This window comes from Salvia hispanica, chromosome 6, assembly GCF_029641045.1.
Source record: "Salvia hispanica isolate PSC_SH4W2 chromosome 6, Shi_PSC_v1, whole genome shotgun sequence".
NCBI classification, from domain to species: domain Eukaryota; kingdom Viridiplantae; phylum Streptophyta; class Magnoliopsida; order Lamiales; family Lamiaceae; genus Salvia; species Salvia hispanica.
In genome coordinates, this window is record NC_142697.1 from 7893004 (window position 1) to 7964437 (window position 71434).

A 71434-nucleotide genomic window follows, 5' to 3' on the forward strand; every position below is an offset into this window, starting at 1 on the left:
CATCTTTTTTTATGAGTGGTTGGAATTAAATTGGAATCTACGGATGACGAGTCGTGTTAAACACTAATGATGCTAATTAATATTGCGCTACCTCGCGATTTTATATTAATATTCATTTCAACAAGCACGACTCTTATACTAAAAGAGGCTGACAAAGCATGTTGTCCAAAATAAAGATATAAGTTTAACCATAGTTATAAACAGAATCAAATTATTCGAGAATTATTGGTTGTGTGCCGAAAAAATGAGTTTTAATTAGAGTTTCTTTTTAGCAATATATTGAAGCCAAAAATCACCCATATAAACATAAATTATGGAGTGAATCAAGTGATCAAATAATTTATAAAGCTCTGGTGTTGTAAAGCACTTGACAAAGAAAAAGTATTCTTTATGCTATATGTTGAAATATATAATTTTTGTGAGTTTTCTAACTAAATTATAGTAATAACTAATATCAATTTAGTAGGTTAAAAATATCAACACAAAGACATAAATTTATCAATCTTATTGTGTTGATAAACTTATTTCTTTGTGTTGATATTTAAATTTACATGTTGTATTGATATATTTATGTCTTTGTGTTTATAATTTTAACACAGAATTGAAAGTTATTAGTTATTACTATAAATTAGTTAGCACACTAACGCAACCCTAATATTGTATATATGTTCATTTGATCATACGCCACTTTAACTCACCAATATGTAAGCATTTTTCGCAACTCAAAGCATGATATCTTGGATGGTAGTAATTGAATGACTAGAATACATCAAAAATATTTCTCCCTCCATCCTTTATTATGTGGATGACCCCAGAAAGGAGGAAATTACATATAAACTCCTAAGAAAGGAGGAAATTACAACTTGTCACATTTTATTTATACCACTTTTTCTTAGTGGATGACCCCACATTCCACTAACTTATTTTCACTCACATTTTATTAGAATAAAGCTAACATATAAAAGTAGAATTCACATTCCACTAACTTTTTCATCCCACTTTCTATCACATTTTTAAAGCGTGCGTGATTAAAGTGGGACACGTATTGTGGGACGGAGTGAGTATTACACTAATTCGCGTGCCAAGGGTAGTATGATTTTATCCCCAAGAGGCGTATGGAAAAATGATTTTATTATTCTAGTAAAACTATCCAGTTGGAATTTATTACATGAATAATAAATAAAGGTCAAACTAGAAAACTCTTAGTAAAAAAATATTAATTTTAATTCATAGTCACATAGTAGATAAAAGAGATCTTAAAACACTGGAAATATTATAAATTAAAAATGAAACCCAAATTACTCGTAATTATGGGATTTGACACAAGTTCAATATTATATTCTATAGTGACACAAAATAATATTCAATTAGATAGAGGTTTGTTATATTGCTCACTCACTCTTAAATTGCTAACTACATTATGATTAGATCTTCAAATCAAGGGTCAAGATCATTCAATTCTGAGTATAAATACAATGTAAAGAAATATTAATTAAGTCTCAATTAACAACAAGTTAGTTATAATTGACTTTTAAAAATATCTCAAAACTTTAAATACATATAACTATCTCGTTTTATATTATTTTTCGCACAATATATATCAAATTAAAGATAATTGTTTAAGGATTCCAACGATATCCTACATGTATATGTTTTGATGTCAAAATTTGATAAAATTTTCGTATATGATCATATATTTCATAAAACAGTTTTATGTCAATACAACTTACATAATATGTTTAACATAATGCTTGTACAATGCGAATATGAAATTGTGTTGACATTGTTATGCGAATATGAAATTGTGTTAAAATTGTGTTGACATTGTTATGTATTCTTGTTGAACATATGCCCTGTTTTACGATTTTGGTGATATACTTTATCTTTTGAATTTTTGCATTTTGAACATTTCAACTCAGACCACAATTGGTCATACACTAACAATTCCGTCAATTTTTAAATGGTTTTAACCCGATTTTGATGGTTTTACCAGTCCCATTCGGGTTAAAACCGTTTAAAAATTGACGGAATTGTTAGTATAGGGCCAATTGTGATCCGAGTTGAAATCTTCAGGATGCAAAAATTTAAAAGATAAAGTATAGGACCAAAATCATAAAACGGGCATATGTTCAGGACCAGCTTTGGCATTTACTCTTAATACACTATATTAACATTTAGTTCCTAAACCCTAAATTTGATAACTGCTACTATTATCTTTTTAATATTAAAAAATAAAAAATAAAATAGTAGATGGCAATTTATAGATCATTAGATCTCCACAATCCTATGATCTTAAATTAGTTGTAGTTAGCAATTAAGAGATAAGTTAGTAATTGATCACACCTCCTATTGGATATTCTTCCTTTGTCCCACATTCGGAGTCACTTTGACTTTTCTGCACTCGTTTTATAAAAATGATAATAAATAGTTAAAGTGGATAAATAGTAAAGTATGAGAGAGAATAATATAGAGAAGAAGAGTCAAACTGACATTCGGAGTCTTCTCTACATTATTCTCTCTCTTGCTTTACCATTTCTCCACCACTTAACTATTTATTACTCCATCCGTCTCTCAATAATTGTAACTCTTTTCTATTTCGGTATGTCCCACAATAATTGTCACACTTCATTTTTATCATAAATGGTAAGTAGGTCACACATTCCACTAACTCACTTCACTCACATTTTATTATAAAACCAATATAAAAAAGTGGGTCTCATATTTCACAAATTTTTTCAACCAACTTTTCTTTACATTTCTTAAAACCCGTGCACACAGTAACAACGACAATTATTGTATGGGGGGAGTATCATTTTTATGAGTATATAAAATTATACTTTAATTAATTTAAGTAAGACATAGCCTAAGTTCAATCTCTATGGATCTCAAACCTAGCACACTAAACAACTCACTAATCACTACATAAGATGATAGGATGAGACAAGAAAACCTAATCTTCATTCCTAACTCTAGTCACCATATTTTTTTTGCCCACATAGTGGGAAAAGAAAAGGAGAATTTTTTTTAGATATCTCCTAATTTATGGAAATGGATCTAGATCTAATTCTTAAGTTCTTAATGGTATAGGTTATTAGTCTCTAGATCTATTAACCCTTACTCCCTCCATCCACGAAAAATAGACCATATTTGCCATATTTGGTTGTACACAAAAAATAGACCAAGTTTGAAAAAGATCCCCACATTTGATACCCAACACAATTAAACACTACTAATAATATGGATCCCATATTCCACTAACACCCCTTCTCTCTTACTTTTTTCCCTTATCTATAACTTTACCAATTCCACATTAAAACTCGTGTCATTCACAATGTGGTATATGTTTTGTGGACGGAGGGAGTATTATTTCTCAAGAAATTCGCCCACATGAATTGAGAAATTGGAGTTTGGGAAATTGGTTAGAAGATTCATGAATTTAATCACATTTAAAAAAAATAATTTGTGTGAATTTTGAATTTATATGGGGAAATCAGCCATGCGTACGCGGATGATATCCTCATCTTCACACAAGCTAACCTTAACTCACTTCTCTTTCTCAAGGAACGCCTAGCCGAGTATGAAGCTGTCTCGGGGCAGCAGATTAGCCACTCTAAAAGCACGTTTTATATTGATGATGCCAACGAAAACTGGGCTCCCGATATCCAAGCAGAGGGAGGGTTCCCGAGAGGATCATTCCACTTCCTCTACCTGGGCGTCCCCATCTACCGAGGCGCAAAGAAAACAGACATGTTCCTCTTTATTCGGGAGAAGATTGCAAGAAGGATCAGCGGATGGGCACACAGACACCTTTCTTTTGGAGGAAGGCTTACCCTCATCAAAAGTACCCTTGAGGCTATTCCTCTACATATTTTCCAAGCTATTGAACCTACTAGTGGGGCCCTCAAGATGCTGGAACAACAGCTTGCGAGATGCTTTTGGGGGTCGACAAGCGAGCGCTGAGGGACACACTGGATCGGCTGGGAGCAGGTGTGCCTCCCCCTACGGAGGGAGGCCTTGGAATGGGAAGGTTTGCGGAGGTCCTTAGAGCTTTTAACATTAAGTTATGGTGGAGGTTTAGGGAGCAAAACTCCCTTTGGGCAACACACATGTACAATAAATACTGTAGGAGCATATCGCCCATAACCTCCTCGGTATCGGGGAGAAGCAGCCCCACCTGGAAGCGCCTCTCAAAAGCATGGGGTCAGGCTCATCCATAAATCCGGTGGATGATTGGAAAAGGTGATATTCTATTCTGGGATGATATATGGCTCAAGGATGTCCCCTTGAGAGATCTCTGCTTGGATGAGAGGATGAAAGCAACAACTCGGGTTGCGGAATTCTGGCAAGATGGCCATTGGAGCCCGGCTAAACTTCAACTCCTACACACGCAAGCCAGTCTTCCGCAGCAGATCATTGACGAAATCACCTAGGTGCCGATCCTCGACGACAGAAAGGACACTTCGAGATGGACCCTTTCCAGTCGAGGAACCTTCTCCCTCGCCTCGGCTTGGGAAACCATGCGGTCTCAAAGGCCAATCATTCCAACTCTAGGAGACATATGGAACGAGGGACTCACTCTCTCGATGTCCATCTTTGTATGGAGACTCCTCTCAAACCGCATCCCGGTGGATACAAAGCTCCAATGGAGGAAAATTGACTTGGCTTCGAAATGCTATTGCTGCCCTCTTCAGCCTAGTATTGAATCCCTTTAACACCTTTTTGTCCAAGGCCAAGGTGCAGTGAAAGTGTGGAGTGAATTTGATGGGTGGTTTACTGGTGCAACCGACCTCCTGTGGATTGGAGATACAATCCCAGATCGTCTTGAGAAATGGGCTAATAGAACACACCATAGAAAGAAGAACCACCTAAGCCGAGTCATACCTTGTCTCATCTTGTAGTTCCTGTGGGCTGAGCATAACAAGAGTCGGCACAATGAGACCCGGTTCAAAGAACAGAATGTTATTTGGCAAAACCAAATGCACATTTACAATCTCATTAGCTCTGGACGCATTCGTCCCAAGCAATGGGAGGGAGTAAACCTGCCTTGGCCGGCCCCGGTGCGGAGTAGTGGAAGACGAGCAGGGCCTTTTGCCAAGCAAATTAAGTGGATCCCTCCTGATCCCCCTTGGATTAAGCTTAACATTAAAGGTCTCTTTAAGGCAGCCCCGGGCTGGGCAAGTGGGGGCGGAATTGTGCGAGGACGTCAAGGGGAGTTCTTAACGGCCTTCACCACCCCCCTCTCTGCCAACTCCCCTAGGGAAGCTGAACTAATTACCTTCCTCCGAGGCCTTGAACTTGCGCGCGAGTTCGGATGTCACATATGGATTGAATCAGATGCTTCACAAGTAACGGCCCTCCTCAACTCAACCGAAATGGGTCCGGCCCAGAGTAGACACACCATGGCCCGAATCATTCTCCTTCGCAAAGACTGCACGTTGAAAATCACACTAGTCCCCAAAGAAGGCAATAAAGTAGCAGCTCACCTTGCAGCAATGAGCTCACCTCACGACCCTTTTCACAGATTAAATGTCCGGACAATACCGAGGGATCTTCGGGCTCTCATCAAACTGGAACAGCAAGGGGTACCTTATATCCGAGTAGATGATGAGGAGCTATGAGAGCTTCCCCAAACAAGTAATCGAACTTCTTACCCAAGAGTACATGGGTGTCGAACCTATTGTGGAGGATTGTCCCCTATCTACTCTTTTGTGTAATTGTTTGATTGTTGTTCCTTGCCACTTTTGGGCAAAGTTGTAACCGTTTTTTTTTTTTTGTGGATATGTACAGGTTGAGGGTCCGCCTAACCCTCCGCCTTGAAGGCGTTTTCCCAAAAAAAAATAAAAAATAAAAATAAAAATAAAAATAAAATAAATTTATCCAAAACTTGTACAAATCTATATTTATTACACGAAAATGAATTTAATCACATAATCACCTAAATAAATCCTTAAGTATTCGTTTGTTTCCGCAATCTTCCGCGGAAAGGTATACTATGGGCGATGATGAAAATTTATGAGCCTGAACCTGCTCGTGATCGTGATACCATATTGAAAGTAGAAGTATGAGACATATGGCCGATATACGATTTTGGTCCAGAACATTCACTTTTCGAAATTCAAGTCCAAAACATACGAAAATGTTATCTTTTACATCCTTTTTTGATGGAACCGTCAATTAGCAAAAATTTGACCCGATTAGCTGAATTTAATTACTGTAGCTAATTCAATTTTTTTTTTGTTTTTGTTTTTTTGGATTTTACAATTTAAAATCCTAAATGAAAATAGTGAAAATGGGTAAATATTATACACAAATTCCAACAGTTATTATTTCATTCAAATTTCTCCCCCCCCCCCCTCCCCTTTCTCCCGCTCCTCCATCTTCTTCTTCCTCCCCAAGAACCCTAATTTTTTTTCTCCACCTCTGCAACAACCAAACACCTTCGAGCCAAATCGTGATGCCGAAGCTCGACCGCGACCTGTTCTTCGTCTTCTTCATCTTCTTCTTCGTCAACCGCGACCTGTTCTTTGTCTACCACATTCGGTGGTGTAGATTTAAAGGATTTGGCATTGACTTTAACCGACATTAAGGATAAAATTCAGAAATTAGTGAATGTTTAGCGATTTGGTGCTTGTTTTGTTGTTGTTGTTGTAGCACTTATTTGTATGTTCAAGTAATTTGATGGTTTGATGGATGGAGTGTTTCCTATTTGAATTTTGAAGTGAATCCTTCTTATTCTTCTCATAAAAATAGGCAGAAATCGAACTTATTCAATACATGGACAATCCTAAAATTCAAGACAAAGTAGTCCTTCATATAAATTATTTACTTCCATTTGGTCCTGAACATTTAAGCACACCTATTGCAGACTTACAAGCTAACAAATTTGTAGTTGATGTTTGTTTCATACATTATGTGATTGCTTCTTCGTATGTGATTGTTACTTCGTCGACTATGTGAATAAACTGACATCAAATTGAACCATTAAATGGACAACAAAATAAAATATAAATTGGTCCTTCATATTCATTTTCTACTTCGAATTGGTCCTCAACATTTAGATTATCAAAAAAACATTGTTATAAGGTACTGCATCCTAACATCAATCCTAACACCAACAAAATTCAAAAACCACCACAGTTAGTGTCGAATTACATCCCAAAAAAAAATATTGCCATAAGGCACTGCACTGCCTTAACACCAACAACACCCAAAAACCATCAAACCACAAAAATAAGCAAGTATTCATTGTATTTGTTACACAACATCACAAATGATTTTTAAAGCAACATGACAACATCAAACACCCTTCCATCAAGGTGTTTACTTCTTCGGAGGGACAGAGGAGGAGGAGGCAGCAACAGAGGAGGCAACATCATTTGAGGAGCCGGGTTCTGCAAACATATGCACAACCAAACTTGAACAAGTTGCCCTATTGTGGCCGGGTTGGTAGCACAACGTACAAGTCGGTTGTTCTTCACCATGATTACGTTTCTTCCTAACCGTTGGCTCTACAAATAGTTTCGAAAAGAAGTGTTAATTTTTATGGTTTACAATTGAATGAAAATAGTTCAAAAAAGAAGTTATACCTTTCAGCTTTTCCAATTGAATGCCTTGGGGACATCTCCTTTTGTTGTGTCCTTTTTTACCACAAAACCGACACTTGTACTCCCGCATCAGTCCCTTCCTCGACATTCTCTGTCCACCATCCTCCTTATCCCGGGCTGTGACAAGTTGATGGGCTATCTTTGCTGCCTTTGCTTTGGCTTTGCTTCTTTCAGATATTTCTTCAGCCATTTTTTGCCTTGCTCCCTTCGGGCGTCCGGGCAATCGCGTCAAGTCTGGTGGAATAATATCAGGATGGGGGGTCCTCGGCACATATCTGGTCCATGTACCTGGTAGATGATAGGCGCATACACCAATTGCAAAGTCTCCGTTGAGTAGCATTTAGCTACAAAGGAGTTCACATCCTCGGCCGTCATCTCAATAGCAGCAATTCCGTGTTCACACGGTAACCCGGTCGACATCCAACGCCTACAGCTGCAACTCCGATCCCGTATATCAACCACGAACTGCTCATTGAATTTGGTGTTCACCTGATACACCCATTCACCGGCCTCTCTTACCATACAATCTCCAATCTTTTCCTTTATTTTCTCAATCTTCTTCCATATCTTGGGCCCGACACAATCCTCCAACTTTGTAGCCATCTTCCACCGGGAGGTGAACCTGTCCATCAAATACATGCGAATACATTCCAGCATGCCATACAAAGGCTTCTCCCGTGCAAACAAGAGGACTCTGTTGTAACATTCTGAAATGTTGTTGACTAGAATGTCACACTTGGCCACAAATCCGAAGAAAGCTCGGCTCCAACTCTCCTTCGAAGTGTGCGCGAACAGCCACGTGTGTGCAGCCGTGTTTAGCTCTTTCACCTCATCCATGACCTTGTCAAAGGCGTACACGTTTGTTGCATGGGCTGCTTCCCAAGTTTTGTCTTTAAACTTTGGGGACGGGATAACCTTCTTGAAGTTGTTGTGCATATTCCATACACAGAAGCGGTGTTCGGCATTATGGCAGCAGCTTCGGACAGCATTGATCAGGCCCTGCCCATGACGAAGAAAAAACATTAGCTAATATAGTTAACTGACTAGAATTTACAATTTAAATTTGTACCTTCTGTTTGTCAGAAGATGAATGTCCACTTGATTGAATACTTGATTTCCGAATCCTTTACCAACAAATTCAAAAATCAACTCCAAGTATCAGTGTTCTCAATGGCTACAACACCATATGCGACGGGAAAGATCTGATCGTTCGGGTCTAATCCAATGGCTGTGAGCAGTATGCCCTTCCCTTGTCCTTTGAGGTGGCAACCATCCAATCCTATGATGCGCCTGCAGTGCTGTTTGAAGGAAATTTTACAAGCTCCATAAGCTATGTAGATTCCATTGAACTTGTCGTTTCCATCCGACATGCGCCTAGTTGCTAGGACAACAGTGCTCCCTGGATTAGTCCTCAAAATCTCTGCCCTATAATCATGCAGTCTCTTGTACTGCTTGATTGTATCACCCTCGATCAGTCTCCTCGCACGTGCCATTGCACACTTTTCCTTTCACAGAGAAATTGTTATCTTTAACTCTCAATGCACCTTCTCCACAAATTGAGCAATCGTCATCCCCATGAATACCCTCATATCATCCTTGAAAAGTTTCGACAAGTACTGGCATTAGCACAACCATGGTTGTAAGAAGCACCCCCACACTTGTGTGTACCATGCAGAGCTGAAATCAGCCAACAGCCAAGCTCACTCCTATAGGATAAGGTAACCGTCCAAGGACATTCTACTTTAATTTTCTTACTTCGCAACAACCCTCTGCAGTGAGCAACACAACGGATTTTGTCATTCTTCTTCAGCCTCAACTTCTTACCCAACTTGACACCTTGATGACGAATAAGTTCTGTAAAATCTTCCTTCGTATTGAACCGCAGCCCTACTTCCAACCTTGGATCATTTAGATCTGTTGCAGGCTTGTAGCTTTGGCTTACAATTCTGACGACATCACATTACCTTCACCCCGCCAAGTCATCCTCACACGCACCCGAGCTATACGAATCACTGTGAAGATCATCACTCTCTCAACCATCATCTCAATCACCGAGAAGTCTCATGGAATTCACCACGTTCTTTCATCCCTCAACTTGAGCTGTCATGATGTTGTCCTCTTCCTTATCACTTAGATCATAGTCACTGTCTACAAATGTAGGCTGCCCCGCGTTGTTGTCATCGGAATCAGCGTTCCTTTTTTCCTTTCCCTTCTCCTTGCAGTTCCCCTTACTCTTTCTTTTTCCCTTCACAACAGCCCTTCCCTCAACATTAGCTTTCCCTTTTTCCCTTTCCAACTCCCTCAGCCTTTCCCTTCCCCTTGCTCTTCCCCTTTCGAGATCCTTTCCCCTTGCCCTTCACAACCACAAGCCTCTTTGTCAGATTCTTCCTCACACTCCACCTCGTAATCAGTGTTGAACTCTGTACTAACCAATCATCTCCACCAATTCCCTCACCCTCACCCTTACCAGCTCCCTCGTCCTCACCATCGTCAGTTCCCTCATCATCACCATCACCAGACCCCCCATCATCACCATTACCATACCCCTTCCTCTTCGCTCTCATCGTCTTCACTTGCGGTTAAACTATCTATAAGCTCTCTAAGTGGACTTTTAATTTTCTCAGGAGCCTGTTAACACCTCACCAACACCCCCGGGGTGAATTACATATACATCTATCACCCCAGCACTAACCCCTAACTCTGCCATTTCGATTGCAAACTTGTTGTAAAAATGCCACACCATTCCATCCTCGAAGTTCATCCTAGGAATCCGATAGTAGTACTCTAACCCAGTCACATCGATCCCCAGCTTCTCCAACACATCATCAACTCAAGCTTCGACACACACACATTATAAACAAAATACACATTTAGAAGATACATACTTAAACACACACGAATATTATACAGCACACACACAATGCACACACACAATACATAAGTATATATGCATAAAACAAATAGATAAATACACGATACACAAAATAAACAGACTACACACACTATAACCACACTTTACTATACATGCACAACACACACTATACACACTATAAACAAAATACATGCACTTCAAACACAATTACACACACTATACACATTACAAAACACAAACATTGTGCTACACACACACTATAAATATAATAAAATAGATGCACCTTCAGAAAATACATACACACACACAAAATACTATACAAAATACACACAATACACACACACTACGTTTACATAAAACAAACTGATAAATACATAAAACAACAAACTATACACACTATTCCCATAATTTACACAGTATATACAAATTAACCACTTTGCACACTTCACAAAATGCACGCACTTTAAACACACTATACACAAAATCATTTACACTACACAAACTACACACACTTAACACACTTAACACACTATATCCAAAATACACAAGTACAGAAAATATACACACTATGAACACATTAGACACACTAAGAACAAAATACACGCTATGCACCTTCACTAAATGCACACACTTTAAACACACTATACACAAAATTATTACACTACACAAACTACACGTACTTAACACACTATACCCAAAAATACACAACTATAAACACATTAGACAGACTAAGCACAAAATACACGCTATGCACTAATAAATACACGATATACCAAATACATGCATTGTACGCACACACATTACATAAATAGCACGTAATACACACACTACACAACATATAAACACACACTATATACAAAATACGATATACACACAAAATATACATATTACACACTATAAAAAAAACCACACAATAGATGAAATACACACTACAAATTAAACACACTTGCACTATGCATGCATAACACTCACTACACACTCTATACACAAGTATAAACGCATTATACACACACTACATACACAAAGTTCACACAGTATACATGCACATCAAACACACTTACACAATACACAAAATACATTGCATGAAATACACAAAATATACTTAACACAAACACAACGCTACACACACATATACACACAATACCCACACTTCATACACTAAACAAAACATAATCTACACAAAATACACGCATTGCAAACACACAAACAAAAAATACACACGCAAACAAAAAACACACATAGCACACACATGCATACACAAAATAAATATATTGCAAACGGATACACACACTTTACACGCTTCACACTGCATAAAAACACACATTGCACATGATACCCACTACACACTATACACAAAATACACGCACAACCACTATACACAATATACACGCACAACCACTATACACAATATACACACATGCACGCACGCGCACGCACACAAATAAACACTACTATACAAACTACACCATATGCACCCACACTACACACTACATAAAATGCAAATAATACACCACGCTGCACACAATACACACTACACACTAAACATAAAATGCACATAATACATACGCATTGCACAAAATACAAAATACACACGTACACTACACATAAAACAAACATGGGTACAGAAAATAAACTCACTTTACACACACACTACATACGAAATACACACATTGCACACTATACATAAAATATACACATTTTATACACACTGCTGAAGTCACTGGTAGCTAGACTGTGTGCACAGTAAGGAATATCAAACTTCCTGAGTCCAGCGAATCCACTAGATCATAGGGTCTAGGAACTCACGGATCGTTGGAAGATCTCAGTCGTCGGACACACAGAATACTTCTTCAAAACCCTCAACCACGTATACTAAAATTAGCACAGGAAAGTAGGGATCGATCCCACAGAGATGAATGCGCAAATAAACATGTTCAAAGATTCGGGAACTATTTTTGTTGGCTGCTGCCACGCATTTTTAGGGTTGAGCTTTACTTCCTAGACATGGTAATAGAAATATGTTACCCTAACAGCTAGCTCTAGGCAGAAACAGGAAACATGCATATAAACCTGAACAAGCGAGACAATTACTAGATCTAAGAAAACTATTCCCTAAATTACCCAGACCTAAGAAAACAACTGAATGTGGGGACCATTTTCTGAAAAGGTAGAGTACGATTGAAAAGCTGCAAAATAACTAACTAAAGGACATACTAACGGCGACATCAACTTCTTCAACATTTACCAGGAAATAACCAGTTAAGAAACAGAGCAAAAACGTAAATCGACACTAAGCAGACGGAATTAAAAGCAGTAAAAATGAAGAACAGTTAAAACTAAGGCAGATCTACGGCTACTAGACGAGGTAAAACGAGAATGCAGAATTTAAACAACTAAATGAGACTTCAAACAAACAGATCCAGTCACAGGACGGTTAATCCACTCCGGATCCAAGCCATCCACAACCACCAAACATCATTCCCACCTCAGATTTTCACTGATCTACGTAGATTTCTCCGATCAACAACAGATTTCTCACAAACCAGCTTCAAACTCAGATCAACCAACAAAGATCAGCAAATCGATCCTAAAACAATACAACAAGATAAACGAAACATAAACAGAAATATCCATTGCAAAATACGAAATATCCAATGATAGAAACAACACAAAAGCCGAGCCTCGAACAACGAGGACTCGGTGAGTACCAAAAGTAGACAGAAAATAAAGGATAACTGTTTCTTCGCCTCCGTAGAGACGGTGTTGCACCCACACTTCCTATGAAACGAGAACCCCCCAGAAAATTTCCCCCAAATGAGTGTGTAGAAAAATAGAAACCTAAGCTAGGAGCTGGAAAAGGTGACGATCGTATCTCTCATGTTGTTTGCGTGCTCCTTTTTATAGTGGATAAAGCTTCTAGACTGTTCTTTGTGATTCCTATTTTGCCCTTCAAACGATGCTCTTCAGTCTAGTTGCTTTTCATCCTTCTGCTTAATTTTCCTTGCCATTTTCCTTCACCAGGTGATCTCTATCTTCTTCCTGGGGCTGGCATTTTCTCTACACACTTGGCTCAAAAAGGTTTGTTAGACCCAGGAAATCACAGAATTTATCCTTATAACCGATGCATGAAATTAGTCTTATCAACTGCACACACTATACACAAAGTATACACACAAAATACACATAATAAACAAAATATACGCACTTCAAAAATGTGCTACACACACTATAAACATAATAAAACAGACACACTACACACAAAATACACATACAACAAATACATCATTCACACCTTATAAACACACACACAAAACATATATTCGACGCCTTATAAACATGCACACTACACACAGTGACAGATCTAACGTGCAAGGAGGAGGGGCAAATGCCCTCCCTCAAAATTTCATATCTATGTATAAATTCTATTGTAGAAAAAAATTAATATTAGTTTCTTCTTTAAATGCCCCTCCTCAAACACTTCAAATATCTCCACATGTATTTTTGCCCCTTCTATGATCATTTTCTAGATCCGTCCCTGACTACACACATATACAAAATACATACACTACACTCACATATACACAAAATACAAACACCGCTAGCCACACTATACGAAAAATACATACATTGCAGTCATTGTACACATAACAAACAAATTTCACACACTATACACAAAATGCACACATTATACACAATATACATACATTATATGCACAAAATATACACTGCGCACACACATACATAAAATTAAGAGCCTGTTCAAGTAAGGGAGATTTGGTGACTTCATCACTGCCCACTCGCACCTTCTCGCACCTTCTAGTTTCACATTGTAAGCATCCGGTCTTTCTCACTACAACCCGTCAAGCAAGCTGCATTTGTAAACATAGGGAAATTGATTTAGATTGTTAAATAAAAAAGGTAAGCATAAACATAATCTTGATGTATCTAGGTAATCATAATGTATCTAGGTGTTGCCCTAGCTTTCTGCTCCCTACATAAATCAATCTTCTAGGATTTGCAATTTATTCGCTTCTCCTGTATGTCTCTATACATTAATGGATATCTGACCTAATTTGAATTTGCTATGTCGCCGTCGCACCACCACATCCCTAATATGCTATCTGACGTAAAGAAAAATTTGTCATGCAAGCAAATCCTCTAGTACAATTATGATTTCCCATAGTAGATCCCCAATGAGAATTTCCCTTCAATATAACTAATTATTTCCCGAATAATATACAACAAAAACTAAAGCTTTGGAAAGATGAGGACTAATTAAAGAGGATTGGGAAAAAGAACTACAGTTACCTTCATCACGAAAAACCTCGATGTTCTTTTGATTCTCAATTACAAGAAATGATGTTTCCCAGCCACAAAACTGCAGCAAGCATTTTGATGCGTTTCTAGTCATCGTTATAGAATCCAAGGCTACTCAAGGGGTGAAAACATATGCCAGAATTAATTTTTCCCACCAGTACATCAGTTTCTTTACTAAAGATTCAAACCTAAGACACAAAAGTGGTTGGTTGGTTGACTAATGAGTGAGTACGAGAAAAACAAATGGGTGTTTCAAGATCTATCATTTACCATAAGATTATGAAACTTTTGTTCATTATCAATGTTTGGGATCTGCAAACATTCACTCGGATTGAGATAGTTGTGTTCAGAAGCACTTCATAACCTCACCCTACCTGAAAAAATAACCATGGTTCCACAAAAGCTATAAATGTGTTTTTGACAATAAATGATTGTTTTATTAAGAGAAAAGTGCAATGACTTGTGCATCATCAATAATATACGTGTGCTTTGGTATGTTTTAAAGAAAATAGGTTCTTAACTATGAAACACCAACTATTAAGTAAAAATGATACAAACTGGTAACAAAGATTTTTTGTATGCCATAGATATAATAATGGAAAAAAGTATATCAGCGTAATCACCACATCCAAAAATATTTGAACCATTCCCATAATCTTCATTTATGTAAGAGAAAAAGGTTCAGATATAGGTCGAAAACTAAATAATGGGGAAAAGCTTAGTACAAACCTTGGAGACCAGAACGGACACCAGAGCAGAGCTTATAGAAAATGTGATAGGACCACTCTCCTTGGAACAACTGAACAATTCTTTACTGGTCAAATATGGAATAATGTCAATTCCAGTCAATCATAAATATGCAGACTAGGGAACAAACTCATTGATTTTGATATACATACTGACCTTTTCAAGGACTGCTCATAATTGAAGAGTTTGACATTGGATGTGCGCAAATAGCAGATCCATGTAAAAAAATATGACTAAGAACAGACAAAAATAATATCTTTACAAGGTTCAACTTGACCATTAAAAGAATGGATACAGGTCTAGCACCACACAAACTTAATATAAGAGCATACAAACTTTTTAAGAACTTGCTAAAGAACTCATGTAATAAACATAATATAAAGGGGTAAGTTTCATGCACAAGAAACTCAGCAAAATTCTAAACTAATGTGGTTAAAACAGAGAGCAATGCAAGTAGATCATATGTATGCTGAAAAAATATACAGAAACATGGAAATTCAATAGAGCTTCTCAAAAAAAACTTACAGAAATTCTAAACTAACAAATTGTTGCAATCATAACAGAATCTTAGCAACAAGCAACAACAGAATTCAACCAATCTTTGGGAGAGAAAAGAAATGGTAAACATTGACAAAGTTTTATTTTGCCTACTAGCAAGCATTCGAAAGTGGAAATGAATTCAATATAAATAATTATGATTGTCACATATTGAAAGGAAAAGGAGGAATTTTGTTTTCCTTACCGGCTGCTCGTCCCCTTCAATTAGGGCAGAGGATTACTTTTATACATGGGAATTGAAAACTTCCTCTTGAAAGAATTGAGGTAGGGCTGATTCTGTAGATGGTCCCCTCCTCTATAGATGTGGGCCAAATTGGGGAAAGAATTGTTGGGAATGGTGTGAATGGGCAGTGGTGTAGGAGTAGTGGCCGACTGCTAAAGGAGGAACCATCTTCTTCCCTCTTCTCTCTCTCGTACAACTGGAACAGTGGATGCACAGAAAGGAGAGAGCAGTGAAAAGGGTGGAGCTGAATAAGTGGTGGTTCCCTCTATGACTATTACATATCCAAACTCAAACTCAATATTCCATTGTTCTTAAATCACTTAACTGGAATCACGTAGTTAAAAACCGAACTTATCAGACAATAGCAAGTATCTTGGAATGTAGGGAATTAGGAAGGTACAAAGCATACTAAGGCATGCTCAATTTGCTACTATAACAAACACATAAAAAACACAAACAAAAGCAAGATACATGAGCAACCTCTTACCACACAAGGCCGTACATCCAAGTTGTGGATTAGTGTGGAAGACAACTCAAAACAAAAACCGACCAACAGATAAAAAGAAGAATACGTGAAAAGGAAGGGGGTCACCAGGTGTGCTGGGCAACTTTTGCACGTCACAGGATCTCTGGCATATCCTGGATCGAGCAGATATCTCTTCTTCCCTTAAATCTTCAGAACTGTGTCAGCCTCATTCCACTCCTATTTCAACTCCTTTTCTCCCTTGTCTCGGTTCTTGACTCTTTATCTTCTTTGTTTTCTTGCATCTCTTTCTTTCTTATCAGCCAACTTCCTCAGACCATTCCCTTCATCCACTCTCTTTTCCTTTTCACATTTAACTTAAACCAAGCACCAAACCAAAAAGTGGCAAATTAAGTTATTCACACAATTGAGAGAGATAGTTTACTGATGTATTTGAATTTTGAGAGAGATAGTTGGGAGACGCTGATGTATTTGAATTTTAAATTTAGACCGTTGCAATATTTTTTGGTTGCGTCATGGACTTGAGAGGAGGAGTTCTCATGTATAAGAAGAGAGAGAGATTTGGGAGATACTTAAATTTATTTTTTTAATTTTTATAACACTGAAAACAAAAGTTAGTTTAATAATATCTGCACATTTTTATTCCATTTCTTAAAAATATACCAAAAAACTAATATAAATAAAAAAATTGAAATTAAAGAAATTATACATTAAATGTACCAGATTGCCATTCAACTTCTTCTCCTTTGTCACTCCATTGATAAATTCTACATTTACCTGTAATCTTAATTATTGATTTCTCCCAAAATTTATTAATGTTTTTCCAGATTTATTTCTTTCGAGACCTTCTTAAATGGAAAGTGTATATAATACGATTCTTCATTTGATGAAAGTGTAGATACTACGATTTATGGAGGTCAATTTTATTGCATGGTTTTCATTTAAATGTTATAAATTAGTTATTCCATAAATATTTTATTTTATGTTACTTTTATGACTAAATCATGTTGTTGTTATGCTTTTCGTTATGTGCCATCCATCATCATTGTTTAAATTTTCAACTATGTTTTTTGCATATATTTGTAGCATATTTTGAAATAGGAAATATGATCTGATGATAACATTATTATGTTCTGATAGCATATTTGCTCGTATGTACCTTTTTTATGTTCTATTATGACCTATTCCTAAGCAAATATTTGTCCAATCAATTACACATCTTCCTCTAATAGCATCATCTCTGTTACGACCGCATTTTGCTAAGGATAGCAGCGAAAGCGGGTAAACCGCGACTAATGAGAGGGATTAAAGAAGCGGGGAAAAGGGCTAGAACTTGAGAATTTGTACAAAGGCCAATGTCGATTGATATCATAGAAGCCAAGTATTTCATTACATGGTCTTGAAAAATAGAATAAACATCACCTCAAACAAATCAGAGTTGATGGTGAGGTTCTACAATTCTAAAAGCACAGCGGAATAAGTCCTTACAAAACGACTTCGTGTATGAAGACACGAATCGTTGGAAGATCAACTTGATAACATCGACTCCGATCATCACTCCATCCTCTTGACATTCAACCTGCATATTTATAAATACATGTAGGGCTGAGTACAAGAGTACTTAGTGGACACATGCCGAAAATCAAAACATACCATATATAGTTGTCAAGCCATCACAGTAGCACACGGGGGTTTTTCTTAAAAGGCCCGAGCTTACTAAGTTCTTTTGGGAGCTAAAAGTTCGACTGCAGACTAGGTTCTTTCATCATTCATAATTCATCATTCATCATTCATAATTCATCATTCATCATTCCATTCATTCATAAATCCATTCCATGCAATCATCAATCCATTCCATTCATTCATAAATCCTTTCCATTCATAAATCCATTCCATTCATAAATCCATTCCATTCGTGAATCCATTTCCATTCGTGAATCCATTCCATTCATAAATCCATTCCATTCGTGAATCCATTCGATTCGTGAATCCATTCCATGAAATTCAATTCCATGACATTCAATTTCATTTCACGACATTCAATTCCATGACATTCAATCCCATTTCATTCCATGATATTCAATCACATTCCATTCCATGACATTCAATTCAATTCCAGTCATCAAAACAAAATATTTATGGCATGACAACAATTTGAAAAGAATCATAGCTCCATTTTGAGAAAAGATGATTTTTCATAATTTTGCAAGTATTTGATTTATACCCAAACTAATGTGTTGGATATTAAAGAAAGCTCACCTGGTATGCTTATTCTTCAATTCAATTATTCGTTTTGACCTCACTTGCCCTTGAGCGATTTATCCTTTGAAAATACATAGCGATAATTAGTACTTGAACTATTTCGCCTTAGAAGAATGCATGCATCCTACTATTGGGTACCACTATATCTCAGTCTCGGCTTATAGGATTATCTAAATCCCACCTCGGCTTCATTACTTTGTAGAATTTATTTATTCATTTTACTAAATTCGGAGAAATTCCATAATCTTTAAAACAAATATACTTGAGCATTTAATAAAATATGGATTCTTGGAAAATCCCTTCTTAAATCTTTTCTTTGAATTTTTCTTAAGGCCGCCCATGACGTCGCGGGGCGACGCCGGTCTGCTTTCGGGTCTTCCACTTCATCACTTTCCATCTTTGGAAATTTACTAAATTATTTAGGAATTAATTAATTGAGCTCCAACTCAATCTTAAATTTATTCCAATCCATCATAAATAATCCTCGGCGCCATATTATTAAAATCTCAACTTATTTCTGTATTCATCAGCATGCATCGATCCACTATCCATTTATTCAGTCTAGCCCAAAACTTAAGCAACAATGGGGTAGCCAACACTTATATTCTAGCCCAAATAAATGGCCCTATTATTCACTAAAATAAAATGAGGCATCCCCAACTACATTCCTTTATCAACAAGAACCGGCCCACTTTCATAAATTAAAATCAACTTGGCCCAAGACTAAATAATTAAGTCCACTAAGAACTCAATAATACACTCCTCTTCTCCACCGAGAACTCCCTTTCTCTCAATCCCATTTCTTTGGGGTTTCTAAATTTCTTAATGGCGAATACTCAAGAAATAATTCAATATGACATGTAGAATTTGGAGCTTCAATGAACATAAACACCACACTTTTATCATTGTCAACCCCAGTACATATGTAACTCATACTGGTACCAAAGAGACAATGCCTCCATGATATTTCAATGGAATGTTGATTCATATCTACTCTTATCTTAGCACATATCATTGCAACTAATTCAGAGAATGAAACACATGAATTCAATACGATGGAGCCTCTCGTACGAGGTGGATCATAACCAATACCCACTTGAGGAAGTTGAACTATTCTACCACCCCAATATAAACTCACAAATACTGGCATCATTTCTGCATAAAAAAATATACAACATAATAACAATTAGGGACAATTTTTTTCTATAAACCCTAATTTAGTAAATTTGACAAGTTTGGCATTAGAAACCCTAATGTTATGCAATAAATGACGAATAAGTGAGAAATGTTGAAAGATTGAACAAAACTTACCGAAAAATAAGAGGAAATGGCCGGAAATCGGCGAGAATCGCCGAAAATCGCCCAACAAATCGCCTGCCCCTTTTCTTTCTTTCTCTCAAGCAGAATGAAGCTACTGCCTCTGCCTCGCGTCTGTTTTAAGTTCGAAGAAGAGACGCATGACGTTTATGCGTCTTACTATAAGACGCATGAGGTCTATGCGTCTTTTAATAAAATAAAATAAAAAACTCAAAGACGCATGAGATCTATACGTCTTATCCTAAAACGTGTGACGCTCGTGCGTTTTATTAAAAGGAGACGCATGACCTTAATACATCTCTCCAAAGTCGAATTTTAAAAATGTCCAGTACAAATATGAAACCTAACTTTTACTCTAGAAGAAAAAAAGAAATGCCCCCATTTCTTTAAACCTCCAATTGAATCAGGGGCGGCGCCTGGCGCCTCCCAATCCTCATCGGCGGAATCGCCGTTCCAATCTGTCGTCGGAGCTCCGCCGGCGCCAGCCGTCCCCCGGCCCTCTTCTCTATTTCTCTCTCAACTCTATTCACATCACATTTTCCCCAAATTAGAAACCCTTAATTTGAGGAGGAGCAGCGCCTCTCCTCCTTTCCGGCGAAATCGCACCTACCTCGATGAATTTCGGAGTTCCGCCGGCGTGCTGGCTCTCGCCAAAGGCCGGAGCTTTTCCGTCACTCGCCACCGAGCTCACCGCCGGTCCTCTCGTTTCCCGGTGAAGTCACCGACAGGGGAAAGGCGTCGCCTTTCGCCCTCCGCCTCTTCCTCCGTCGTGCGTGGAACTTAGGGTCGTCATCGCGCCTACGCCGTCAGCCTCGGCGAATGAAGCCGCTGACCGCCCCGCCTCTGCTGCGTCGGCACTCGCTTCGTCGCCGGACAGCCTCTGTCCTTAAGCCAAGTCCCTTTCCCCCTAGCCCCTTTACTTACTCCGTTAGTTCCGAGTTTGCGATTGACGATTCAGTTGGAAACTTGTGTGTTGCTGGAACAAGCTTGTTATTATCCTGCTATGCTAAGTGTTGCTTCTATGATTCTAAGAGTTTGGGCTTCACTAATATGAAATTATTCAATGTTTGCCAAGTGTTGGTGTTATCTATTGAAGCTTGCTACTGTTATGATTCTGGATTTAAGCATTTAGCCTGCTACTGATCTTGTAGTCAACACTTGTGTTACTAAGTTCTTGAACTATGTTGTGGCTGTTCTAATCATGATTCAAAGAGTAATGGGGTGTTGAGGGGGATTACCTTACTTGGTGAATCCTTAGTTTCTTGGCTGCCACTCCTTGCTCTTGCCACTGCTCCTCCTTGCTGAAATTCTTATGTTTGTGAAATTTTGGGTTGTCAAAATGGTGGAGGAAAAAGGGGGTGGGGAGGCAGTTTATATAGGCCTTTTGTGTTGGAAACTTGGGGGCAAAGCCTCCTATTTTTGGGGCTGCCAGCTTACTCTCTATTAAGTGCTAATCCAAATGCTGTTTCTAATTTGGTGAAATCTGGGGCTGCATCCTTGCTGTTTCATCAGCTTCGGTTTTGCGGAGGATCTACTTTGCTATTTTTGAGCCTAGGCGATGACCTCACTTTAGTAATCTCATTGTCTCTATTCTAAGATGGGGAGGTTTGAGAATGCTTGCTTCCTGCCCAAGCCTTGAACCTTGACAGCTTGTGTGATGATAAGGATTCTACAAATCCTAGCATTTTACTTCCTCCGTCCTGGCTAAGATGACAAATTGCTTAGCAAGCACGGGGTTTTAGGAGTTATTGGTTAAAGTGTTTAATTGGAGAGAGAGAAGGTGAGTGTAAGTATTAAAGTAGAGAGATAAAGAAAGATGGATATTTTAATAGGAGTGAAAAAAAGTGGTTGAGTGTATTAATTGGAGAGAGAAAGTTACCAAAAAAGGAAATGTGTCATCTTAGTTGGGACAAACTAAAAAGGAAAACGTGTCATCTTAAGCGGGACGGAGGGAATACTATTTTAGTGAAACTCCAACTCTAGTGCTTTGTGTGATCCATTTCTAATATCCTTCTTTGTGTTACTTTGCAGGGATCATGGCTGTCAAACTTGGAGCTTTGTGGGGGAGGAATCGAGGCGAAGAGAGGAAAAGAAGGATGTAATCTTTTGTATAGCTAGGAAGGGTAGAGTAGCTTGGGATGTGTTGTCCCTTCCATTTACATATTACAACTTGTATAGCATGTACCATTTGTATCTCCATCATTCTTGAAATAACACTCCTTGATTCCTATTTTCTCCAAGCAAGCTATTCTCTGATATTTTTCTTTTGCATCCAATTTTCTTAATCTTCACAAATACTCCCTCCGTCCCACAAAGATAGTCCCACTTTGACCCGGCACGAGTTTTAAAAAATGTAATGAAAAGTGAGTTGAAAAAATTGGTGGGATGTGGGTCCTACTTTTAAAGTATTAGTTTTAAAATAAAATGTGAGTAGGAATGAGTTAGTGGAATACGGGGTCCACTATCAAAAATGGTAAGAGTGAAATGGGACGGACAAACTCTATGGAACGGACGGAAATGGAAAAATGGGACAATCTTTGTGGGACGGATGGAGTACTTTAATGTTTCCTTAATAAGAGCACCACATGTAATTCATTCTTGCACTTCGTTCCCAAAATAAAATACTTAGTATTCAAAGGTCGAGATCACACGATAGTCTAAAAATTACAAATTCACGCAGCTTCTAAAAGAAATTAATTATGCTACTAAGTCTGATTTATCTCAATAAAATTCAGGGTGTCACAATCTCCTTATTTGGTATGTTGTGGGTATGGTACGTTTGACACTTGACAGTTCCATCTTGGAATCCTCTTCAATTTTGACAATAAATTCAGGGGAAGGGAAGTAGGATCCATTCTTGAAAAAGAAGTAGTAAATTATGGAATCTGCGTTCAGTTCTTGAGAGAGAGAGAGGCTGCCTGATTTTGGGGGTTTCAATTGTGAAGAAGGGAGCGGCCTAACTGAGAGAAGATATGTGGGCCTTGTTTTTTGTTTCAAAATTGGGTAAGAAGTTTAATGTGAGTGATGGCGAGTACACTAAGGCTGTGTTTGGTATCCGGAATTCAACTCATGGAATTGGAATTGGAAGCTTCAATTCCAAATTTATTGTTTGGTATCCAAAATATATACAGATTTGGAATTGAATTGTAATTCCAAATTTTTGAATTCCTTGATTTCAATTCCAAATTTAAAATAAAGAATTTCAAACCCAACATCTCAATTCCACGGGTCACAAATTGAAAACACGCGGATCCTACCGGGTCAAACAAAAGAAACGGGTCACAAATCACTGTGCTTTGTTCTCGCCCTCTCTCTCTCTCTCTCTCTCTCTGCGACAGGCGGAACCCTAGTCTCCTCTTCATTGGAGAGCTTCCTCATCTCTTAACAATCGATCTTCAGGTATTATTTATTGCAGAAAATTCGAATTTCTTACCCCTTCATGTCCGTGCTTGATTTGTTTCAGTTTTGCTAGTATTTTATAGTTAAATCTCCATTTTTCTTCCAGATCCGTCGAACTTTTTGTTCAAATCGATTGTAGTTGTTGGTAATTGGTCTTTTTGGGTTTGGGGGTTTGTGTATTTTCGTATATATATAAATAAAAATGTGGATTGTTTTAGTTGGTCTTTGTGGATTGAGGTATTGTAGTTAAAGGATACCGTTTGCTTGGATGATTCAGTAGCAAAAGTCCTACAAATATTGCTTTCAAACATAAGTTCAGGTGCAATATTACCTACTTCAGAAAGGAACCATTTTTATGAGCTCCACACAACATTCACATGCACAGTTTTCCTTCAATATCTGTTATCTCATAATATCACCCTTTATGTACAAACTAACTACTACAAATTTAAGGATCTGTATACATAGAACTTATGTAAACATATATTCACTAAAAAGGCTATCAACTGGAATAATATATTTTCGAATCCATGATGAGTTGTCATTTGTCCATCTCTTATTGCTGGTTGCATGAGACTGGCCGGTGGGTTGTCTAAATGCTATGTATGTTCCACTTATAATTCCATTTTGATTAGGAATATAGCTTGCAAATGAAAATGACCTCTTTATGTATTGGTCCTATGATCATTTAGTTGTCAGTGTCACCCCAGTTTGCTAAAACTTTCTTTTGGTTTTATATAGGTGAGAGCCGCATATACCAGCAAAGCTAATAATAAGGTATGGTTGTTCATTATTCAAGTATTGTTTTCATTACTTTGTTATCCCTTGTCTAGAGGATTTTTTACAGCACTCTGCCAAACTTTAATTCGAAATGGATAAACTTTAATTGGTGCTTTTTTTTTTCTTTGCTTCATTTAATTGCAATGATTGATGATGCTTGTTGAGCACAAAAGTAGAGGGATATAGGAAAAGTTATCTATAAAAATTATCCTGCTAGTGATACATCTCAACATGTTTCATTTTCCATTGATAGCAAAGCCTTGTTCACTTCCATGTTCAATTTGATATAATGTTTTCCTTATAACTTTTTATTACCTTTTAACTTTAGTTTATGGATATCAACACATCTGGTTCGGGTGAAGAAAGTGACGATGAGAATTATTCTAGTAAGATATTCATTACTCATCAAGTTATGAATTTTGCTGCCTTAGTCGGTCAATGGCATGAATAACACATGGTGAAAGAACCAAGTTCCGACTTTGGCTTAGCACGAGAATTATATATAAGAAGACTTTATTATGGAAGTGACCGGGCTTGTAAGGATCAACTCAGACTGACTAGGCATTGCTTTACTGTATTATGTTCCAAGTTAAAAGAGTTGGGATTGAAAAAATCAAAAAATATCACAGTTGAAGAAGTAGTTGCCATGTTTTTGTATGTCCTCTCTTTTAATTTAACAAACCGTAAAGTTGGGTTTGATTTCGCAAGATCCGGAGAGACTGTTAGTCGATACTTCCATATAGTATTAAATGCTATATTAAAATTAGGAAGGCAATATATTGTCCAACGAGAAACAGTAATGGAAAGCTTCGAGGATGAAAAATGGGATTGGTTTGAAGTAAGTATTATTTCTAATTGTTTATTTTTTTTAAAATCAATTTAATAGTTATATTAATTAAATAGTACGTTCATGATGTAGAATTGTCTCGGAGCACTTGATGGAACACATGTTGAAGTAAGTGTTCCATTGAAAGATCAAGGAAGATATAGAAATAGAAAGGGTAGGTTGACAACCAATGTTTTGGCTGTGTGTTCTCGTGACTTGAAGTTTACTTATTTTACCGGGATGGGAAGGATCTGCAGCAGATAGCCCAGTATTACGAGATGCGCTTGTTAGAAAAGATCCATTCATAGTTCCCAAAGGTATGTTGTGATTAGAAAATTTTATTTTTTTCAATTTATTATACTCTTTAAGCCCTAAAAGAATAATCAAATTTCATTTTTTATCTCGTAGATGCGGGATATACGAATGGACCAAGCTTTCTAGCTCCTTATAGAGGTATCCGGTACCATCTCAATGAGTGGTACACTAGAGGCAATAATCCACAAAATCCTAAGGAGTTATACAACCTCAGGCATGCAACTGCTAGGAATGTGATTGAAAGAGCTTTTGGACTATTTAAAAAGCGATGGAAAATTCTTAGAGAAGTGTCTTTTTATGATGTCAAAACGCATGTGAAGATCATCAATGCTTGTGCTATTCTTCACAATCTTATTCGAGTAGAAGAGCCTAATGATCCATTATTGGCCGAGGTTGATGCTGAGATTCAAACAAGAGTTACTCATCAAGGTGATGATCATGATGAAGAGGAAGAGAGTCGTGATTATCATAATGAGATGGAAGAGACTCAACACTCAGATCGGATTACTACTATTCAAGTTACAAATGAGTGGACTAGGTTTAGGGATAGTCTAGCCGAAGCTATGTTTCTCCATTATCAAAATAGGCGAAACTAACTTTTAGGATGTTCTTATGAAACTATTGTAATCACTTGTTACGTATGGTTTACTTCTTGTTTGTTCCTAATTATTATCGACATTCATATCTATGTACTGGCATTCATATCTATGTACTGTTTTCATTGTTTTATGCAAGTTTGTTTTATATTGTGATTATATTTGTAGGTGTGAAGATTCTTGTAGTTTTTTTGTGTTACGATTATTGTTGTTTGTCACAAGGCACAGCCTTTCTCAGTCTCATATTACATTGATTTTTAGATGTCATATTACAACATTAGTATACTAGTACTTCTTTACTTATATTCTTTTACCACTTGAGTAGGATGAAGGAATAGTATTTTACAGAATGCAAATTGTTAATATCTATTTGAATAATATATGCATATGTATTGATATGATGAGAACTTTTAGATAATTATACTCCTATATAAGTATTACTCATCGTTATCTTTTTTATTATTATTGTTATTATATTAAGAATTATATATCATAGTCAATGGAAAATATTTTTGATCATTGGAATATAATAATTTTTTGTATCTGTTTATTCAACTTACATGAAGAATATAATATACATCGAGTGAGTGTGATTATTCTCAAAGATAGTTATTTTAAATAATAACTTGAGATACCAAACAAAACAAAGTATTTGAAATTATTTTAAGTATATCAAACAAAGAATTTGGAATTGAATTACAATTCTATATCAATTCTTTAAGTATACCAAACAAAGGATTTGGAATTGAATTGTAATTCAATTCCATTCAATTCAATTCCATAGAATTCCAATTCCAATTCAATTCCAATTCCGTGTACCAAACGGAGCCTAATTGTTTTGGGCAGAAAGGTCTATGAGTTAATTTAGGGTTGTAATAATTTATTTATTTTGGAACCAAGTCAAATACGGAGTAAGAGTTTAGACTGTTCTATTAAAAATGCCTTGGGCCCATTTATTTTTTATTGTTGGGCTGATTTTATTCTATCGTTAGACAGGGGATTAAACACGAAAAATAACGGTATTAATTAGTACGGCCTCCGCCGTACACAAAAAAATAGATATAGTGGTGCGTAACACCAATGGTGGATTCAAGAATTGATAATCGTAGGGTCAAATTAAAACATACTCCCTCCATCCCGCTTTAGCAGTCCCATTGACTTTTCTGCACTCATTTTGTAAAAATGATAATAAATAGTTAAAGTGGAGAAATAATAAAGTAAAAAAGAGAATAATATAGATAAGCATATAGATAAGCTCTTATCTATATTATTCTCTTTTTTACTTTATTATTTCTCCACTTTAACTATTTATTACTCCCTCCGTCCGCCATTAGGAGTCCCGGTCAATTTTACGCACTCCTTTTGTAAAAATGATAATAAATAGTTAAAGTGGAGAAATGGTTAAGTAAGAGAGAGAATAATGTTGACAAGAGTCTTCTTATCATTATTTTCTCTCCCACTTTACCATTTCTCCACTTTAACTATTTATTATCATTTTTACAAAATGAGTGCGCAAAAGTGACCGGGACTCCTAATGGCGGACGGAGGGAGTATCATTTTTGCAAAACGAGTGCAGAAAAGTCAATGAGACTGCTAAAGCGGGACGGAGGGAGTAATAAATAGTATAATAGTAAATATATTTCTGCAAAAATACATAACATATAAAATTACAATCTTATGTTATGCGGTATAGTTTACTTTTACGAATATCAATATTCTGAAAACGATTCAAAAATTTTTCATTGAAAATATTTGCAAACATGGTCTCCTTCTCATTGTATATCATCAAAATGTCATTCAACTAGTCATCTTTCAACTTATTTCGCAGCTTTGACTTCACAAATTTTATTATCGAAAATACTCTTTCAACAGATATTGTGTTGTTTTATCGCGATACTGATATAAAGTAAGACCAATTTAATCAATCGACAAACTAATGAGAAATAATATTCCCTTGAACAGAAGTAAGATACACGATCAATCCTCTATAAAATTTGTGATTTAGTTTCAATCTTTAATCTCTAATAATTTATCACAAGCTATAACATTCTGAAGTTAGTCTCATTAAGGATAAGGCAAACAAAACAATTAAATCTATAATAAAAAACTGAATGTTTAATGAATTCTTAATAGGCGTTAAACAAAGTCATTATGCTACAGAAGTAGTTTGTATTCTCGTGTATTAGTAGCGGCGTTAAACAAAGTCATTATGCTACAGAAGTAGTTTGTATTCTCGTGTATTAGTAGCGACTAGTATTAACCCTCGCGCTATGCGCGACTTAAATATTTTGGTTTTATTATTTTGATATTGTAAATAAACTAAATGAAATAATAAATAATATCATTATATAAGATTAAAAATTAAAATGTATTGTATATATATCTCAGTTTTATGACCGATGTAGTATTGCTATGTTGTAGATCATATAAGGAATGTGAATTCCATAATGGAAAAAAAAAAAAAAATTATGGAAGAAAATCCAGTAATGGAAAAAGATAGTCAATGAAAAAGTGGATAAGAAGCTACCAAATGAGAGCTCGTTGTTGATATCAACATCTTTTTTTTTTAGTCCCACTCACTCATTATTTACATCTCCTTATCATCTGTCTCTCCAAGGATCGCGCCCTAGCTGCCAATGATCCGACTTGTTAAAATTGCAGCGCAAGTCTTTGCTTAAAATCTATATTCTCAACTCTTACATAGATCCGATGAGTTAAGGTAGGCGTACAACTCTACAAATATGATAGCATGTCCCCCGTCCATGAGGTCTATACATCAACTTAAAAGAGAAGTACCTCTCTTTCCTATTGCTTTCTTTTTTTGCAAATAAATTCCAATTCTGGAGACTGCATTCTCACGGTTGTGAATGTTCGGTATTTATATACCAAAATTTATGTATTTTAACTGAAACTTTTTATATAAAATTTGAATTAAACTAATGCACTTTTAAAGCTCTTTGAATAATATAAGAAAGCATCGATATTAAAACTTGATTTCATTTCAAATTCTAACTTCAAACATCAATAGAAAAAAAAAGCATAACTACAGTTACAAACCACATTTATAATCCAACAAATTTATGTTTTATGAATATAATTGACAATCAATTTAATAAACCGTTATAATCATATTTACGACACAACGAACCTTCTTCTCATGAAAATACCAATCAATTTATATATTACTAATGATTAATAATCATGATAAATGACCCGTTACAAATCATATTTATTATGAATTCAGTTTTTTATAAGAATACAAATTTAAAATGTACCCATGATTCATAAATATTTACATTTTGCTCTCAAAACTCGGGTTTTGTATATGTATAGATAGATATGTGGTAGGGTGAAATTTGTTGGAACTTGTGCCAACCTAATTAGTAGGTGAGGCAGGCCCATTTTGTGAAGCCCAATTCCTAGATAAGAATTCAATTAGTTCTATCGTCTTCTCCACAGCAGATTTAGCGCACATCAGTTAGCCAGTGACTGGAGACAGGAGACTTGGCACTGTGGGGTCGGTACTCGGTAGTTGAAGGAGGGTGATATCCGGTGATTCTCCGGTGATGATGGTGGGGTCAGCCGACCCCATCCGACCCCACCTGGATCCGCCACTGCGTAACACGAGTTTTAATGTATAATTAGTTAAGTAAGAGAGATGAGAAATAAGTAAGGGAGAAGTAGTATTAGTGGATTGTGTATCCACATTATTAGTAGTATTTTAATGCTTAAAACTTTATATATATATAAATTGGTCTAATTCTGGTGGACGACCCGTAATGGTAAAACTAGTAGGAGTATATTTTTTGTGAAGGGGGTGTATTTTACCTTCTGAATAAATTTTATTTAATTAATTATTTCTATAGAGATTTTGATTTAGACACACCTATTTAACTTTTAATTAGTAAAATAGAGCCTTAATATAACAAGTCTTCTGCTGTAAATCCCTACATTGTAATCATGATTTAGTACTTTTCAAAAATGGAAGGGTGACGTTTTTATAGAACAAACTAAATAAAATTAGATATCTTTTACGAGATTCGCAATATGAAGGGTAGATGATATTGTAAGTTTTTTATGTTTTAGTGATTAAGGTTTTTATGTAGTATACGAAAGAATTTTAGTTATATTGCGCTCAATTTGTAGTAGTACTAAATGATTGTCAATATTCTAAATCTCTGTTCTAAGTATGAATCACAATTTAATTTAACTGTTTCTACTCATTTTATTTTTATAAAAATAAGAATTATATTTTACTTATTTTTTCATCTATTTTTAACATTATTTTGTGAAATTCCCATTCACATTTACAGTAATATATTTCCTTTTTCTGAATATTCATTCTAATTGGTAGTACTTTCTAGTTTATATAAAAAAAATATAATTAATTTTACTTTATTCTCTTCATTTTAAATGTACAATATTAGTCTCTTCATTTTGAATGTATAATATTATTATACTTTTCTATTTTATAAAAATAAAACTGTTAAATGAGATAAATTTTAATACAAATTTAATAAAATAAAAGAATATTAAAATAATAGATAAAGTTAGAGAGAAAAAATAAATTCCTTTTGTTTCATCGAAGATATTCATGTTTCTTTTTTAAGTTTGTCTCACTCAAGATATCCATCTACTTATTTTATCTAACAATTCCTCCAAAAATCCTACGCTACTCAAATATGTAGATATTTTGAGTAGGACAAAGGAAGTACACAAAAAATAAACAAAGTTATAAACGGCACAAATTTTAATGCACAATTGGTAAAGTAAGAGAGTAGGAGAAAAAGTGGTGAAAGTAATGTTAGTGGATTATGGAATCTATATTTAGAATGATGTGTAGTGGTTAATATTTATCTAAAACTTTTTATTTTTAGAGTTAGATATATTTTGGTGAATATCCAAAAATAGAAAATTTAGCTTTTTTTTTTTTTTTATTTTTTTATACGAGGGAGTATCAGGTACCCCCTACAACTGGCATTAAATGTCACATATTCCATCAAATTTATAAGTCATTTTACTTTATAAAATCAAATAATTTCTTAAAATTTATGTCATCAAATATGTGATACTCCCCCCGTCTTAGTTTTATAGTCACATTTTGTCATAAAAGTCCGTCTCACATTTATAGTCACATTTAGAATTTTCCATATTTGGACATAAAGTTTTACCCTATTATTCACTAAAATTACACCCAAAAAATGTCATTATCAACACAAAAATAAACCGAAATAAAAATAAAAAACCAAAAAGTCAAAAAGGGACGCACCTTCAACCAACTCACTTCATTTATTACACACTCCACCATCTCACTTTATTTATTACACACTCCATTATTTCAATTCATTAATTACACACTCTACCAATTTATTAAAATCCGTGTCATAACTAAACGTGACTATAAATCTGAGACGGAATGAGTATTTAATAGCGGACTGAGAGAATAGTAAAATAGATGGTCTTGTTTTACTCGACTGATGTTTCAAGATAACCGTATTTACCGAGACAAAATGTTTTCAATTCAATCCTAATTAGGAATTCCCCTGAAACACCGAAGTAGATGAACGGCCTAAATCCTGCCGCCGTTTCCGGCGATCGTATCAAGCTCAACGTTGGAGGCAAGCTATTCGAAACCACCGTCTCCACTCTCCGCTCCGGCGGACCGGATTCTCTTCTATACGCGCTCTCAAACCGGTCTGCTCACGATCCGGTTTTCATTGACCGTGACCCGGAGATCTTCTCCGTCCTCCTCTCTCTCCTCCGCTCGAATCGACTCCCCTCCACCGCCAAGCGCTTCTCCAACCAAGAGCTCATCGACGAGGCACTCTACTTCGGCATTGAGTCGCATCTCAGATCCGCCCTAGCTCCCACCCGACTAAACGGAATTGACGCCTCCTTACTAACCACTCTCAAACCCTCCTCCGACGGCGTCGTTTCGGATTTCAACGCGGTTGAATCGGACGGATCGCTTTGGGCGGCCCACGGCGGCCAGATCACGGTCTACGATTGGAATCTCAGCCACACGGCGACGGCGCGGACGCATTTCGATTCCATTAATTCAGTGAAGAGGATCCAATCTGATATCGCCGCAATCGGATCTCTCCACGGACCCGGATTGCATTTCTACAATATGGCAAATGGGCGCCGAGTCCACTCAATCGACTGGGTCGACCCGTCCGATGTGAGGGTTTATAAAGCCCGAGTCCACGCGATTACCGACTCGGTCGACTCGGTGTTCGCTTCCTACGATTGCCACCACGGAGAGAATTGCGTGCTGATGATTGATAAATCGACGATGGAGATATCGTCGGAAATCGGGAGGATGCCGGGAAATTCCGCCAAATATATGGTTCCGACGAAGCTAACGTATGTTTCCGATTTAGGTGTTTTGGTGGGAAGCTCCATTGCATCAGGGGCATTTGGGTATGCGGGTTATATCCGGCTGTGGGACCCGAGAACCCGGGATGTTGTCTGGGAGACCTTTGAGCCTGGGTCGGGTCGGAGCAGCCGGTTTGGGGATTCTTTGGCGGATGTGGATGTTGATTTGGATGAGTTGGCATTGTTCAAAATTTGCTCGAAATCGGGAGATTTAGCCATGGCCGATTTGCGGAAGTTGACGGACGATCCGTGGCTGTATCTGAAAGAGAAGAATTCGAGCTTGAGGGATGTGGGGAGGAGCGGTGGTGGAAGTTTTGCAATACATTGTTACCGGAAGCAAGCGTTTGTGGGGAGAGACGGGGAGTTGGAGGTGTGGTCGAGAGTAGAGGAGACTGTGGACGAAGAGATGTATAGGAGGAATTACATTGATAAAGTCGAGGATTCGGAGCGAGGGGTGATCAAGAAAATCGAGGGTGGTGGGGATAGGCTTTTTGTGACTAGAGAAGATGTTGAAGGGATTGAGGTTTGGCAAAGTTGTTACAACTCAGGTGTCGCCTCAGCTTCGTGAAGAGGATGTTTTGCTTGGAGGTATTATGTACTCGTTTAAACTAATATTTGCAATTGTATTATAATGAAACATATCTAGTTTTGTTGAAAAATGTGATGGAAGTTTTGATATTTTTGGACCTTTTTTAATAGCAAACTGATTAGTTGCATTGTGATACATTGCATTAGATTCACCATTTATACATAGGAGTAGTAGTAAGGAGCAAGCATAGGATGACTGATATGAACTAGAGAAACAGCAGCCAACAATCTCAAATAAATTTATACATTCATAATGATATTTGGGGGTGTTAATTAGAGTGTAGCTTCATCCTGCCTGCTTTTTTGGAGCTAATCACGTCAGTGGCGATGGGCATCTTGAGAGAGACATCCTTGGTGTTCTTCTAATTCTAAAGATGAATTATCCCAAGATTAAAGGGTCATTAATCAGTGAGTTTCCTCTCGTTCTACATGCCATTTTGTGAAATTAAAATCCATTTTTTCCAACCTTTTCCGATGGTTTGCCTAAATTCGTAAGAGGTTAACGACAAATTTGGTCTCTGGTGAATGCATCTTTGGGTTGGTTTTAATTCAATTGATGTACTACTTTTTTTCTCCTTTTCACTTTAAGGGAAAAATTGATTATTAGTATTTACTCGTATTATTTAATCTCATTTCTTTCTCTTGTCTTATTGCTATATTATTATCCTCCTATTTCTCTATTTTAGCATCTGCTTTAAAATAAAAATAATATTAAATCTCCTTCAAGGAATAACTTTTTTATAGTTTGAAACTTGTATACTTTTATGTAGTTTAAATTTTATACATAGATGATTTCATGGTGAGGGACAAAATTATATACTTTACTAATTTTCTTTATAACCCATGCCGTCCACCGATGGACTATTTTTGGTGGACCAAAGGAGTAAGAAAAATCATCCTACTACTACCCATGCCGTAAACAACCATTTTATTGTCTAATTAAATACATTCTCTTGTTATTAATTACTAAAATATGTGTTTGAGTTTATTATGTCAAAGGCATGTGTGAAGCGAAGATCAATGAGATGAGTGGCTAAACACCTTTCACAGTCATAGAAGACTGCTACTCTTGCTTTTGATGATTTCCCACTTCTCTCTTTTTTAACTTGAGCATCATAATTGAATGGTCTTTGAAGCTGTGCCTTGATTAATATATGTAGCTAAGAGCATCGATAAAGTGGACTTTTGGGAGGCACTTCACCACTCGGAGGGGTGCGGTGCACCTCCCATTGCAGGCTGGTGCCTGGTGGGGTTTCGAGGGAGGGGGAATAGGTACCCTTTGTGGATGCAATTCTGCACCATACGATTAAAAAAAAAAAGTCGAATGCATATTGGAAATATTAATAATTATCTTTATAATATAAATATTTACTTTTTTGGTGTATAATTAATCTAATTTTTAGGAAATTTAATTTTTAATATATATAATTTTCAAACTTTATAAATGCCAACACATTTCACTGTATAATTTTAATCATTATTAATTGAATAATTTTGTTATTTATAATGTTATTTAATTTTATAAAGTGGATGGTAATTTAAAAAATGAAAATTTCAAATTTAATATTAATATTATTTGAATAGAGGTATGACTTGTAGGAGTTGTGGTCGATCTAAAATTTGAGGGAGGTATAGGGAGAGGTATCTGCTATGAATGATGACCTAAGATGCATTGCGATTGAAATATTGAATCAGTTTACTTTTTCGAATTATCATAAATGGTTGTGTCCATTTTTGCATAAATTTAACACGTAAAATTCCCAAAATCAGAAAGTTGCATGATGTCGGCCTGTGTTATAATCTGTTAAAAGTGTATTAATAAATCAGATTAGAATTCCTTTCGAAACTTCCTAGTTACTAATCACAATTCACAAGCAGCACGGTTGCGGCGCACAGTGTTGACGCGGGATGAAGAAAGCATCTACTTCAAAAATTAAATATTGATTAAACTATTGTTGTATATAGATCTTCAAAATATTTCCTAGAATTTTCCCTCGACAACTTGTAGATTTTCAGGAATCTCAATCAAGCTCTTTAGCAATCATTAAATTACTATTGAGTGTGAGATTTTAGTGCATCGAAATTTTCTTTCTTTCACGTCTGGTTGGAACTAAACTTGCAATTTCCGCGTTAGGTGGCGTCTACTTTTTTATTAGCTATAGTTGACTTTGACCAGAGTAATTTATAAAAGTCAACTCTTTGCCTCTTGATATATGTTTTCTTCAACTTAATGTATACTACTACTATATATGTGTTCGTCTCTATTGAAAAAGTGAGAAGAAACTCAAACCAATGGCAACAGTTGCAAGAGTAATAGGTGAGAATTGATTTGTAATGATCATAATGTGAGTAGATACCTTTTGTGTGAAATCAGAAATGAGAATATATGAACAAATTCATGAAATCCATCTAACTGAGATGGACAAATCAGTAGTTGGAGGCTGGTTGTTCATATGTAATATCAACATGTTCAATAATCCCATATTTACTTTTTTCTTATGTACAACTCTTGCAGTTCTGCTATGGGTAGACATATTGGCCATGTACGCCATGTACATGATGATGGCATACTTAACCAACGTATGGAAGCTCGGTTTCACACGCGCCGCCGCAATTGTGAACGTCTTTTGGGGTGTGACGACAATATTACCGTTACCCCTAGCATTCCTAGTTGAAACCATAACAGGAAATTACTGGATGCTCCTCCTCTCCAGCTTCTCTTACAGCGCTGTAAAACAAATCCTTTAATAGTACTATCTAATTCTGGTAATTTTTTCATTGGCAACCTAAAATGAATACTCCATATTCCTTGTGACCACTTACAGGGATTAGGGTTCTTGGCAATGTCGACTCCTCCGGTGCTGGGGCGTACAATGGGAAGATGCAGAGAGTACAACCAGGAATGCATAGGGCAGGGCCAGAGAATCCTCTTCTACACCGCGCTGCCTTTGATAGCATTTGGCATGTCGGGCCACATGACCTGTTGGAACTCGTTCATGGCAGAGCAATTTATTCGAGTAGAAGGCGAAGTTGAGGACGAGGACGAGTTCGACAACGCTGAGAGAACCTTCTGGAAGTTCTTTTACAGCGTTTTGGCCACCATCGTCCTCACCTTTGTCGCAGTTTTAGGCCTTCCCTATATAAAGCCGTGGTCCATTAGGTTTGGGATTCCGGCCATATGCACTCTCGTCGCAACTCTCCTCTTCTTTAGCGGATCCTGTTCCTACAAGTATTTCTCACCGCTGGGATGCCCTTTAACGGTGTTCTTTCGAGTTTTCGTTGCTGCTGTTTCCAAGCTGTTTTATCGAATCCCGAGAGATCCTAAGGAGTTGTTCGAGGTTAATCATCCTCAACTCTACGTCATTCCGCACACAAAGAGCCTCAGGTATGCCTTTCTTCTCAGATTTAGTCTGTTCAAAAGACTAGCATGTTAGGAGAAGAGAGAGTCTAGTTAGCCTATATACCCCACAACCGATGTGGGACATTGAGTCTGTAATACTTGATCATCAATTTTAATTTGACAGTAAGGTTGATGTTTAGGTGTTTGGACAAGGCTGCAGTTGTGATACCTACAAAGCCTCTAGAGGAGCAAGCCGAGAATCCATGGCGACTCTGCACAGTGACCGAAGTGGAGGAGACAAAAACGATCATACGCATGATTCCTGTGTGGATGACATTCATTTTGTGTGGCGTCGTCAACGCCATAGGCTTCACCTACTTCGTCGAGCAACTGGACCATCTGGACCACAAAGTCGGCCGCCTCAAGCTCCCGTCGGTAGCCCTCCTCTGGTTCTTCGACCAAACTCAGAACCAGATTGCGAAGCTATACGTTATGCTAGCAAATCGCTTAGCCCAATCAGGGTCCATAAAGTTCGCTCCTCCACTAGGGATCGCAGTATCAATGATACTGGCGATCCTGTGCTGCATCACCGCAGCCAAAGTGGAGGACCGGAGGCTCGGGGTGGTGCAAAGGCATGGACTAGTGGAAAAGCCGGACGAGACAGTGCCGATGACCATGTTTTGGTTGCTTCCGCAGTTTGTTCTGCTCGGGGCTTCGACTGGAATATTTAACTATAGCGCGCTTTGCTTCTTTGTGGATCAATCCCCTGTTTCGACACGGAGGTACTTGCCGTTTATGATAAGCGCTGTGTTTGGTGTTGGGATTCTGGGGAGTGTGGTGTCGGTTTTTGTTGCGGGGAAAGTGAGTGAAAGAGGGGGGAAAAGGAATTGGTTTCAGCATGATTTGAATGGGAGTAGGCTGGATAAGTACTATTGGAGTTTGGCTTGGTTGATGGCCGTCAATCTTGTGGTTTTTGTGGTCGTCGCTATATTTTATCGATATAAGGAATCGGAACTGCAAGATTTGGGAGGTGGTGATTTTGGTGGGATTGATGAAGGGTATGATGAAAACTCTAAATGTTGCTGTTGTTTGTGTTAGAAACTTGTTAATGCTGATGCTTACACATTTATCACTGATACGATTAAACAAAAAACACTTGTCAGTGTTTTTATTTTTCTTACGTTCTTTCTCAGACTTGTGCAGAGTAAGTGAATTGATACATTTCAAATTTTGTAGGTGAAAATTTTCCAGAACGTTGGGCATATTTATGTGCAAAATATTGCAGTTTTTTATTGTCGAACAAATTCGGCAATGAAATATGGTTATATGGACAGTACTAGTAAATACTCATAAATCCTCTAGAGTTGGCATGAGTAGAGCCGTAGAGGTTAACACGGATCTTAATACGTAATTGGTGAAATAAAAGAAAAAAAGTAGTTTGAAATTGTGCAGTGGATAGTGATCAAATAATTGATAAAATAAAAGAGAAGAAGAAAAAGATTGACATAAGAGCATCCCCGGCGATGCTCTTCCGCAAGAGTAGCTGCCGTGCTCGCCGCTGCGCTCTTGCCATCGGCACGGACGTAGTCAGGCGCAATGTCATTGGCCAACGACTATGTCGTTGGAAATTTCTATTTTTCTAAATCGAAAATAATCAAAAAAAAAAAACAAATTTGGATTCCAAAAATATAGTTGTTTTTATCAAAAAAATTTTTTAAAATTTTTTTATCCTAAAATCATCTATAAATACACACATTCATCATCCATTTTTTAAATCAAATTATCTCCCACTCATACTTCTCTCATATTTTTCATACTACTCACCTACATCTTCCTCTCTCACTCAAACACTCTCCAAATTCAAAAATAGATCCGAACGAGATCATTGCGAAAGCAGAGCGCGAATAACAAGAATACTATCAACAATACTGTGTCGCCTATGAAGCCTATGTCACCGCTGCCCCTGCCCCTCCTCCTCGACGAACAAGATCAAATCGCCGCTACATCCCTCATGACCGGGAGAGAGCCCACGAAAGGCTCGTGAGCGACTATTTTTCTGACGAGCCACGGTTCTCGACAGATTACTTCCGGCGCTGTTTCTGCATGTAAAAACGCTTGTTTTTGCCTATTGTCAACACATTATTCGCCCGTGATGAATATTTCCAATCACGTAAAGATGCAACCGGTCAGCAAAGTCTCTCCTCGTTGCAGAAGTGTACTTGTGCCATCCGACAACTTGCTACCGGGCAATCGGATGACATATTCGACGAGTATTTGCATGTGGGGGAGTCAACTAGAATCCTATGCCTCAAAAATTTTTGCGCCGGCGTTGGTTCTACTTTCGGTGAGGAATTCCTTCTGGCACCCACCGCCGAAGATTGTCAACGGTTGCTTCATCGTCACAAAGCAGTTCACGGATTTCTCGGTATGCTTGACAACATCGACTGCTTGCATTGGAAGTGGAAGAATTGCCCGAATGCTTGGAGGGGGCAACACTTAAGCGGCGACAAAGGCGACGGTCCAACGCTCATCCTCGAAGCGGTCGCTGACTACCGCCTAGGGATTTGGCATGCATATTTTGGTGCGGCCGGATCCAACAACGACTTGAACGTGCTCTACTCTTCCCCCCACTTCAAAGATCTTTTAGATGGTGTAGCACTGATCGACTTCACTATCAACGACCATCCATACCACATGGGGTACTATCTCGCCGATGGTATCTACTCAAGGTGGCCGACTTTCGTGAAGACGTTCAACACGCTGCAAGACCCGAAACGGATTCTTTATACGCAGCGTCAAGAGGCTGATCAGAAAGACGTTGAAAGAGCTTTTGTGGTCCTTCAAGCCCGATTCAACATTGTGAAGACATCGTCTCGGATGTGGTACGCAAACAATATTGCTGACATCATGTACACGTGTATTATCTTGTACAACATGATTATAGACGACGAAGGACCGAGGGAGGCTAACTTTTTCGACGAGGATGAAGCCGGATGCTCAACCGCAAGGTCTCCCACACGCCGAGGTGTGCATACTACTGTGCGTGAGAGGAGCGAAAGAAGATTGACAATACGCGACACCAAAGCCCACATCGAACTACAAGAAGACCTAATTAACCACATTTGGGAGAAATTCGGCCACGAGTTGTGTTTTTTTTAATGAATTTAATTATGTAATTTTTAATTTTTAGGATTTTAACTATGTAATTTTTAATTTTTTAGTAATTTGTAATAGTATTTCAGGTATTTTTAATGTATTTTAATATTGTGGAAATGTTTTCAGTAATTGAAGTATTTAAATTGAATAATAGAATGATGGGACCTTTGAATAGTGTAAGAGCATGCTCTTGCGGAAGAGCATGAATGTGGGTGTTGTGCTCTTGTGGAAGAGTAGGGAATTACAAATGAATAAATGTGGGTCCCGGCCTACATCCATGCTCTTTGGCAAGAGCATACATGGGGATGCTCTAAATTGATATGAATTATTTTTATGAGTGAAGAGTCGTGGAAATCCTCTCGTGTGTGTATGTGATAATAAATCAGACTTCTCAGATCCAGAGAATCCGCTAGATCACGGGGTCTAGGAACTCAGAGAACCCTTGAAACCATCGGTCGTTGGGCACACAATCGGTTCCTGCTTTTCAAAACCCTCAACCCATAGTACTAAAACTAGTATAAGGAAGTAGGGATCGAATCCCACAGAGATGGAAGCGTAAGTAAACATGCAAGAGATTTTGGACACTGGTTTTGGCTGCTGCCACGCATTTTTGTGGGGTTGAGACTTAACTGCTAGACTCGGGAAACGTAAATAATCTAACAGCTAGGCCTATGCAAACATAACTGAAACATGCATGAAGAAAAATAAGATGTAAACAAGATAACACTCCAGCGATAACATATTACCAGACCTAATGAACAACTTTTCCTAAAAATGCCTAGACAGAGGAAAGACAGATCGTGGGGACCATTTCCCAAATTAGCAAGGTACGAATGAAAAGCTGCAAAATAACTAACTAAATGTTCAACTAGCAACTAACTTCATCTTCTCTAACGATCCTTGATCACAAAATGCAGAGAAAAATAGAGTAAACTATTAAACTAAACAGAGCAAGCTGAATTAAACCATTTAACTACGATTAACTACTAAAATTAAGCAGATCTACTATCGCTCGATGAGGTAAATGAGAGAACAGAAACTAAACATCAAAACCATGCAAAAATGAACAGATCCAAACACTGGACGCTTCATCCGCTCCGGATCTAAGCCATCAACGACAAACCACAACAATTCCCATCTCCGATCACACAGATTCAACCAGATTCAACCGATCAACTACGATCTCCACACAATTCAACTCAACAACTCAGATCAATCGCTAAAAGCATCCAAAGAAAACAGAAAAGTAGTAATAACTTGAAACGAAACCATAGCAAGAACTTCCATAGCTAAACAAGTGCAGATTCAACAGTATTTAGAAAAATAAGGCCGAGCTTCGAACAACGAAGTCTCGGAAAATTCAGAAACGGAAACTTAAAACAGAAACTACAAATTGTATCTTCGCCTCGCGTAGAGACGGTGTTGCACAAACTGACTCTCAAACTATGAACCGCAAAACCCCCAAATTGATCCCCAAATGTGTGTAGAGTGTGAGAAGTGAGCTAAGAGCTAAAAATGGATGATGATGATATCATGTATGCCGCGTGCTCTTATTTATAAGGAGTTGAGCTTCTAGATTCTTCCTTGTATTCCACATTCTACCCTTTGTCTAGGATGCTCCTCCGTCTTGTAAATTTTCTTCTTTCTGCTCACTTTCTTTGTTAGACTCCTTTCTCCAGGCATTCTGCTCCTTCTTTCCTGGATCTGGCTTTTTTCTCTATACACCTGGCTTACAAAACCTTGTTAGACCCAAGAAATTACAAAATTTACCCTATAACCAATGCATGAAATTAGCCTTATCAATGAGACAGACAAAAAAAAGAAATATAGCTTATTTTTATGGAGCGAAGGTAGGGGATATGTTATATTGCTAACTCACCGTTATATTGTTAACTATAACTAAATGATAGGCATTGGATCATTAAATGACGGCACAAGATCATTCAGCCGCGAATATCAATACAATGTACAAAAATGTCAATTAATAAAAAATTTAGAACTAACTTTTAAAAAATATCTCAAACTTTAAATGAATATAATTATCTCAATTTAAATTATTTTTTACGCAACATATATCAAATTAAAGATAATTTTATAAGAATTTTAACGAGATCTCACTTGCATATATTCCAATGTCAAATTTTGAACACAATTCTAGAATTTTCGTATTTTTCAAGAATTAGTTTAAATTCAACACAACAACTATCATAATACATCAATAGGGATGCATTCATATTCATATAGTAAATATTGTTCAAAAACAAAACACTTGCAGTTCATTGGATCTTGTGACCTAACGGTTAGATTAATGCCACGATCATCTAATAATGTAGATTATTAGCCTAATAATGTAACTTAGCTAATAATGGAGTACTATTTTAGTGAAATAATGTACACCCTCCGTCCCTTTGTAGTAGAGGCGTTTCTTTTCGGCACGTGATTTAAGAAATAGTGTTATAAGTGAGTTAAGTGAAGGAAGAATAATGTAGGAAAGGAAAAAGGTAGAGAGATGAAGTTAGAAAAAAAGTAAGAGAGAGTAAAGTAGGAGAGAAGAAAAGTTGGTGTTTTTTCCATAATAGGAAATGACCCAGCTATAGTGGGACAATAAAAAAAGGAATACGACTCAGCTATAGAGGGACGGAGGGAGTAGCATTTTAGTCTAATTAGTATTAACACCCGTGCTATGCACGGGACATAAGAGTTTCAAATAATGAATAGTACAAAATATAATAAACATATAGTAGAAAATAAGAATTCAAAGCAATGTAAAGATTTAAGGCTAATTAAGTGTTTGTTTGGCCGACCATGTTGTCGTCGGATGGCTCTTGCAGTGCCTGCACCGCCGCTGCTGCCTCGGTTTTATGCCAGCCGCCTCTGCTGCATCCATATCTTCCGTCGCCGCTGCCTCGATTCTCTTCCAACCATTGTTGTTGCCTACGTCCCTTCCGCCGCCGCCGCCGCTGCCTTTACTTTCCGTCCGTGCATCTCCAGCGCCGGCCTTATCCCCGATAAAGTATCTTTTTCATGTTTCATTTCATTTCATGTTTCAAAATATAGAATTTAAAACTAATATTTAGTTATTCAAAGTATCATAAATATGTAAATCAAAAGATTCTATGTAGATTTTTTCTAAGTTGATATGTTTGTCCCTTCACCGGAGCCATCGTCGGATTCCAAGCACAACCACTCCTTATGCTGCAATCAGAAAATTAGAAAATTAGTCCACAGTATATAAATGCAGATTCAATTAATGGTAGTGCACTATTTAAAAGTATTTCAAAACTTCTTTAAGAAGCTAACAATTTATTGGACCATTTTTTGTCCAAATTGTGTTTGCCTTAAAAAATTAATTAATTATTTATTTTTATGTCTGAAAATATTTTGGAAGACTCAAATAAAAGTAAATAATAAAAGATACTCCATCTTTCCATTTTCCCTCCAAAAAGGGCATCAATGTCTTTTCACCCAACTGACACTTTAGATTAGTAAAGATAATGTAGTTTGGCTAATAATGTAGCATCTTAATATAATAATGTAGTTTATCACAACCATCAAATCCAATGATCCAAGAGCTGTGATTTGTGTTGACATAATACATATACAAGTCAATGCTAAATTGTGTTGACATATTCAATGAATTGTATTGATATGTTTAATATACTATATTGATATTTTGATCCAAAACTCTAATTTCGATATTTTTCTTATCTTATTAAATTTAAACAATTATAAATGAAATTACACATGACAATTTGTAGACTACTAGATTTCTATAAATTTTATAGTTTTAAATTGATTATAGTTAGCAATTAGATACTCCCTCCGTCCCAGAGTATTAGACCAACTTTTCTTTTTGGGATGTCCCAACATATTAGACTCATTTCCTTTTTTAGCAAAAAACATCTATCTTATTTTATTCTCTACCTACTTTTTTCTCTCTTCTCTCCCCTACTTTTTCCCTCTCTCATACTTTACTCTCTCCACTTTAACTATTTAAATATCACCTCCTAAAATCCTGTGCCCAAAAGAAGCGAGTCTAATACTCTGGGACGGAGGGAGTATAAGTTAATAATTAATCACATCCACGGAGAGAGTATAGTAATTACCAAATTCCTTCTTGGGTACAATAATTTCAAAACCAATCCACCTCATTTTCTTAATTCTAAATTTGAAATACGGGGAAAATTTCAGCACCTCATAATTCTACGCAAACACATTCATGAAGCTGCAAGAGTGGACAAAATTAATTTTATTCTTATAACCCAATATCAGTATGATATATAGTCAACCTTTTCCAATATACATTTTCATAATTCTGCAGTCGGATTTCACATAATCCCTCCGTTCTATAGCAGTGAACACATTTACTTTTGACACGAAGATAAAAAAATATGTGTAATGTATTAAATAAAAAGATAATATGTAGAAGGGAAGAAAATGTAAAAGAAATAAAGTAAGAGTGAGAAATGTGTTACTTTTACTAAAAATGAAATGACTCTACTACTATAGAATGCTCGAAATGAAAAAATGATTCAACTATTAGGAAATGGAGTGAGTATATAATAAAGATTAAAGTTCAAAATTGGTCATTTCCCATGTCTAACAAAATGTTTTACTCTTGCACATTAAGTAGAGTACGAAATATAATCTTTTGGTCATAAACAATATGTTTTGGTCCATATTAAGTATTTTGTAAATTTTTAACGGTCAATAACATTTTGACCTAGTCCCAGCCTACTTCTCTCTCCAAACTACATCAAGAGGGAGAGAGTGAAGGACGTGACCGTTAATATGGCGACGCCGGAAGTTCCTCTCCGTTACGTCGGAGTCGATCGGAGCTCTGCCGCCTTCCGCCTCATGAAGCAAATGGGATGGGAAGAAGGTGAAGGGCTTGGAAAGGAAAAACAAGGCATCAAAGGATATGTAAGGGTGAAGAACAAGCAGGATACCTTAGGTATTGGAACAGAGATACCAAATGCATGGGCTTTTGATACCACTCAGTTTGACAGTATCCTCAAGAAACTGAAAGTGCAAGCAGCTGTAAAAACCAAGGATGAAGATGATGAGACAGATGCTGAACAACCCAGCCCTTCTAAGGACAAAAAAGAGGCAGTTGCCAAGGCTACTCGACCCCAAGGAAGGTATAAAAAAAGAGAGAAGGGAAAGACTGTACGTGCATATTCTTCTCAGGATCTTGAAGGGATTCTTGTGAATAAGACTAAGGCTTCAGAGAACTGCAACGCTCCAAAAGGATCCGAGGATGAGAAGCCAATTGAAACCAGTGTTCCAGATGAAGAAGGAAGAAACCAGGATGTTCCGTCAGATTGGTGGGGCTACAAACTTGGGTTTGTTGTTGGAGGTAGGGCTGGCAAATCATGCGGATTGGGTCGTTATCGGGTCAACCCGATAACGACCCAACCCAATAAGGCCAAACCCGAACCCAACCTGTTAAGGAAACCCCAAACCCGAACACGAACCCAACCCGCCACCTTCAAACCCGGACACGACCCGAACACGATAATGACCCGACACGATAAGAACACGATATCGACCTGGACACGATAAGAACACGATATCGACCTGAACACGATACCGACACGAACCACTTCGGGTTGACCCGACACGATAACAACACGACAACAACCTAAGCACGATAACAACACGATTACATATTGTTCCATTTTAAAAAGCCATATAGCATGAAGATGTTCCATTTTAAACAACAAAACTCCAACAAAATCCAAAAAAAACCCAACAAAATACATAACTTTTGTTCCAAATACATAACTTTTGTTCCAAAACCCAACAAAAAAATTTGAAACAAGATAAAAGAACTAAAGAAATAAAAAGAACAAAAAAAAAAGAGTGAAAATACTAATAATTAAATTAAATTTATTAAATCAAAATAAAAAGAATATAATAGTAATAAATTATATTATATAATTATTTGTTGATTAGTTTTGCTAGTACATAATATCTGAATTAACGTTTTGTATCTATAAGTATAAACTTACTTTTCATAAATTTATTCAAATTATCCTTTTATTCTAAACACTAATTGATTTAGTTTTATTTTTCACTTGGATCTCTCACGTACATTGTATTATTTCATTTCTTTCGACTACTTTAATTTTTGTAATTTGAAATATAATTTGAAGCTTGTAATTTCAAATATTTTCTATATATTATAACATGAAGGAATATGCAAAGTAGGGTCATTACATGGTCATTTAATATTATTATCCAAAATTACATGAATGAAGACATAATTATATATTTTGAATATATTAACTAATATACTTGAAGTGTCACACGCCTAGACGTTGATAGCAACAACCTTCTATCGTCGAACTAGCTCTTATGTATCATTTGATGCACTATAATATATAACAGATTATTAATCATAAATTAATTTTATAATATGGGTCTAAAATTTGTTGTGGTTTATCATAATATTTAAATATATCAATTTATATAGTAGTCATATAATTAAAGAATATGTTACAACTTACATGTTGGGTTTCACATGTTATCATCATACCATCTCTATTATGATATTATTACGCACTATGAAAATAATTATAAAAGTAATATTAAAATAATACAGTAAATGAAATATTGAAAATATTGTGATTTATAATATAGTAATACTAATAATTTTTCATGATCTTATCAATTTATGGAGCAAGTGCTAAACATTTGAATGTTGTATTACTATTATATGTGTCGAGTCCAACAATGTTTCATCATTGAATGACCCATATTGTAATGTTAATAATTTTAGATAGAATAATCAACCAATATGTATAATATTATTTTCAAAATTAAAAGTTAGAAATTAATGATAAAATATCAATGGTTTCAAAAATAATATGAGAGAATTTCCTAACAAAAGAGTGTTTTCCTAATTTATACTTTGTAAAAAAAAAGCAATTTATTTATCTTTATATCATTGTGATAGTTTAAATAAAATGAATAAAAAATTATTTCATTATTATTCCATTAAAATACTATGGATGATTATTCTCTCTAAAATTTTATCTTTTAATAAGGGTCTTGGTACATATTGTACAGCAATACAAATGAAAAATGAAAAATGAAAAATTATAAATAAGGTCAAATTAGTCACAAAAATATGTAATTAATGATGCTATCTAATCAAAATAAATTAATATTATCCTTTTTAAAATTTGAAGAGCATTTTGTGTATACAATTTTTGCAAATTTATCTTTACTCAAAATAAAAATAATAATATTAATTTTTAACGGGTTACCCGACCCGACCCGCATCCAACCCGCATCCGACCCGATTTTTTCGTGTTCTTAGTGGGTCGACCCAATAATGACCCGCATCCAATAAGACTTGATCCAAACCCAATAATTTCGTGCGGATTCGTGTCGGATTATCGTGTCGTGTCAAAAATTGCCAGCCCTAGTTGGAGGTATGCTTGGTGCTGAATCTCGCAGAAAGAAGTCCGTCGAGAGGACCATGTTCAATGAGGACGATCAAGAAAATCTTTACAACTTAGCTCAGGGCTCAAAGACCTCTGGAAAACAAGGGCTTGGTATTAAGGATCGTAAAAAGAAAATCGCAGGCTGCTACTTTGAAGGTAAAAAGACTACTTTCGGTGATAGCGATGGGGAGGGTTCCACTGATTCACATAGTGGAGTGAAAAGGAAACACGAAAATTTGGAGGTGGACTCAGGTCCTGCACCAAGGTCAAAACTCAAGAAGCTGTGTAGGCAGCTTCTCGAACAGACACCTGGCGAATCAATGAAGCTGAAGCAGCTCAAAGTACTTGTTGATGAACATTCACCTTCTACATTTCCAACTTATCAAAACAAGAGGCTCTTGCCTTTTTATTGCAGAAGCTTGAAAACAGTGATAGGTTTTTGGTGAAGAGGAACAAAGTCTTGCTCGTGAAAATAACTTGATAGCAGCATTTATCGTTGAAGGTCAGGGGACGCATATAATCTCGCAGGTTTAATTAACCGTGCGGCCATGAGTCCAGAGTTAATAGAATAAGATAGGCATCGTGCAAAGAAGGTTTTGAGAGTTATTTATTTGAACAGTGAGCTTACATGACTGATGACTTATCTACTGTTATAATTTTGTAAAACAATTTTTTGTGGGAGGAATGCTCAATTTATATTCAATAGAATGACGTTTATATTTTAAAATAAATAAATAAAAAAAATAACATTTTGACCTAATAATGACTTAAATATAAATAAAAATAATAACGTGTGTGGGATTAGATGTTTTATTTTTAGCCAAAAATAGTAATGTCTCAAGTAACTTGGGACATTCTAAAATAGAATACGACTCAAGTACCTTGGGACGGAGGGAGTTTAAAACTAATATGTAAATGTGGAGCCTTGATAAGGCCACTTTCATGCATCGGTTATGAGGGTAAATTCAACGATTTCCTAGATCTAACACATGTTTAAGTCTGGTTGTGTAAAGAAAATCGCCAGGCCGAGGAGATAAGAGAGGAAATTTTCCGGGCGAAGGAAAGAAGCGAAAAAGGAGCAAAAGAGCAACAATTCACAAGACGGAGGGAGCTTCGAAGATAAAGGACAAAATGGAGAATAAAAGGGAAGATCTAGAAGCCGTCTGTCTATAAATACTGGAAGCGCATACAAAATTATTATCACTCTTTTCACGCTCCAGTTCACAGTTCCCAGGTCTTTTCAAATTTCTCTACACACATTGCACCATGGGTTAATTTATGAGGGGTTCGCATCTTGATAGCTAGTTTCAGTTGTATACCACTGTCCTCACGTAGGGCGAAGAAACAATTACTTTTAATTTCTGTTTTTGCTGCTTTTTGAGCCGGGTCTTTGATGTTCGAAGCTCGGCGATCGTTTCATCGTTGTGAAATTCTGGATAATTCAGCTATGGATGTTTATTTTCTATTTTCGTTCTCGATTCATGTTGATTTATGTTCTTTGTTTACTTTGGATGCTTTTCGCACTTGATCTGTTGGGTTGAAGTTAAATTGTTGTTGGATCATTGTGAATTGTCTAGATCGTAGTGATCGGAGATGGAATTTGCTGTTGATTGTTGGAGATTGCTTGGATCTGGAGCGGATCAAGCATCCGATGTTTAGATCTGTTGAAATTTTGCAAGGGTATTGAAGTATAGCTACTGTTTTTTTATTTTCCTCATCTAGTGATAGTAGATTAGGGTTTAGTTAATTTTTCTTTTAATCATAATTATATCATTTGATTCAACATGCTCTGTTTCGATTTGATGTATTACTCTGTTTTCTGCATATGTGATCATGGATCGTTGGAAGGGATGATGTTAGCTGTTAGTTAGAACCAGATTTGCATTGTCGCAGCTTTATTTCCGTACTATTTCTGTTTTAGAAAAATGGTCCCCACTGCATGTGTTCCCCTGTTTAGTTGTTTTTAGGAAATCGTTTCACTAGGTCTAGTAAAATTTGGTTGTTCAATTTTGTTCTCTGTCCGATCTTCGTTCCATCGTGAATGATTGCATCATGTTTTCTATTTCCTAGGTCTAGCTGTTAGATTAGTTCGTTTGTATTTCCAGAGTCTAGTAGTTAAAAGTCTCAACCCAAATTTGCGGCAGCAGCCAACTCTTTCCCAAGTCCTCTTAACTCTTACTCGCGTCCTATTCCTCTTTGTGGGATCGACCCTTTACTTCTCTATACTAATTGCTAGTGTAGTGGGTTGAGGTATTTTTATTGACAGTAGGCTGAAGGTGAGTCCGACGACAGTAGTCAACTCGGTTATTGAGTTCCTAGACCTCGTAATCTAGTGAATTCCCTTGACCTGAGGATTATGAATTAATTGAAATGTATGTGCTCTCAGCCTGACCATCAAATGATGCCGTTGCCGGGGAGGAATGGCATATTTTTCATTCGAGTTTAGAGTGATTTGGCGTATATAATTTTTGATTTGTTGTTTTTCTCATTTCTTTTCAGTTTATGAGCAGAGGCTTCAGATTTAGCAGCTGGAATCAAGAGCCCGAGTGGAAGGAATCAAAACTCATCTGGCAGCCAAAGGAAACTCTCGCCCCTGTAACCACCAGATCAGGACTAACAACAGGAAGCCCATCTCATTTGAATTTAGACAGTGACGAGGACTCAACCTCGACAGACAAGAAAGAACCCCGAGCAGACCGCAGAAACAGAGGAATGAACTGTTGAAGAGACCGAATGAGGCGACTGAGGAGGACTACCGTCTATGTGGAATCCCATTTGCGTTGAAAGGAGAGGCGAACACTTGGCTACTAAGATTACCACCGAACTCCATCCGCATTTAGGGAGATTTCAAGTTGATCTTCCTCGACTACTTCTTTCCTTCAAACAAATCCAATGCCTTCAAGAAGGAAATTCTGGAATGTAAACAAGATTACGATGAGCCATGAGTCAATATTGGGCGCGTTTCAAAGGGTTGCTCGACATCTTCCCCAACCATTGGATGATAGAAGCTGAGATTTATTACCTATTCTATGAAGGGCGAATCCTGATTGTAAGGATTTGATGAATACCTCAAGTGGGGGAAATTTTACCATGAAGAAGGTTAGTGAAGCTAGAGAGATCCTAGGGAGGTTGATTGACGCAAAGAAGACGTACGATCAACCGCGCTCCATTCTCAGACGAGGGTTAGCAAATGCAGTAAAAGAGCAGGAAGGAGAAGGAGTGGGTGACAGAATAGATCGATTGGAAAGGGCACTTCTAAGCGCGATCGAGAAGAAAAAGAAGGAGAAGTTGCTAGGTCAAGAAGAGAACTAACTCCAATTTTATTATGGTCCCTCAGGGAATGGAGAATAGCAAGGCCAGGTGAATGCTATGGGAAAATGGAGTCAAAATAATCAGAACCCGAGTTGGAACCAATGGAAGAACAAGGATGCTCCGTGGAGGGATATCCCCTGTTTCAGGTGGTCTGACGGAAACCAACCACCTCCACCTCAAAATCCTAACCCAGACATGAACCAACAAAATTGGCCCAACCAGAATCAAGAAGGACATAATAGTCATGCCAACTGGTCAGGGAGGAATCAAGAAGGACCAAACAACCAGCAGAACTGGCCCAACAGTAATCAGGAAGGGCAGAACAATTGGGGAAATAGAAACCAGAGCAACTGGGTCAACCGGAACTAGAATCAACCACCGAAAACTACGTTCCACCCCATCAGAGAACGTTCAGGGGAGTCAAGGTCTGCATCCAAACCAAGGAAACTTTAACTCGGGCCAGGGATCCCAATCCGGTCAACCTTACTCAAGGAACCCAGACTGACGATATGATATGAGACTTACTGACATCGCATCAGCATTTTCAAAATAACATTCAAGCCAATAATGATCTGGTCCATAAGTTGCAGGATACACTGTGCGAGCAGAAAGTTGCGATGGATATGCTAGCCAAGCAGATGTCCCAGATTTCTACTTCTCTGATTGAGATACGTGGGAATAAAGGAAAAATTCCTGCCTAAGTCAGACCACCTGACCGTGCAAATATCAGTCAAATTACCTTGAGGTCAGGAAGAGAATATCAAGGTCTAGCTATGAAGACTGGTGGAGGAGTACCAGTAGATAACTTGACTCAGCAAAAGAAAGGTGTCGAAACAGAGGAAGCACAAGAAAGAGAGGATGATCTCCAAGAGGGAGATTTGGGGAAACCTTTATCTCGAGACCCTGACCCATTCTTCCTTGACCCAGGAACTGAAGAGAGTAATGAAGGGGCCAGCAAGGAGACTGGTGACAAATCTCTAGGAGAACCCAGTAAAGCTGTGAAGCCATTCCCACATCGGGGGAGAAGAAAAAAAGAAGAAGGATGATCCCGTGGATTTCATGGATATTTTCGGAAGGCTGGAGATAAATTTGTCTTTTCTACAGGCATTGAAGCTGCCCACCTTCAGCAAGTTTATCAAGGAGTTTATAGCAGGGAAGACCAAGCCAGAAGGAAAAATTGTGATCAGCGAAAATGTTTCAGCAGTGATCCAAAAGAGGAGGCTACCGTCGAAGAAGACTGATCCAGGTATGTTCACACTGCCTGTTGAGATAGGTAATTTGAAGGTGGAATTGCTATGTGTGACCTTGGTGCCTCAATAAATGTTTTACCTCTTTCGCTCTATAAAAAGTTTATGGGGGTGAAATTAGCTGAGACAAAAGTAGTGATCCAACTTGCTGATAGGTCTTGCATTCATCCATAGGGCGTGTTAGAAAATGTGATAGTCAAAGTGCATGATTTTCTTTATCCAGTCGATTTCTATGTGATCAAGATGAATGAGTATGAGTCTACTGGGTCTAGTGGGGTGCTTTTTGAAAGGCCATTCCTTCGCACCGCTAAAACAATAATTGATGTGTTTGATGGAACCATATGTCTGGAATATCATGGGGAAACATACACATTCAATATTGATGATGCTACGAAACAACCATTGGATATGGAAAATTTGCATGCTATGGATGTTATTAACCCCCTGGTCCAAGAATATCTTGAGACTGAATTAATGCAGGAGAAGATCGAGAATTCAAAGATGAGTCAAGCTATGGAAAGAGAAGTTGAAGGCTGGTGTGAGACTCTACTAACTCGAGACATGACGGATGAGCAGATAAATGAAGCGATCATGGCATTATGCCATAAACCCGTATCAACCGCATCAACATTCTCTACTCAAGCAAAAGGATTGGAGGAGGCAACTGACTTCGGGGAAATGGCAACCAAAATCATGGAGAAAAATCCCCTGCCCCAGGAAGCCATCACACCCTAGAAGGAATTGAAGAAATTACCCGAGAGTCTGAAGTACGCTTATCTTGGGGAAGATGAAACATTTCCGATTATAATCAACAGTCAGCTGACAGAACAACAGGAGAAGGAGTTATTGGAGGTGCTGAGGAAGAACAAAAAAGCTATCGGATGGATCTTATCCGATCTAGTGGGAATCAGCCCGGATCTGTGCATGCATCACATCCGGTTGGAGGAAGGTGCATAGGCTCATCAAGACCCACAAAGGAAGCTGAACCCATATTTTTGAAGGAAGTGTTAAAGTTGGTGGCCCTAGGAATCATATATTCGGACCGAGACAACGAATGGGTTAGTCTAGTGCATATGGTGCCAAAGAAGTCAGGGATACAAGTGGTGGAAAATGAGAAGAATGAGTTGGTGCCCACAAGACTCGTCACAGGATGACGTATGTGCATTGACTATAGGAAATTAAATGCAGCCACGAGAAAAGATCACTTCTCCTTACTTTTCATTGACCAGATACTGGAGAGACTAGCTAGGAAGCAATACTTTTGTTTCCTTGACGGGTATAGTGGCTACTTTCAGATATATGTCAACCCATAGGACCAAGATAAAACCACTTTTATGTGCCCCTCCAGTACATATGCCTATCGGAGAATGCCCTTTCGGCTCTGCAATGCCCCGGGGACGTTTCAGCGATGCATGATGACTATTTTCTCAGACCTATTGGAAGAGTGCATCGAGATATTCATGGATGAATTCACCGTGTATGGGGACTCGTTTGAATCATGCTTAAGGCACTTAGATGTCGTATTGAGAAGATGTGAAGAAAAAAATCGCGTCCTTAATTTCGAAAAATGCCACTTCATGGTACGTGAAGGGATTGTCCTGGGTCATGTGGTATCTGATAGAGGAATTCAGGTGGACAAAGCAAAGGTGGAGGTTATCTCTAAGATGCCGCACCCAACTAATCAAAAGGAAGTAAGAGGATTCCTGGGTCATGCAGGTTTCTATAGGAGGTTCATTAAAGATTTTGCAAGAATTGCACAACCCCTCACCCGTCTACTGCAAAATGATGTCGAGTTCGTCTTTGACGATGCATGTCAAGAGGCTTTCCAGCTACTGAAGGACAAACTCATATCAACACCAATCATTCGTGCACCAGATTGGAATTATCCATTTGAAATGATGTGCGACACAAGTGACTTCGCGGTGGGAACTGTTTTGGGCCAGAAAATTGAAGGGAAGAGCTACGTAATTTTCTACGCATCCAAGACCTTGAACCAGGCCTAGAGGAACTACAACACCACAATGAACTCATTTGAAAAATTTCGGCCATATTTGTTGGGGTCGAGGGCCATAGTGTACACAGATCACGCGGCCATCAAATACCTGTTGGCAAGAAAGAGTTCAAACCAAGGCTTATCCGCTGGGTCTTGCTTCTTCAAGAGTTTGATTGGGAGGCCAGGGACAAGAAAGGAACTGAGAATAGAGTGGCAGATCACCTTAGTAGAATTCACCAAGAGGGAAATGATGAGGAAGCACCGGATGAATTTTCAGAAGAGCACTTGTACCTTGTGTTAAAACATGCTAGACCAATCAACTGGGCAGCAGTGTTAGCGCTAACCGGCCCCGGGGAATTAGATAAGGGAAAGTGCAAGATAAATGAAGAACCATGGTTCGCAGACTTGGCAAACTCTCTGGTCACAAGAGAATTATCAACTGCATCCGAAGTCACCCGATCCCAGAGAATGAAGATTAAAAGCAAAGCCAAATACTACTTTTGGGACGATCCCTACCTCTGGAGGATGGACTCAGATCAGGTGATAAGAAGATGTATTCTTGAATGGGAATAGAGAGACGTACTGACCCATTGCCACTCTTTGGCATGTGGAGGTCATTTTGGGGCTAGAAAGACAACAATGAAAGTTTTAGATAGCGGGTTTTACTGGCCCACGCTGAACAAAGATGCATACGAATTCTGCCAGAATTGCGCCAGATGCCAACAGACCGAGGGAATATCTGCGAGGGATGAAATGCCACAGGTACCCATTATTGTGTGTGAAATTTTTGATGTGTGGGGGATGGACTTCATGGGTCCATTTCCGTCTTCTCATGGGAACACGTATATACTGGTTGTCATCGACTATGTTTCAAAGTGGTATTGAGGCCAAGGCTACTAGCACCTGTGAATCAAAGGAGGTAGCAAAATTTCTGAAGGCCAACATATTTAACCGGTATGGAGTTCCCAGAGCCGTTATCTCAGATCAAGGAACACATTTCTGTAACAGTAGATAGAAGCCTTGATGAGAAAGTACGGGGTACACCATCGAATTTCTACTCCTTACCAACCCCAGGCAAATGGACAGGCAGAAATTTCGAACAGAGAAATTAAAGCTATCTTAGAAAAGACCGTCAACCCATCGAGAAAAGACTGGAGTAAGAGGCTTGATGACGCCTTATGGGCTTATAGAACCGCATTCAAGACTCCTATTGGGATGTCGCCTTATAGACTTGTATTTGGAAAAATGTGCCATCTCCCGGTCAAGGTGGAACACAAAGCATATTGGGAAATTAAGGAAATGAATGCGAAGCCCCAGGCCTATGAAGAAGAGAGGAAGCTGCAACTTCAAGAGCTGGAAGAGCTACGACTGGAGTCATACGATGCCGCAATGTGGTACAAGGAAAGGACAAAACTATGGCATGATCGGAACCTCGGGGTCAAGGGATTGAAAGTTAGGCAGAAAGTACTCCTTTTTCAATCACGCCTCAAGCTGATGCCAGGGAAGCTCAAATCTAAGTGGATCAGACCATACACGATCGTGGTGTTTGTGAGCCAACGGTGCAGTAAAAATTCAGGGAGAAAGTTCTAACTCAATCCCTTTTCTCGTAAATGGGCATAGGTTAAAATTTTTTAGGGATAACTCCGAGATGTGCGTAGTGGAAGAAATTCCATTACGCTCATTTTTCTCTACTACTTAATTAGTCAAGTGCGGGTAATCTTCGGGATTTTAGCCTGGTCAGGTAGATAGTTGAAAATTTTTTCTAATTAAAACACTGACCAACTAAATCCCAAGATCACCTATGCACTGTTGTTAATATTTAGTTGTCTCATAGTGTCATGCCCGCATTTTCTAATAATAGAAAACATATGCAGGGCTGAGTACTTGGTGTACTCAGTGAACATGTGCCAAAATAATTTTCTAAAATATTGTGTCAGCATTTAAAAGTGAACTCGGGGTTTTATAAAAGACCAAGTCACCAAAACATTTTCTCAAAAGTATGGCCGCGCAGCCCATTTTTCTCTCTTCTCATACCATATCTGAAACTCATATGTGAAACGAGAACGTGGCCACATTCTCGATCACCAGACCGGCCAACTCGAAAGCTAGCGCACGATCCCCTCAAAACCCTAGTTCTGAGGGTAAGGAAGATGGTGAGGGGGAAACCCCTGTTATAGATGACGTTGTGGAGGGGGAAACCCCTATTGTGGACAGTATTGTTGAGGGGGAAACCCCTGTTGTGGAAGAGGTAACTGAGGGGGAAACCCCTATGGAAACTGGGGATGAGACCCGAACTGATTTCAGGGGTGCGACCCCTGTACCCATGGAAGAGGGGGCAACCCCAAGTGATGTCAGGGGGGAGAACCCCATTTATATTGAGGGGGCAACCCCGATGGTGGATAATGAGGGGGAAACCCCGGAAAAATTGATGGAAGAAACAGATCTACATGTGACTGGAGTACCGGAGCCCGCTGAGGGAGGGCTGAACTTGATTGTGGACCTGGTGGATGACCAGGAGGAAGACGAACCCCAGATAGACAAGAGGGCAGAGAGGAGACGAACCAGGAGGAGTCTGCTCGACGAAGTTGATGACTTAGTTCCAGATGCTGCGGAAGCAGAGGAACGTCGCCTGGCCAAGGAGAGGGCGAGAAAAGGAAAGGCAGCGGCGACCTCACCTACTTGGTCAAGCAAAGCTCCCTCCGTCAAGGAGGTTGAGGAGACCCTTTCCCCAGTGACCGAAGATCCCTCTGCCGAGGAACAAGACGAGCCTACCCATGAACCCGACTATGAATCTGAAAAAGCTGAAGAAGAGTTTATTCCAGGACGCCCGAAAGTTTGGCTGACTAAAGAGCTGCTAGAGGCGATGAGGCAGTTCGACGATCAGAAAAGGACCACGGTGTACAAGGAAAGATGTAGCGCCGGGAAGATGGCTAAGTCTGGGAAGCAGTACAGCCCCAAAGAGCTTAAAATGATTGCATGTGACGAGGACTTCCGCGCTTGTATCTATTCGATCGGATTTGAGTGGTTACTGAAGCACAACCAGGAGAGGGTGCCGATGGACCTAGCAAGGGAGTTTTTCTCCACCTTTCGATTGAAAAACACCACTGATCTTGACGCAGACTCCATAACTTTCAGGATTTTCAATGAAGAACATGAGATGAGCATCCGGGAGTGGTGTTTGAAAATGGGGTTGTTCACCCAAGCCGAGGATGATGAGGGGATATGGAATGATAGGATGATCGGTGTGCCGAAGAATACGCCGGGTTTCAAAGTGCAAACAGCATGGGAACTGATCACCCACTCCAAGGCGGGAACGTTTAAGTCCAGCTACTCCAAAGCCTCTCACATCGAAGACCGAATCCTCCGCTTTGCTTAGACATTTATCAGCTACAACTTGATGGGAACCGCTAATTCAGCTCTTACAACTACCGACCTTTACTTCACTTGGTGCATGGCGAAGGGCGTGAAGGTGCACCTAGGTTAATGGCTGGCTCAGGCATGCCACCAAATGGCGAGCAACCCTGCTCGTCATATGTATACCTGCCACCTCCTCGGCGCCTACCTCCAGCGGAACATCGAAATGAAGATTGCCAAAACCGCTCCTTTGGTAGTCATGTGCTAACCCCCGGAGATTTTCATCGTTGATTATTTTTTCAACAAGGGGTTACTCCAAGCTCATGGCGCCAAGACCTTCTTCTACTCGATAGGAGACAAGGTAAAGGCGGAGACTGGAGAAGCTGAGGAGGCCATGCCAAGTGAAGATGTTGAAGAGCTGCGTAAGGATGTCCAGGATATGAGAAAGGAGATGCAATTGATGAGGAAAGAAATGGTGAATGAACTTTGGGGGATTAGGAAGGAATTGAACGGAAGCCGGGAGGAAGTGAACCCTGAGGGGCAATATTGCAGATTTGGCAGTGAAGTTTGCTAAACAAAATGAGCGAATGACGGAGGCGGTGGAGCTTTCAATGAAGATGTTGAAGTGGTTGCAGCAGACACTCCCCTTGACCCAGTCGAAGGTAACTCCTGGGTCCAGCAGCGCGGTCAAGCAGCCAGTCCAGAGCAGTCCCTCCGTCAAGCGACCACAACAAATGCTCAAGCAGATGATCTCCCCACCCGTTCCCAAGTAAGTGTCAGTCCCAACAAAATCAAAGTCTCTGATGAAGAAGCCAAAGCCAGTACCCGACCAGTCAGAACAGGAAGAAGAAGAGCCGGAGCAGCCGGCGAAGAAGAAGGTGAAAATGACCCGACCCGGAATCCCACCCCAGTCTGGCTCTCGAGGGAGCCAGCCCCAGAAGTGAATCACCCCCATGACCAAGTAACTTTTATTTATTTTTTCTTCTTTTCTGCTTTCAGTTCTCTGTTTTTGTTTTTGTTGCCTATTTGTGTTATGTATTTGTCTGTGTTTTCTCCCACTTAGCCCACTGCTTGGTCTAAGTGTGAGAAGTTTGTATTTTCTTTTTTTGTTGTGTTTTCTCCCACTTAGCCCAATGCTTGGTCTAAGTGTGAGAAGTTTTTTTTATATATATAAACTGTTGTTGTTGTTGCATTGATCTCTCTGTTTCCCCCCTTCACGACGATGGCTTGGGGACAAGCTTGAGTGAAGTGGGAGGGGGAGAGGAGTCGATGCATGTATTTGTCCGCATAATAAGAGTCTTTAGGTCTAGTTTTGTTGTGTCGCATGAGCCAGTGAATATAATACGGCATGATCCCCTTAGTGAAAGTAATTGAAAATAGGAGGTATTTCAACTTAGAAGCCTTTAACTTTAATAAGCCAAGACAATCTGAGTGAAGCGAGAACGATAGAGGATGCCTTTACTTACTTAGTTGTGAAGCCCTACTATAATAGCGGTTTATAAGCCTTAATTAACTTCGAGCTAACACATGTTAAAGGGCCGCCACTGAATGCTTAGGGAGAAGAGTTGTGAAGGAGAAAAATAGGGGGATTGGGTTATGAAGGTATAAGCTGGACGAAGTCCAGGGTAAGGTGTTATAAGCTGGACGAAGTCCAGAAGAGAGAAGAGGAAAATGAAGCTGGACGGAGTCCAGAGAGGAAAAAAAAAGGAAAGCAAAAAAAAGAGAAAATAAAAAAAAAGATATAAAAAGAAGGAGGTATAAGCTGGACGAAGTCCAGGGGGAAGTTTTTTAAAGGGCAGGAACAATAATAACCGGATCCAGGAAAAAAGGAGGAACTCTCATAACCCGACGCTTCAGTGGTGTGGCAATAACTTAAGAGAGAATCGATCCTAACATCCCTGATGAGGAATGAGTGATTGAGTGAATCCAATAATTGGGTAAGTAAAAGGCTATCTTGACGAACTGACAGATTGGCTAGGTAGAGGAAGGGAAAGGGCCTATTTGGAGGAGTGCAGCCTGTTGGATTGACCTTAATCTTGTGGGGACGGTTGCCTAAAGGTTGAAGCTAGCTCATGCATATGTGTATATGTGTATATGTGTTTATGTGTTTATGTGTTTGTATGTTTTTCTTTAAGTGTTTTAGTTTCAAATTGTGTCTAGATCTAGGAGTCTGTCTAGAGTCTAAAGAGTCGGTCAGGGATAACCTTGCTTGAAATTCACTTTATTCTTTTGCTGTGAGCAGTTTGATAAGACTAATTTCATGCATCGGTTATATAGTGAAAAGCATTACATTTTGTTGGGTCTAACACGGTTTCTAAGCCAGGTGTGTGACAGAATCGCTAGATCCAGGAGATGCTGGAGGAAACAGTCTAGCGAAGAAATGAAGTAGAAGTGAGCAGAACCTAAGGAAAAGAAGGCTAGAAGAAGGGAGTCAATAGCTGAGGGCAATAAAGTCTATCTATACCTCGCTGGGCACCACCTCAACGCCTATAAATAGAGGAGCATGCAACACATAAGATCACTTCTTTCGTTCACTCTTAGCTCACACACAACACACACTGGGGAAATGGGAGTTTTGGGGTAGTTTTAGGTTTCAAGGGGTCAATTCTTCAGAGAAATTCTGTCGTAACACCGTCCGCGTGAGGGCGAAGATACAATCTACTTACTTTCAGTTCTTTTGCATTCTATTTCGTTCGAACTTCACTTTTGGAAGTCGATTTGGCTGTTGATGTTATTGATTATCTATGCATTTCTTAGTTTTCGTTATATTTATGTTATTTCGTGTTGATCTACGTTGATCCTGCTGTTAAGAGTTTTTATTTCGGCGAGTTGCATGTTGATCTCTGTTTCTGTCATATTGGTGCTCGATCTGGGAATTTGGCTGTAGATCTGCGGTGTTGTTGTTGATCGGAGGTTGTTGGTTGAATCTGAAGTTATGAAATGTTTCTTTTGGCCGGAGTTTGTGTCGGATGCTTGGATCCGGAGTGGATTTAGCGTCCGAGGTTGGATCTGAACAGGGGAAGTCGAGTTATGCATGGATTTTGAGTTTTCTGTTTGCTTTCTGTTTTGCTTCGTCTAGCATCCGTAGATCTGTTTAGTTCTTGATTGTTCTTCATTAAATCGCTAAAATCAGTCTGCTCTGTTCCGATTTCGCTCATGTTGTTTCTTCTGAGTTTTTTTTATGCAAATTGGTTGGAGAAGATGATGTCGCTGTTAGTTAGTACCTTAGTTAGTTGTTTTTCCAGCTTTTTGTCCGTACTCTGCTTTTTTTCAGTTATGGTCCCCACCATCAGTTTATTTCCCAGATCTAGGTAATTAGAATAGTTTCTCAGATCTAGTGATTGTTCGGTTCTAGTTTACGTGCATACTTTTGTTGTTTTGCCTAGATCTAGCTGTTAGCGTAGCAGTTTAAAATCCCAAGTTTAAGTTTAATTTCCTCAACCCAAAAAAAATGTGTGGCAGCAGCCAACCCAAAAACAATTTCCAAATCCTTGAGCATGATTATTACGCATCCATCTCTGTGGGATCGATCCCTACTTCCCTGTGCTAGGTTTTAGTTAAGTGGTTGAGGGTTTTTGAAGAAGTGCTCTGTGTGTCCGACGACCAGGATTTTTCGACGACCAGTGAGTTCCTAGACCGTGTGATCTAGCAGATTTGCTGGACCTAGGAAACCTGTTATTTCTTTCTGTGCACACGGTGACTACCCACACACTAGTTGTGTCCTCTTCAGTTATGGAGGTAAATTCAACTATTTCCTGGATCTAACACATATCTTAAGTCAGGTTGTGTAGAGAAAATCGCCAGGCCGAGGAGATAAGAGAGGAAATTTGTCGGGCGAAGGAAAGAAGCGAAAAATGAGCAAAAGAGCAACAATTCACAAGACGGAGGGAGCTTCGAAGATAAAGGGCAAAATGGAGAATACAAGGAAGGATCTAGAAGCCGTCTGTCTATAAATACTGGAAGCGCATAAAATTTTTTTATCACTCTTTTCACGCTCCAGTTCATAGTTCCTAGCTCACTTCTTCAAACTTCTCTACACACACTGCACCATGGGGTAATTTCTGAGGGGGTTCGCGTATTGATAGCTAGTTTCAGTTGTGTACAACCGTCCTCACGTAGGGCGAAGAAACAATTACTTTTAAAATATGTTTTTCGCTGCTTTTTGAGCCGAGTCTACGTTGTTCGAAGCTCGGCGATCGTTTCATCGTTGTGAAATTCTGGATAATTCAGCTATGGATGTTTATTTTCTGTTTTCGTTCTTGATTCAAGTTGATTTCTGTTCTTTGTTTACTTTGGATGCTTTACGCACTTGATCTGTTAGGTTGAAGTTAAATTGTTGTTGGATCGTGGTGAATTGTCTGGATTGGAGTGATCGGAGATGGAATTTGCTGTTGATTGTTGGGGATTGCTTGGATCCGGAGCGGATGAAGCATCCGATGTTTAGATCTGTTGAAATTCTGCATGGGTATTGAAGTATAGCTACTGTTTTTTTATTTACCTCGTCTAGTGATAGTAGATCTGCTTTAATTTTTCGTTTAATCGTAATTTGATCGTTTGATTCAACATGCTCAGTTCCGATTTGATGTATTTCTCTGTTTTCTGCATATGCGATCATGGATCGTTGGAAGGGATGAAGTTAGTTGTTAGTTAGAACCAGATTTGCATTGTCGCAGCTTTATTTCCGTACTATTTCTGTTTCAGGAAAATGGTCCCACTACATGCGTTCCCTTGTTTAGTTGTTTTTAGGAAATCGTTTCACTAGGTCTAGTAAAATTTAGTTGTTCAATTTCGTTTTCTGTCCGATCTTCGTTCCATCGTGAATGTTTGCATCATGTTTTCTGTTTCCTAGGTCTAGCTGTTAGATTAGTTCGTTTGTATTTCCAAAGTCTAATAGTTAAAAGTCTCAACCCAAATTTATGTGGCAACAACCAACTCTTTCCCAAGTCTTCTTAACTCTTACTCGCGTCCTATTCCTCTCTGTGGGATCGCCCTTTACTTCTCTATACTAATTGCTAGTGTAGTGGGTTGAGGTATTTTTATTGACAGCAGGCTGAAGGTGAGTCTGACGACCGTAGTCAACTCGGTTATTGAGTTCCTAGACCTCGTAATCTAGTGAATTCCCTTGACCTGAGGATTATGAATTAATTGAAATGTACTATGCTCTCATCCTGACCATCAAACCTACATGACTAACTTTTCTTCACATTTCTTAAAATCTGTGTCGAGTCAAACATGGATACCATTTTGCGGACGGATAGAGTACTTTTTTTACAAAAATACAAAACATCTAATCACTCTTACTTTATTTCATCACATATCTTACTCTTTTCTTATCTCTCCTACTTTATTTTTCTCTCCTATTTTTTTCTATACGGATACAATTTTTTTAAATCCAATGTCCAAATATTTTAATTCAACTTAATTGGGACCAGGTACTAAATAAAAATTTAAAAATAATAATATTGCGTCATATCCGCTGTTGCAATAAAAGTGATAACCGGTTTCTACGTTGTATTAGATTTGACTAGACATAGATTTTACTCGTAATCATTTTTACTTTTTTTGGTCTTCATATTCACACGAGTATGAAATTCATTTTTAAAATATATCCATAATATATGTCATACTTTCTTTTTTAGTTTGTCACAAAAGATGTCACATTTTTTTAAGTGAAAGTTCTCTATCATATTAATAGAAATATACTATTTTCTCTCTCCATTTAACACACAAAACAATATCTCCTAAATCCTGTGGCATTTTCTAACTATGATATCTATTATGAGACAGAGGGAGTACTAATAAAGCATATTAGTGAATGCTTATTACTAAAGCAAGCTATATTCTTTTACAATTAGCAAGAGAAAAATATGCATCACTTAGATGAGTATGGGCAAGAAAAAGAGAGTGTAATAATTTATACTTTTTCTCACTCTTACTTTACTTTTCACTCTCTCCGTACTATAAAAATATGGACAATGAGTATGACACGAGAATTAAGATAAAATTGGCAAAATAAGAGAAATGATGAGAATGATAATTAAAGTAGTGTTAGTGGATAGTAGGACCTACATTAATTAATTGATATAACTTTCTAAAAATGAAATATACATATTTTTGGGGACGGACGAAAATGAAAAATGCACATATTTTTATAGGATGAAGGGAATATTACTTTATTCTCTATACTTTATTCACGTTATACTCTCTTCTCTCTATTTTTTTCTCTTTATTACTTTTTTATCTATTTATCTAACTAATACACTAAACATCAATTTCTTAAACTTCGTGACGAAAAATTTCACCTTAACTATGTAGAATGGAGGGAGTACTTTTTAATTTTTAAGGACAGTAGGAGTACAAAACTAACATTTAAATTTTTGTGTCATGATCTTGAGATGGAGGGAATACTTCCTCCGTTCCAACTAAGTTGAGTTGTAGTATTTTTTTTTGGAATGTCTTAACTAAGTTGAGTCATTTACTTTTTTAATAAAAATATAAAATATTTAATCACTCATTTATTTCATCACCAGCTTTCCCATTTTATTTTTCTAGCTTATTTTTTTATACATTTTATTAATCTCCGTGACCAAAAGTTTTGGTTCCAATATTGCATCATATCCGCTGTTGCAACAAACGGTATCCGCTGTTGCAACAAACGGTTTCTAGATGCATTGGATTTGACTGGACATAGATACTCCATATTCACACGAGTATGAAATTCATTTTTAAAATATAATAAAGCAAATTAGTGAATGCTCATCTCTAAAGCAAGCTATATTCTTTTAGATAAACAAAATGTAAAATACCGGTTTAATCATTTCGTATCATTTTCCTTCTGTTTATCTGTACACTCGTTTACTACTCGTCTTTGCGAAGTCTTGGTCAACTCAGCTGCTCCATCAATGCCTCCTGTTTAGTGTTCTCAACAACGCCAAGAACATAACTTCTCAGGCATTCTCCCTCAGGTATATTTGCCTCAAACTTAAAAAGGGTTACTTCTTTTTACTGTTAACTACACTAATTTTGTTTTTCCTATTGCAGCAGTCACTGGTGCTTCGGAATAATGGGAAGCTATGTCAGAATTTCTGGTAAAAGAATTGGGTTTTATTTATGATTATGTTTTGTCTCATTTTGGAGATGGAAGTGTTTTTTTGTTGATTTTGCCTAAAGTGTTCTTCATGTTATTTCCAGCTCTGCTGTGGGCTGACATATTGGTCTCATATGCACTCTTCGTCATGCAAAACTATTTAACCAAAGTTTGGAATATAAGCTTTGTAAATGCTGCTGGAATTTTGAACATATGGGGTGGAATTTCAATGATATTACCCGTTTTCTTTCTTTTCCTCGTCGACACTCTTATCGGAAATCGAAAGATGCTCCTGATTTCTAGCATTTCCTATAGTTTGGTGAGTTTTGAATCCAAGAATCACAGAAATTTCATGTCGGTATATGTATGCTTTTGTAATGTTACTAACTTCAGATATGCTTTTTATGGTGATTTAGATCAATGTTGATATTAGTGTAGCTATAAAACACTTTTCTTTATGTCACAGGGAATTGGATTAGTCAGTATGTCTACGCCTCCGGTTCTTGCTGATGCTACTGGTACGTGCAAAGACTACAGCCCAAAATGTATTCATCGCCTGCAAAAGGTTCTGTTCTACATTGGAATGTCTCTCATAGCTGTTGGAGTAGCTGGCAATTCCGTATCTGTCAAACCCTTTCTTGATGAGCAACAAGTGAATAATGAGCATGACAGTAACGAAGGCGCAAGAGAATTCTTCAGACTACCGTTTTTCATAGTTGTGGTCCTTGTACCTATTGTTGGAGCAGTTGCACTTCCATTCGTCAAACCATGGTCCCTCCGCTTTGGTATTCCAGCAATCTTCACTGCTGCTGCAACCCTTCTGTTTCTGAGTGGCGTTTTCTTGAGAGGTTCGTGGGCATATAGAGAGGTTACACCACAAGGGAGTCCGATAACTAGTGTGTGCAGAGTGTTTTTCGCTGCTGCTTGCAAGATATCTCAGCCTTTCCCAGTTGATAAACAATATCTTTATAGAGAAAATGGCCAGGAAAATGATGGCTTCCGCAAAACTCGAATCCTCAGGTGTTTTATTTGTCTATCTTCATGTAAGTTAATTGGTTACAATGCACTAATTTTGTTATAGCTTCTCATTTTTAGGTGTTTGGAGAAGGCTGCCATCATACTGCCAAATGAAAATCCAGAAACTGCAAACAAGGGATGGAGACTCTGCTCCATATCAGAAGTTGAAGATGCCAAAATTGTTGTGCGTATGTTCCCAATGTGGACCACCTTCATCGTCTGTGGAATTGTGTCCTCGTTTGGAAACACTTATTTCATAGAACAAGCAAATCGCATGAACAGAAGAATAGGAAACTGGAAGGTTCCTCTTCAGATACTTCTACTACTATCACAGTGGGCAAAGAAATTTCTTTTCACCTCATGGGCTAGAGACCTTTTAAAGAAAAAACACGGACCTCCCATGGGAATTGCAGTCGCGATGATATTCTCCATTCTGTGTTGCATAACCGCGGCCAAAATGGAGCTACGTAGGCTTAAAGTGATTGAGAAACATGGCTTGCTAGAGTTTCCAGATAAAAACGTTCCCATGACTGTGTTTTGGCTGCTTTTCCAGTTCATTCTTCTTGCAGGCCTTGACACATTCTTTGAAATGAGTGTCACTGAATTCTACAAAGATCAGTCTCCTGAATGCATGAGCAAGTACCTCAGTTGTTTTGCACGGGGAGTTTCTGGTCTCGGATTCATGAGCAGCGTGCTTTCAGTTTATGTCTTGGGAAAATTAAGTGAGGCCGGGGGGAACAAAAGCTGGTTTCAGCACACATTGAACAAGAGCCGTTTGGACCGGTATTACTGGGTGCTGGCCGGTTTGAGTACTGTGAACTTAGTCGTGTTTATGTTGGTAGCGTGCTGTTATAGGTACAAGACACCGAAAGGGCCGGAGAGGAATGTGGAGAGCCCGCCAAGAGGAGTGACTGCTATACCACCAGATGAGAATGGTAGCAACCAGTTCTTCAATTTGTTTGGTTAGGAGTTGGTAAGATAGATTCATGCTGATTCAATAATTGATTATTTATTTCAGCTTCTTGTTCAAGATTCATTTTTCTCCATTCTGTAGTAAATAAAGGTGAATGATGGAAACACTTCTTTTCTAAAGAATAAAGAAATGAAAGCCTGTTATTCTTGTTTCACTTTACAATGTTCATGTAATTTCTATACCATAAAATTTAAAGAAAATATACATAAGATTGAAACAAATATACAAGGAGCAGCAATCTCTAAGGTGAAGCAGACTAGGGTGTTGAAAATCTCCAATTTTTCACCTTGACAATTGGATATCCAGTGCAAAGCTTCTTGCCTGCTCATGACACGATACGACAACCAGCAGTATTTCTTGTTGCTGCCTCCTTTCGTAGGAGCTCATACAAACATACTGAGAACAGCGGCTACAAACATAAGAACCGATATAACATTAGCCTTCAACGGGCAGGGATCCAAAGATATGTCATGGGCAACAACATCATACGCATTGTCACTCCCTTCGTCCTTCACTTTGATGCTCGATGAACCTAAGATTGGAGACAAAGGGTTAGTCTTGTACTGATAAACAAGTCGAGCTTGACTTAGGATCTTTTAAGGGTATGATACACGAGCTGAAAGATTTTTTTAGTAGATTGCATTATCCTAAATCAGGGGGAAACGACAAGCTTACAACAACGTTTGTATCTTATCTAGCAGGGCAAGTTCGAATTTCCAAGCAATCGTTCGTTTCCATAATTTGCTCACCATATTCATTTCAGCTTTTTACTAACTTCATAACTTAAAATAATGATGCACACAGGGAACAAAAGCAAAAGTGATGTTTTACTCACAGTTATATTGTGCCCATCCAATCGTCTGATTATCAAGATCGTACACAACAAGCTTGTCGGATAAGGCAATATCTGCATAGGTTCGATTCAGTTCCTAAATTCTACTGTTTACTTGTTAGATTTTACAAAATGTCTACTAGCAAAGTGAACTGCATATATACCTCCTAACAGAGTCAATTCTTGCCCATCCTTTGACTGCATTCCACTCACCTGCCAACCGATGCAATATTCTGTATCCTGCGATTTGAAGTTATGTTGCATGAGTATAACGCACTAATTAACACTGAATCATATGGCACAGTTTACTTACACGAACTTCAAACAGATAATTGTGAGGATAAACTTGCAATGAAAGTGAGTTCTCAAATTGAAATGTTACAACTGGGAATGCGGCATCAATGCTGCAGACATTACGTGTGAGAGAAACAATTAATTTGATCTCACATAAAGTATTAGTTACACATATTTGTTGTATGCTTACTTGGCAGTATACCAAAAGCATTTGAACTCATCCTCAACCATATGCATTTGCATCTTTGGTTGCAACTCCATTATCTACAGATCGAAAGATATTTAGGCATGCGTGGTTAAGAAAGAGCTTTGATAGACGATAAAAAAAAGTAAACGAACAAAGAATGTACTGTGCACCTTACTCATAACCTTCTCATACATGTCTGCTGGAAGATAGGCAAGGGTCGTACCACTGTCGATTATGGCCCTCCGAGGCGGGCCTATGCCGAATACACCCGTTGGAAGGTCTATGTTTTTATCACTCACCTGAACTCCCTTCAGAATAAGATTATAATGAGCCCTAAGATAAGATTAGAAATTGAATTAGATGACGTCCAGCAAATTCAAGAATAATGGAGTACATATAAAAATACCACTACAATGAAGTAGTACATATAATAATAAGTAACAGAGCCACTTACTGATTTGGAACGATTGGCGCTGTGACTACTTTTGGCTGCACAACCTCTCCCAGGGCAAATATGCCGCCTCCCTTCTTACTGTCCAAGCAATGTGAAAAGATCTTCTTCACCTTTCCGGCCAAAGAAAGCTGTGAAAGAATGGATGTGTTTGCTTGTCCGAAACCGACAATCCCATCAACAGCCTGTGAAAATGAACCTAATTCCCCAGATTGTTTAGCTGAACACCTATTTTAGATTTTAAAAAAAAGCACAGTAGGTACAGGAAAGACACAGAATCATATTATAGTTGGAAGTTGGAACTAAGCAAACGGAAAGACGGTTTCCAGTTATATTCACCCAAATGCTACAGATCCATCCATTGGTGAGGTCTGACGGTTTCCAGTTACTCGGTCAAATCTGAAGGTATCTCTCACAAAGTAACCCTCAGTCTTGCTGCCATCTCCATAAGTAACAGCGTATTCGCAGTTCATTCCAACCTTGCAATTTGGATTCGGAGTACTGAATACTGTACCACAGAACTCTTGATCACAAGTGACAACTTGTCCAGTGGAGGAGGCCTTCAGGTTATATTGCACCAATGATATCTGGTTAATTAAAAGTAGTTAAGTCTCAGTAGCACTCATTTTAGACTCAATGTGCTCGATTATGAGAGTATATCAACGATCATAAATATGCAAATTACCCTGTTGTGTACTGAAAACCTAAAAATTAAAGAAGAAGAGAAATGGAAGGAAGAAACATACTCCAAGATCACTTTTTGTGGGACACTTATCACACTTATGGCAATTCACCCACAGAATATCACTTCCTGTATCAACCTGGACATGATAGTCAACTGGAGGAGTACCTATTGTAATTTTGGTGTAGTAGAGCCTGCATCAACCATATATTCATTAACCAATTATATTCATATATCAAACACACAAGCTGCCTCTCTCTCCATGTGTAGGCTAGCCAGTTAAAACTAGATATATTCAACGGGATGTATTGATATGACAACCCCTCTTAAATGAAAAAGTACCACCAACATATCATGCAAAACACTACAATGCAATATTATAAACGCTATAACGCACCCTATTTTCCACCTTCCTATGTTTCTAAATATCAATTTTTGTTTGCATATAACAAACCGAATGCACAATAAAGCAATCAACAAATGCAAGACAAGAAGCAACATAGAAATGCATAGATAGATGAAAAACACCGTTTGCATCAAACGTACGCCGTGTTTGTGGGAGATCCATCACCACCCAATTGGAAATCTACACCTGCAAGAACTCTGCCATGGCGCTTCGAATCATGAGCCTTGAGCACTCCAATTGGTGCTTTACCCTTTGCGGCCCCACCATACTTGTGGTGGACTTGAAACACCACATTATTCCCCTTCACACACACAACCTCAATTAGCAGCAGCAAAATCAAAGAGACCCCAAAACATCGCCTCCCACCAGAATCATCCATCGAAGTGCTGATCAAAAGCCAAAGAAAACCCAACATATGCGATCAAGAAAGGATTTTGGAAAGGGGGGAATTTCTTCGGAAGAATGCCATTAAATTTTGCTGGCTGCAAAAAATGTGAATTTTTGTAATGAGGGGTCGTGACGTGAGTCACAAACAGAGATTAATCAAGGGATGAAAAGGGTTTGATCTAAATTTAGAAACTTTCTAGGAAATGTGGTGTTGGAATTATTTGGGATTCTAACTTAATCTCAAATAAGATCTTATGCACCATGGACGTGCGTACCTCTGTCTATCCTCTCCTCTCTCTGTACTCGGACAGAATTAACTACTACTAACATTCTTCTCTTGTAACTATAAAATAAGAGTTTATAAAAGAAAGGTCAAAATTGGTCTGAAGTCATTTTACGTTTTTTATTTTTAACATTATTTTTTGGATTTTGTGGTCTTGAACATATGGAAATTTGATTATTTTGGTACTCAGTTAACATTTTCGTTAAAAACTAACGGTCAACAGATTTAAATCCGATTTTGACCAAATTTAAGTTTTAATTCTGTTTTTTTATTCCTTAATTAAAAACCCTAACTATTATTAAAAATATTCTTTTGAATATAATTAGAAATTATGACAAAATTGCTCAAAGTAAAACACCACGATTTTTCTTGGTCCATGGTGGAGCTCGAATCCCCCTCCGACGACGACTTCCTCTGCCAAAACGACGCCGTCAAGGGAGGCCGCAACCGCAACGCCAAGCAGCTCACTTGGGTCCTCCTCCTCAGGGCCCACCGCGCCGCCGACTGCCTCGCCTCCCTCGCTGCTGCATTCCTCTCCCTCAGCTCCGGCGTCCGCCGCCGCGTCGCCTCTGGCCGCACCGACACCCCCGGGAAGTCGAGATTCTTCGCCTGCATCAAGAGGTTCCTGTTTCTGTCGCTCCTCCTTTGAAGTACTCCTCAGTTTTGAGATGACGGCCTACTTCAAAGGCTGGCATTTCCGGCAACCGGATCTCCACCTCTACGACGTTAGGAGCGCCTTTGATTGGCTCTACTCCACTTGGGTTTTGATCAGGGTGGAGTATCTTGCTCCGCCGCTGCAGCTTTTGACCACTGTTTGCATAGTCTTCTTCCTTATCCAGAGCTTGGATAGGCTGATTCTCTGCTTGGGTTGCCTCTGTATCAAGCTGAGAAACATTAAACCTCTTGCCAAACATGGCATTGTGGATCTTGAGTCTGGTGATGCTGATGGCTATTTTCCAATGGTGCTAGTTCAGATCCCTATGTGCAATGAGAAAGAGGTATTTCTTTCTTGAATTCTTGAATTTTCGGGGTTGTTTTATTGAGTTTGGGGGGTTTTGGATTGTGATAGGTTTATCAGCAATCTATTGCTGCTGTGTGCAATTTTCCAAGTGCTGAGAAGGAAAAATCGTGTTTTACTTTAAGCAATTTTGTCATAATTTCTAATTATATTTAAAAGAATATTTTTTAATAATAGTTAGAGTTTTTAATTAAGGAATATAAAAACAGAATTAAAACTTAAATTTGGTCAAAATCGGATTTAAATCCGTTGACCGTTAGTTTTTAACGGAAATGTGATAAGGCTAATTTCATGCATTGGTTATAAGGATAAATTCTGTGATTTTCTGGGTCTAAGAAACCTTTTTGAGCCAGGTGTTTAGAGAAAATGCCAGCCCCAGGAAAAAAAAAAGAGATCACCTGATGAAGGAAGCTGGCAAGGAAATTAAGTAGAAGGATGAAAAGCCACTAGACTGAGGAGCATCGATTGGAGGCAAAATAGGAATCACAAGAACAGTCTAAAAGCTTTATCCACTATAAAAAGGAGCACGCAAACAACATGAGACGATCATCACCTTTTCCAGCTCCTAGCTTAGTTTTCTACTTTTCTACACACTCATTTGGGGAAATTTTCTGGGGGTTCCCATTTCATAGGAAGTTTGGGTGCAACACCGTCTCTACGGAGGCGAAGAAACAATCTTTTATTTTCTGTCTACT

At 38.1% G+C, this 71434-nt stretch overlaps 5 protein-coding genes, 3 long non-coding RNA genes and 2 pseudogenes across 20 annotated transcripts; 7 read left to right on the plus strand and 3 right to left on the minus strand.

Annotated features, from left to right (window-relative positions):
- Positions 1 to 7832: 7832 nt before the first annotated feature.
- LOC148923145 (uncharacterized) lies at positions 7833 to 8540 on the minus strand. The gene has a single exon (XM_089061409.1). The coding sequence runs from the start codon at positions 8538 to 8540 to the stop codon at positions 7833 to 7835; it is 708 nt and encodes a 235-aa protein (XP_088917535.1).
- A 4544-nt stretch (positions 8541 to 13084) lies between these two features.
- LOC125205697 (uncharacterized) lies at positions 13085 to 21749 on the minus strand. Of its 7 annotated transcripts, none has more exons than XR_016132730.1 (7): positions 21623 to 21749; positions 16894 to 17161; positions 15697 to 16517; positions 15523 to 15607; positions 15064 to 15167; positions 14785 to 14981; positions 13085 to 14345 (listed from the first exon to the last, which is right to left on the minus strand). It is a non-coding gene; the product is annotated as an uncharacterized LOC125205697 (long non-coding RNA). The 7 variants fall into 7 exon arrangements; XR_007173815.2 differs by having other exon boundaries at positions 15697 to 15773; positions 16283 to 17161; XR_016132729.1 differs by having other exon boundaries at positions 13085 to 13540; positions 14218 to 14345; positions 15697 to 17161.
- A 276-nt stretch (positions 21750 to 22025) lies between these two features.
- On the plus strand, positions 22026 to 22624 carry LOC125205696 (uncharacterized). Its single transcript, XR_007173814.2, has 2 exons — positions 22026 to 22164; positions 22416 to 22624. It is a non-coding gene; the product is annotated as an uncharacterized LOC125205696 (long non-coding RNA).
- Positions 22625 to 23605: 981 nt separating this feature from the next.
- Positions 23606 to 26392, plus strand: LOC125206165 (uncharacterized). The gene is made up of 5 exons (XR_016132241.1): positions 23606 to 23783; positions 24525 to 24560; positions 24892 to 25401; positions 25483 to 25706; positions 25798 to 26392. It is a non-coding gene; the product is annotated as an uncharacterized LOC125206165 (long non-coding RNA).
- A 5372-nt stretch (positions 26393 to 31764) lies between these two features.
- LOC125206088 (BTB/POZ domain-containing protein) lies at positions 31765 to 33356 on the plus strand. Its single transcript, XM_048105388.2, has one exon. The coding sequence runs from the start codon at positions 31861 to 31863 to the stop codon at positions 33244 to 33246; it is 1386 nt and encodes a 461-aa protein (XP_047961345.1). The 5' UTR covers positions 31765 to 31860; the 3' UTR covers positions 33247 to 33356.
- Positions 33357 to 33492: 136 nt separating this feature from the next.
- LOC125206087 (protein NRT1/ PTR FAMILY 5.5-like) lies at positions 33493 to 37786 on the plus strand. Of its 2 annotated transcripts, none has more exons than XM_048105386.2 (4): positions 33493 to 33674; positions 35782 to 35996; positions 36092 to 36651; positions 36807 to 37786. In XM_048105386.2, the coding sequence occupies exons 1-4, from the start codon at positions 33641 to 33643 to the stop codon at positions 37702 to 37704; spliced, it is 1707 nt and encodes a 568-aa protein (XP_047961343.1). In that variant the 5' UTR covers positions 33493 to 33640; the 3' UTR covers positions 37705 to 37786. The 2 variants fall into 2 exon arrangements, with proteins under 2 accessions (XP_047961343.1, XP_047961344.1); XM_048105387.2 differs by lacking the exon at positions 33493 to 33674 and adding an exon at positions 34801 to 35583.
- A 6719-nt stretch (positions 37787 to 44505) lies between these two features.
- LOC125208157 (G-patch domain-containing protein 1-like) lies at positions 44506 to 47722 on the plus strand (annotated as a pseudogene). The gene is made up of 2 exons (XR_016132632.1): positions 44506 to 45121; positions 47205 to 47722. The product of XR_016132632.1 is annotated as a G-patch domain-containing protein 1-like (transcript).
- Positions 47723 to 63915: 16193 nt separating this feature from the next.
- Positions 63916 to 66353, plus strand: LOC125206076 (protein NRT1/ PTR FAMILY 5.5-like). 4 transcript variants are annotated; one of them, XM_048105371.2, is made up of 5 exons: positions 63919 to 64087; positions 64167 to 64210; positions 64314 to 64528; positions 64676 to 65229; positions 65305 to 66353. In XM_048105371.2, exons 2-5 carry the CDS (start codon positions 64186 to 64188, stop codon positions 66191 to 66193), a joined length of 1683 nt encoding a protein of 560 aa, XP_047961328.1. In that variant the 5' UTR covers positions 63919 to 64087; positions 64167 to 64185; the 3' UTR covers positions 66194 to 66353. The 4 variants fall into 4 exon arrangements, with proteins under 4 accessions (XP_088917293.1, XP_088917294.1, XP_047961328.1 ...); XM_048105370.2 differs by having other exon boundaries at positions 63920 to 64087; positions 64164 to 64210; XM_089061167.1 differs by lacking the exon at positions 64314 to 64528 and having other exon boundaries at positions 63916 to 64087; positions 64164 to 64210.
- Positions 66295 to 69766, minus strand: LOC125206077 (aspartic proteinase 36-like). 2 transcript variants are annotated; one of them, XM_048105372.2, is made up of 10 exons: positions 69192 to 69764; positions 68710 to 68839; positions 68303 to 68550; positions 67967 to 68191; positions 67683 to 67845; positions 67516 to 67589; positions 67345 to 67435; positions 67196 to 67271; positions 67035 to 67106; positions 66295 to 66731 (listed from the first exon to the last, which is right to left on the minus strand). In XM_048105372.2, exons 1-10 carry the CDS (start codon positions 69464 to 69466, stop codon positions 66583 to 66585), a joined length of 1503 nt encoding a protein of 500 aa, XP_047961329.1. In that variant the 5' UTR covers positions 69467 to 69764; the 3' UTR covers positions 66295 to 66582. The 2 variants fall into 2 exon arrangements, with proteins under 2 accessions (XP_047961329.1, XP_047961330.1); XM_048105373.2 differs by lacking the exon at positions 67035 to 67106 and having other exon boundaries at positions 69192 to 69766.
- A 157-nt stretch (positions 69767 to 69923) lies between these two features.
- On the plus strand, positions 69924 to 70734 carry LOC148923146 (putative xyloglucan glycosyltransferase 12 pseudogene; annotated as a pseudogene).
- The last annotated feature ends 700 nt before the right edge of the window (positions 70735 to 71434 follow it).

Coding starts and splice junctions, on each gene's coding strand:
- LOC148923145 (XM_089061409.1), bottom strand. CDS start 8,540: ATGCACAACAACTTCAAGAAGGTTATCCCGTCCCCAAAGTTTAAAGAC.
- LOC125206088 (XM_048105388.2), top strand. CDS start 31,861: ATGAACGGCCTAAATCCTGCCGCCGTTTCCGGCGATCGTATCAAGCTC.
- LOC125206087 (XM_048105386.2), top strand. CDS start 33,641: ATGAATTATCCCAAGATTAAAGGGTCATTAATCA. Junction 35,997..36,091: donor CCAGCTTCTCTTACAGCGCT/GTAAAACAAATC, acceptor GACCACTTACAG/GGATTAGGGTTCTTGGCAAT. Junction 36,652..36,806: donor CCGCACACAAAGAGCCTCAG/GTATGCCTTTCT, acceptor GTTGATGTTTAG/GTGTTTGGACAAGGCTGCAG.
- LOC125206076 (XM_048105371.2), top strand. CDS start 64,186: ATGGGAAGCTATGTCAGAATTTCTG. Junction 64,211..64,313: donor AAGCTATGTCAGAATTTCTG/GTAAAAGAATTG, acceptor TGTTATTTCCAG/CTCTGCTGTGGGCTGACATA. Junction 65,230..65,304: donor CGCAAAACTCGAATCCTCAG/GTGTTTTATTTG, acceptor TCTCATTTTTAG/GTGTTTGGAGAAGGCTGCCA.
- LOC125206077 (XM_048105372.2), bottom strand. CDS start 69,466: ATGTTGGGTTTTCTTTGGCTTTTGATCAGCACTTCGATGGATGATTCT. Junction 68,840..69,191: donor GGATCTCCCACAAACACGGC/GTACGTTTGATG, acceptor TGGTTGATGCAG/GCTCTACTACACCAAAATTA. Junction 67,436..67,515: donor TGCTTTTGGTATACTGCCAA/GTAAGCATACAA, acceptor TAATGTCTGCAG/CATTGATGCCGCATTCCCAG.